This window comes from Pelodiscus sinensis, unplaced genomic scaffold, assembly GCF_049634645.1.
Source record: "Pelodiscus sinensis isolate JC-2024 unplaced genomic scaffold, ASM4963464v1 ctg142, whole genome shotgun sequence".
Lineage (NCBI taxonomy): Eukaryota > Metazoa > Chordata > Testudines > Trionychidae > Pelodiscus > Pelodiscus sinensis.
Genome location: NW_027465831.1, coordinates 1 through 65,708, shown reverse-complemented (window position 1 = coordinate 65,708; position 65,708 = coordinate 1). Strand labels below are relative to the sequence as shown.

The 65,708-nt window shown below is 65.4% G+C and overlaps 6 protein-coding genes across 18 annotated transcripts in view; 2 read left to right on the top strand and 4 right to left on the bottom strand.

Annotated features, from left to right (window-relative positions):
* Window positions 1-4,946, bottom strand: part of LOC142823529 (uncharacterized) — an 18,926-nt gene extending 13,980 nt beyond the window's left edge. The window contains exons 1-2 of one of the 2 annotated variants that reach the window (XM_075914654.1): window positions 4,073-4,946; window positions 2,132-2,224 (exon numbers count right to left, since the gene is read on the bottom strand). In XM_075914654.1, coding sequence (XP_075770769.1) covers window positions 2,132-2,224; window positions 4,073-4,370 — 391 coding nt within the window. In that variant the 5' untranslated portion in view covers window positions 4,371-4,946. Of the gene's footprint in view, window positions 1-2,131; window positions 2,225-2,590; window positions 2,803-4,072 lie in introns of those variants that run through there. The other variant, XM_075914655.1, reaches the window with a different exon arrangement.
* Window positions 4,947-13,468: 8,522 nt separating this feature from the next.
* On the bottom strand, window positions 13,469-20,071 carry LOC142823530 (uncharacterized). 3 transcript variants are annotated; one of them, XM_075914668.1, is made up of 9 exons: window positions 19,881-20,039; window positions 19,597-19,689; window positions 17,625-17,738; window positions 17,073-17,153; window positions 16,147-16,350; window positions 15,757-15,864; window positions 15,378-15,455; window positions 14,843-14,875; window positions 13,469-14,053 (listed from the first exon to the last, which is right to left on the bottom strand). In XM_075914668.1, exons 1-8 carry the CDS (start codon window positions 19,888-19,890, stop codon window positions 14,868-14,870), a joined length of 696 nt encoding a protein of 231 aa, XP_075770783.1. In that variant the 5' UTR covers window positions 19,891-20,039; the 3' UTR covers window positions 13,469-14,053; window positions 14,843-14,867. The 3 variants fall into 3 exon arrangements, with proteins under 3 accessions (XP_075770783.1, XP_075770782.1, XP_075770781.1); XM_075914667.1 differs by lacking the exon at window positions 14,843-14,875 and having other exon boundaries at window positions 15,757-15,861; window positions 19,881-20,071; XM_075914666.1 differs by lacking the exon at window positions 14,843-14,875.
* Window positions 20,072-29,117: 9,046 nt separating this feature from the next.
* LOC112544116 (class I histocompatibility antigen, Gogo-A*0201 alpha chain-like) lies at window positions 29,118-37,794 on the bottom strand. Of its 9 annotated transcripts, none has more exons than XM_075914656.1 (10): window positions 37,724-37,794; window positions 36,134-36,252; window positions 35,473-35,514; window positions 35,243-35,392; window positions 33,913-34,047; window positions 33,013-33,093; window positions 31,926-32,201; window positions 31,722-31,820; window positions 30,690-30,722; window positions 29,118-29,928 (listed from the first exon to the last, which is right to left on the bottom strand). In XM_075914656.1, the coding sequence occupies exons 1-8, from the start codon at window positions 37,777-37,779 to the stop codon at window positions 31,726-31,728; spliced, it is 954 nt and encodes a 317-aa protein (XP_075770771.1). In that variant the 5' UTR covers window positions 37,780-37,794; the 3' UTR covers window positions 29,118-29,928; window positions 30,690-30,722; window positions 31,722-31,725. The 9 variants fall into 9 exon arrangements, with proteins under 9 accessions (XP_075770771.1, XP_075770774.1, XP_075770772.1 ...); XM_075914659.1 differs by having other exon boundaries at window positions 29,118-29,447; XM_075914657.1 differs by having other exon boundaries at window positions 29,118-29,400.
* Window positions 37,795-39,090: 1,296 nt separating this feature from the next.
* CUNH6orf47 (chromosome unknown C6orf47 homolog) lies at window positions 39,091-42,797 on the top strand. The gene is made up of 2 exons (XM_075914651.1): window positions 39,091-39,272; window positions 40,137-42,797. Exon 2 carries the CDS (start codon window positions 40,677-40,679, stop codon window positions 41,295-41,297), a length of 621 nt encoding a protein of 206 aa, XP_075770766.1. The 5' UTR covers window positions 39,091-39,272; window positions 40,137-40,676; the 3' UTR covers window positions 41,298-42,797.
* A 372-nt stretch (window positions 42,798-43,169) lies between these two features.
* APOM (apolipoprotein M) lies at window positions 43,170-45,897 on the bottom strand. 2 transcript variants are annotated; one of them, XM_075914652.1, is made up of 7 exons: window positions 45,736-45,897; window positions 45,347-45,501; window positions 44,950-45,023; window positions 44,419-44,517; window positions 43,901-43,999; window positions 43,582-43,613; window positions 43,170-43,290 (listed from the first exon to the last, which is right to left on the bottom strand). In XM_075914652.1, the coding sequence occupies exons 1-6, from the start codon at window positions 45,835-45,837 to the stop codon at window positions 43,591-43,593; spliced, it is 552 nt and encodes a 183-aa protein (XP_075770767.1). In that variant the 5' UTR covers window positions 45,838-45,897; the 3' UTR covers window positions 43,170-43,290; window positions 43,582-43,590. The 2 variants fall into 2 exon arrangements, with proteins under 2 accessions (XP_075770767.1, XP_075770768.1); XM_075914653.1 differs by having other exon boundaries at window positions 45,347-45,489; window positions 45,736-45,896.
* A 3,359-nt stretch (window positions 45,898-49,256) lies between these two features.
* On the top strand, window positions 49,257-65,703 carry BAG6 (BAG cochaperone 6; the record flags this gene model as incomplete). Its single annotated transcript, XM_075914669.1, is given in 13 exon segments — window positions 49,257-49,654; window positions 50,709-50,791; window positions 51,171-51,218; window positions 51,221-51,299; window positions 51,447-51,667; window positions 52,033-52,086; window positions 61,214-61,288; window positions 61,370-61,560; window positions 61,638-61,767; window positions 62,487-62,684; window positions 64,465-64,732; window positions 64,824-64,910; window positions 65,639-65,703. Coding segments are annotated over 12 exon segments (1,494 nt in total), but the record flags the coding sequence as incomplete, so codon positions are not given.
* Between the last annotated feature and the right edge of the window lie 5 nt (window positions 65,704-65,708).

The window sequence follows — 65,708 nt, the reverse complement described above, 5'->3', positions numbered from 1 at the left end:
GTACCCCCACTACGTCACACACCCCCCCCCCCCGCTACTCACAGGTGGGACGAGCCCAGGTACACTGCGGAGAGACGGGGAGTCAGCGCCGCCGGGGACCCCCCCTGCACCCCCCCCCGCTACTCACAGGTGGGACGAGCCCAGGTACACTGCGGAGAGACGGGGAGTCAGCGCCGCCGGGGACCCCCCCTGCATCCCCCCCCGCTACTCACAGGTGGGACGAGCCCAGGTACACTGCGGAGAGACGGGGAGTCAGCGCCGCCGGGGACCCCCCCTGCATCCCCCCCCGCTACTCACAGGTGGGATGAGCCCAGGTACACTGCGGAGAGACGGGGAGTCAGCGCCGCCGGGGACCCCCCCTGCATCCCCCCCCGCTACTCACAGGTGGGACGAGCCCAGGTACACTGCGGAGAGACGGGGAGTCAGCGCCGCCGGGGACCCCCCCGCTACCCCCCCCCGCTACTCACAGGTGGGACGAGCCCAGGTACACTGCGGAGAGACGGGGAGTCAGCGCCGCCGGGGACCCCCCCGCTACCCCCCCCCGCTACTCACAGGTGGGACGAGCCCAGGTACACTGCGGAGAGACGGGGAGTCAGCGCCGCCGGGGACCCCCCCTGCATCCCCCCCCCGCTACTCACAGGTGGGACGAGCCCAGGTACACTGCGGAGAGACGGGGAGTCAGCGCCGCCGGGGACCCCCCCTGCATCCCCCCCCCGCTACTCACAGGTGGGACGAGCCCAGGTACACTGCGGAGAGACGGGGAGTCAGCGCCGCCGGGGACCCCCCCGCTACCCCCCCCCGCTACTCACAGGTGGGACGAGCCCAGGTACACTGCGGAGAGACGGGGAGTCAGCGCCGCCGGGGACCCCCCCTGCATCCCCCCCCCGCTACTCACAGGTGGGACGAGCCCAGGTACACTGCGGAGAGACGGGGAGTCAGCGCCGCCGGGGACCCCCCCTGCATCCCCCCCGCTACTCACAGGTGGGACGAGCCCAGGTACACTGCGGAGAGACGGGGAGTCAGCGCCGCCGGGGACCCCCCCTGCATCCCCCTGTGACGGCACGTTGGGGGTTCCCCGTCTCCTGCACCCCGAAATGGCACAAACAGACTGCACCAGCCAGTGGAATTGAGGGTGGTTTATTGCTCCTCCAGCACAGCGCAGCACAGATGTAGTCTGGTTACAGGAACTGGGCTAGGATGCCTCAGGCCCCCTTGAGATGGGGGAGACTGGGCCCCTAAACTCCAGCCCCTTCCCCTAGGCTCTCCTCCATGCCCTCCGACAGCCAGCAACCAACTCACTAACTTCCAGCCCTGCCCCCCAGCCAAGGCAGCATCCCCCTTCCTTTGTTCCTCTCCATGGGGGGTGTCTGGCCACTGGTTTGCATAGTGACTCATCCTGTTTTGCTGGGTCCTGGTACCCACGGCAGCCAGTGGGGGTTCCCCCAGAGCCAGCAGCATAGAAACCAGCCAGGTACCCCCACTACGTCACACCCCCCCCCCCCGCTACTCACAGGTGGGACGAGCCCAGGTACACTGCGGAGAGACGGGGAGTCAGCGCCGCCGGGGACCCCCCCTGCACCCCCCCCGCTACTCACAGGTGGGACGAGCCCAGGTACACTGCGGAGAGACGGGGAGTCAGCGCCGCCGGGGACCCCCCCTGCACCCCCCCCGCTACTCACAGGTGGGACGAGCCCAGGTACACTGCGGAGAGACGGGGAGTCAGCGCCGCCGGGGACCCCCCCTGCATCCCCCCCCCGCTACTCACAGGTGGGACGAGCCCAGGTACACTGCGGAGAGACGGGGAGTCAGCGCCGCCGGGACCCCCCCGCTACCCCCCCCCCCGCTACTCACAGGTGGGACAAGCCCAGGTACACTGCGGAGAGACGGGGAGTCAGCACCGCCGGGGACCCCCCCCCAGCACCTCGCCTCCCCCCCCCGCTACTCACAGGTGGGACGAGCCCAGGTACACTGCGGAGAGACGGGGAGTCAGCGCCGCCGGGGACCCCCCCTGCATCCCCCCCCCGCTACTCACAGGTGGGACGAGCCCAGGTACACTGCGGAGAGACGGGGAGTCAGCGCCGCCGGGGACCCCCCCCCAGCGCCTCCCCTCCCCCCCCCCCCCGCTACTCACAGGTGGCGTTCGGTGCCAGCAGGGACAGGACGAGGTTGTTCTTGTTGTCGTTACCGATGATGCTGCCGGTGATCAGGCCGCTGTTGCTGACGTCTGCAGGGAAGGGAGAAGAGCTTGGAACCTCACGGGATCCCCCCCGCCAGCTCCCCGCCCGCTCTAACCACTGGCCCCCACTCCCCTCCTAGAGCCAGGGGAGAACCTAGGCATCCTGGCTCCTAGCCACTCCCCCCCCGCTCTAACCACTGGTCCCCACTCCCCTCCCCGAACCGGCAGAGAACCCAGGCATCCTGGCTCCCAGCCGCTCCCTCCCCCCCCCACCCCCCCGCTTTAACCACTAGCCACCACTCCCTTCCCAGGCCAGAGAGAGACCCCAGGAGTCCTGGCTCCCAGCCTGCCCCGCTCCCCCCGCTCAGAACCCCCTTATTCCCCCTCCTCCTGCCACCCCCCAACTCCTCCTACTTTGCCCCATCTCTGCACAGATGCTCTCGTCCCAGCTGCACCCTAAGACGAGCGGCTCCACCGTTTATAGCGGCCCTGCCCGACCCACGGGGCGGGCGCTGGGTGGGGCGATCGCCCTCACCGGCCGGGGCAGCCCCACAACGACTTCCTCAGGGCAGTGCCCCCTGCCCGCCCGGGAGAGCTCCCCCGCCCCACGGACCTGCCGCCCCCTCCGCTGAGCATGGAGCCAGGCACACGGGGGGGGGGGGGGCTGAGGAAAGTGGGGGCAGGTAGCCTGGGAGAAAGGAGGGAACGTATCAGAGAGTCACAAGCGGCCCCAGTTCCTCCTGAGTCTGCACAATGCACCAATGGGTGTGTGTGTGTGTGTGTGTGTGTGTGTGTGTCTGCACGATGCACCAATGGGTGTGTGTGTGCACAATGCAGCAATGTGTGTGTGTGTGTGTGTGTACAATGCAGCAATGGGTGTGTGTGTGTGTGTGTGTGTGTGTGTGTGTGTCTGCACGATGCACCAATGGGTGTGTGTGTGCACAATGCAGCAATGTGTGTGTGTGTGTGTGTGCAATGCAGCAATGGGTGTGTGTGTGTGTGTGTGTGTGTGTGCAATGCAGCAATGGGTGTGTGTGTGTGTGTGTGCGCACAATGCAGCAATGGGTGTGTGTGTGTGTGTGTGTGTGTGTGTCTGCACGATGCACCAATGGGTGTGTGTGTGTGTGTGCACAATGCAGCAATGTGTGTGTGTGTGTGTACAATGCAGCAATGGGTGTGTGTGTGTGTGTGTGTGTGTGCAATGCAGCAATGTGTGTGTGTGTGTCTGTGTGTGTGTCTGCACGATGCACCAATGGGTGTGTGTGTGTGTGTGTGCACAATGCAGCAATGGGTGTGTGTGTGTGTGTGTCTGCACGATGCACCAATGGGTGTGTGTGTGTGTGTGTGTGTGTGTGTGCGTGTGCGCGCGCACAATGCACCAATGGGTGTGTGTGTGTGTGTGTGTGTGTGTGTGTGTGTGTGTGTGAGACCCTGTGATTCACACCTGCTCTCTCTTGCCCTCCAGGCCCCTTGCAGGGGCGACCACTGGGGCTGGGTGGAAAGTCTTAGAAAGACTTTGTCCATGAAACCGGCATGTGCTAAGCAGTGACTCAGGGAACAGGTGTGGGGGGAGCGAGCCGGCCTCCCCCCTCCCCTAAGAACCAGGCCTGACTGCTCATCAGCTCCGCGCAGCACTTCATGGTGCTGCCCCCACCGGCGAGGCAGATCGGAATGGTTATCTGCATTTTACTGATGGGGAAACTGAGGCAGGGTATGATTGAATGACTTGCCCTAGGTCCTGTTAGCTTCCCTTGTTTGCCTTGGTTTTGAGGGGCCATGGAAGGACAGTTCAATGGTCACCCCAGCCCATCTCGTTTTCCCACCATTCAGGCCTCCTTCCAAATCCAGCTCTGCTGGGGTCCCCCTGCTGCTCCCCAACTCTTCAGACCTTCTCACCCTTCTTCCACGTAGGGGACCCTGGAGACCCCAGAGCGACAGTGCTGTGCTCCGAGGTCCCGAGGCGAGGTACCCGCTCTCCTGTGTCCAGCAGCAGCCGCTCCTCGTCCCCAGGTGGCCCCAGGCATTGCAGATGCAGGACCGTGGGGACAAAAGGCACCAGCTGGGGGCCACTCAAGCAAGTGGCAATGGCTGAGGCCCTGGGGGTTCCACCTCTAGCCCCACAGCACTTCCCGTGACGCGCTGTCCTGCGCAGTCTGCCCTTGCGAGGAGGCAAGGCGAGTGCCTCTGTGTCCATGGCGTGCCTGACGCTGGCGAGGTAGAGCCCGAGGAGAGCAGACCGGTTGCTTATGACGGTGGAGGCAAAGATGCTCTCCACTGCAGAGTCCAGAGTGGGGACGTCAGAATCAGGAGGGCTGAGCAGCACCCGGTGAGGAAGGTGGAAGTAGGGAAAAGTGTAGCTAGTCCGTCAGCATTTCTTGTTTTCGTTGTTTGGGGACTTGGAGCTAATGGCTGAGCTGGTGAACTGTTCCCTTTTCCTCTTTTGTAACCAAGCCTTCGGCCCAGGGACTCTCCCTGAGTATCTAGATCAATGGGGGATCCTTCCCTCTAGCCACTGTGCTACGCTTGCAACCGTGGCTTGGTTCTGATAATACAGGGTTGTTCCTTTTTTCTAATTAACCACGATTGGTAGCTTTTTGTGTCCATCTGTGTGTGGCTGCCTGCCTGAGGCCGCTTGCTTTTCTCTCTCCTCTCTCAAGCTCTTTTGGGGACACAGAGCTGGGGTGCCCCGAGGGTTGGTTTCTAGTGTGCACCCCAATTGTGGGTTTAAACCACGTGATGGTGGCAGCAGGTCCCCTGACATCTGGTATTGGGATTTCGGCAGGTTGTGGGGTGCTCCTGTGGGCCCCCAATTTCTGCAGTCATCATGTCAAAGTGGGGCAGAGCCCTGATAGGGGCTCCTGGAGGAGGGGCAGGTCTGGGGCTGCCGGATTTGTTAGCTCCTCGGAGGGGGTGTCTCCCCCTTCTTGGCCAGCATCCCCTCCTGTTGCTGTCTCATGTCCCGGGATGGGGTCGGGGTACCGAGGCCGGAGCACTGTGGGGGGCTGGTCGTGCCTGCCCAGGGCCGGGGGGTGCGGACGACTCAGAAGGGGCCGCGCTCCAGGGGCCAGGAGAGCAGGAGGTGACAGTGAAACTCAGGCAGGTCCCCGTGTCCCTCGGCAGAGACGTCTCACTCCCGTGTGGTCGTTTCAGTGGGAAGCTCCTGATCACGTTGTGTCGGGTCCTTGTAGCCCGGCAGTGGGTCTGGAGCCTTGTTGTGTTCAGCCCTTCGACCGGGAACCTTTGTGCCCTTTCCTGGGGACCCAGCGACTTCGCCGGACGCCTCTTGGCATCGAAACCTTGGATCCCGGAGACTTCGTGCCCCTTTTGCTTCCTTGACTGGCCTGTGGGCGAGGGGTGCATGGAGACGGGGGGACCAGCCAGCACCTCCGGGCGCTCGCAAGGGGTGGGGAGGGCTGGAAGCCGGATCCGGGCACACTGAGAACAAGGGGGCCGGGAAGTGGGCTCACTGGGAGCAGACTGGACACGTGGGGCCTTGGGGGTCGGCAGCAAGGGCCTGCGTGTGGGGCCCCTCTTTGGAGGGGAAAGGGGCAGCGCTAGACACCCCCACTCGCAGGCGCCCCAGTGTCTCTCTGCCGGTGCCCCGGCAGGACTGTCCAGCACGGCCCAGTGACCGGCCGGGGGCTGCGTTTGGCACAAGGCGAATCTGAGTTCGGCAGAGTCAGACTCAGACACGGCTCCCCCAAGCCAAGGGGGGGGCACGTCACAAGCGGCCGGGGGGGAGGCCAGGCTGGTAGCTCTGGGGCTGCAGGCAGGGTCAGGGAGCTCCGGGCACCGTCTGTGCAGGCCCCACCCCAGGGCCATCCGGCACCTTGTGCACCCAGAGCAGCTCACGTTTTGCAGGCAAGGTTTTATCTCGGGAAGGAGCCGTTATTTCTTCAAACACAATTGCATTAGAGGGTCATCCGCTTCGCACGCGGTTTGTTATCTCTGTTCATCTTGCTGCAGAAGGAGAGGCCGAATGTTTAAACAAAATAGACCCACTCACTGAACTGCTGGTTTCCACCATGGCACAAAAAATAAACACTTGAGTCCCCCATTAATGTCTGGGGTCAATTTCTTTAATGGACTTTCAAATGTTTCGTGCAGACAGAAATTGGGATCCAGTTTTAGGCTTCTCTGAACCACACGTGTCTGTGCGCAGCCTTTTGTCTTGCTAATTTCATTTTTTAAGACACTCTGACTTAGTCCTAGGACTGAGAGACCGTCTCATGCAAACACCCGAACGGCCAAGGTTTCCAAAAGTCCTGGGGTTTCGTATGGTCGACGAGAGACGACCACAACAGCCTGATGTCAGGAGCGGGGATACAGGGCGTCTCAAACTGTGGGGGCCAGAGAGCTGAGGCCCCTCAAATCTCTAGACATTTTTAAAACAACAGCCAACCTGCTTCAAAACGGAGGGAAGCACGATTAGATCCATCTTATTAATGGGGCAACGGAGGCCTGGTCTACACTTACAAATTGGATCCAGCTAGCGACGTGCAAAAAGGTTTGTGCCCATGCGGTTAGGTCAACCGAGGTTCCTCGCTAGATGTGGCTACATCAATGAAAGAATCCTGCGCTCCACTTCTGAAGTGCCAGATTATCTACAGTGACCAGAAAACCCCTTTCAGCTACGCCGGCAGTGTCTACACCAAGACTGCTCCAGTGGCACAACTCCAGAGCTAGGTCCCTCCAGACTGAAAGGGAAGATAATGGAGCAAGTAATTAAGGAATCGTCTGGAAACACTTGGAAGGCGGCAAGGTGACAGGGACCAGCCAGCATGGATTTGTAAAGAACAAATCATGTCAAATGAATCTGATAGCTTCCTTTGATAGGATCAGGAGTCTTGTGGATAAGGGGGAAGCGGTGGATGTGGTATATCTAGATTTAGTGAGGCGTTTGATACGGTCTCGCATGATATTCTTATCAAGAAACTAGGCAAATACAGTTTAGATGGGGCTACTCTGAGGTGGGTGCAGAACTGGCTGGAGAACCGTTCTCAGAGAGTCGTTATTAATGGTTCTCAATCCTGCTGGAAAGGTAGAACAAGTGGGGTTCCGCAGGGTCTGTTTTGGGACAGGCTCTGGTCAGTATCTTTATTTACTCACTGCTGATTGTACGTCCTGTTGTGACCGCTGGGCAGTGTTTCATAACAGCTTGGGGACTGCAACATTGTGCAATAATCTTCTCTTTTCTAAACTAAACAAGCCCAATTCCTCCAGCCTCCCCTCCTAGCTCCTGTTCTCCAGACCTTTCATCCCACCGCCTCAACTCAATCGCTGAACAACTTTCCTTACGCACACGGAGCCCCCCCCCCCTGCCGCCCAGAGGGATCCGGGCACCCCCGGCCTGAGCGTGTCCCCGGCGCCTTCACCTTGTCCTGCTGCCTGTGAGCTCTGCTGTTCTGCAGTAACCCCGCGGGCGTGCCTCAGTTTCCCCGGGCACTGCACCAACAGTGAGATGGGGAATGTGGCCGGGGGAAGGGGCAGCCCCACACTGGGTTGGGGGGGGAGGCGGGCTGGGGTCAGCAGGGAGACACCTAGACCAGAGGGTGGCTGGTTCTTGTCCCCTCCCCCTGCTGTGTCCTGCAGTAATTCCCCTTCCCACCCAGCCTCCCCCCTCCACTGTTGCCCTCTGGCTCCTCCTCCCCTCCCTGCTCCACCCTCCTGCCGTCCTGGGGCTGAGCCCGCGGGCAGGGGCTGGGGCGGGAGGCCAACTCCCCCGACCGTGAGCGGTGCCGCCCGACAGCAGGGTGGGGCTGAGGAGGGGGCCGCTGCACCAGCTCTAGGTCCCCCCCCCCCGCCCCCTTGGCCCGCTGCTGCAGGACAGGCACCCACTAGGCCCCACACACCCCTCCCCCCCACCGACCCCGTTTTCCACCTTCTCTCCCCCCCCAGCCACCCCCGAGCCCTCAGTGACCGGCCCCGGCCTCCCTTCGCTCCCCCACCTCATCCACCCTGCGCCCCTCTCCCCTCCCAGCCACCCCCGCCCCGCCCCGCCCCGCCGGCCCCCGTCTCCTGTCCCTCCCCCGCCGAACCCTCATGGCCCCTCCCTGCCAGAGACGTGGGGTGGGTGGGAGGGTGAAGGCGGCCCGGGCCCCCCGACTCCCCTTGCCCCGCAGGGGTGCGCCCCGCCCCGGGGTGAAGGGGGGGCGGGCTCGGCGGGCTCCCCGCCCCGGCACGAGGACTCTGCGGCCAGCGGCTCCGGGGATGCTGGGGGGGCGGGGCGCGGGGGGGTCCCCCGACGCTGGTGACACAAGAGGCGGGGGGAAGGGGGGAGCGGCGCGGGGGGTCCGAGCGGGGCGGGCGGCTCGGCCCCTGGCGCAGCGGGACGCGGGGGACCAAAGCTACGAGGGGAGGCAGCGGGGGGGAGAGAGGGGGAGTCCCCCCCTGTGACGGCGCGTTGGGGGTTCCCCGTCTCCTGCACCCCGAAATGGCACAAACAGACTGCACCAGCCGGTGGAATAGAGGAAGTTTATTGCCTCTCCAGGATACAGCACAGCACAGATGTAGTCTGGCCACAGAGCTGGGCTAGGATGCCTCAGGCCCCCTTGAGATGGGGGAGACTGGGCCCCTAAACTCCAGCCCCTTCCCCTAGGCTCTCCTCCATGCTCTCCCACAGTCTAACTAAATTCCCTTCCAGCCCTGCCCCCGCAGTCAGGGCAGCATCCACCTTCCTTTGTTCCTCTCCATGGGGGGTGTCTGGCCACTGGTTCAACAAGTTTGGCCTTACCTCTGCCTAGTGAGGTTTTCCCTGCTGGGTCTTGCTCCAGACAGCAGGGGTCACCACAGCCCAGCAATTACCCCCACTACGTCACAGTTCTCCCCCCTCCGAGAGCGAACTGAGCAGGGTCACTCCGCTCGTGACCTAGGGAAGTTCGGGTCCTCTGCGTGGGAACCTGCCCCGGGGACATGGGCGCTCCCCTTGACTCAGGCCGGCCGTGGCAAGGCCCCACATGAGCTGGCTTCCCTCTGTCCACTCACTGCCCCGCTCCAGGGCGACTGGCACAGGCCTGTCCTCGGGGGTCACACCCACCCTTCCGCTGGCCTTGATCTCTGGCCAGGGTCTCTCGGGCCGGGGCCATGAGCCCAGTGAGCCTTCTCTGGACAGCCAGGGCGGCTTCCACCCCCGAAGCTCCATCCAGGGGGGTCTTCCCCTCCCATAGCTCTCTCAGCAAGCCCAGAGGGTCTATCTGGGGTAGAGACCCCCAAGCCGCTTTCCTCCTGTCTTGGGCCTTCCCGCCCCTCTGGCAGGAGTCACAGGACCGGCAGTACCGCTGCACGGCTGTAAAGATTCCTGGCCAATAGAAGTGCTGGAGCAGCTTCAGCCGGGTGCTCCGGATCCCCCGGTGGCCCCCAACGGGGACGTCGTGGGCCAAATACAGCAGCTTGAGGCGATACTTTCGGGGTACGACCAGCTGCCGCTGGACACCCCATGCCCTCGCCTTCCTGGGGGGGAGCCACTCACGGAACAGGAGCCCACGCTCCCGCAGGAATCTCTCCTGGCCACCTCTCCCCCGGGGCTGAGCTGCACGGAGGCCAGCCTGGTCCCTCAGCCTCTGCAAGGAGGGGTCTGCCTGCACCTCAGCCTGGAATTCAGCTGCTGAGGCAGGGATCGGGACCTGTCCCCCACCTCTGCCTAGGTCCGGAGTCCCAGCCTGGCTGGACCCCGTGTCCGCTGGGATGGGACCCTGAGGACGCTGCCAGGAGTCCTTCCCTGGACCCACGTTGTCAGCCCCCCGCTGGCTCTGGCTCCGGGTAGTGACTAGAGCCCGCTGGGACTCATGGGGCCACTCCTCTAGGTCATTCCCCATCAGCACCTCGGTGGGCAAGTGCGGGTGCACCCCCACTTCCTTGAGGCCTTCCTTCGCCCCCCATTTCAGATGCACCCGGGCTACAGGCACCTTAAACGGGGACCCGTCTATGCCCTTCAGGGTCAGCTGCGCGTGGGGTAGTATCCGCTCCGGGGCCACTATGTCGGATCGGGCCAGAGTCACCTCCGCCCCCGTGTCCCAGAAGCCCGTCACCTTCCTACCATCCACCTCCAGGGGTATGAGGCACTCGCTCCGCAGGGGCCACCCTGCCCCCACCCGGTACACGGAGAAATCCGCCTCCCGAGGGTCAGACCTCCCAGGGGAGGTGCACTGAGCATCCTTCCCCTCTCTCTGAGCTGAGGTTTGCCTGCCAGCCCCTGCCTCTGGGGCAGCCTGCCCTTCCTCCCGCCCCAGCCAGTTAACCCTGGAAAGTCCCCGGTCCTGGGACCTGGTGCACTGAGCCCTCTTGTGGCCTTTTTGCCCACAGCGATGGCAAGTTAGGCTTTGGGCTGTCTCTGTCCAGGCCCTGGCTGGTTCTCTGGGGCGCAGACGACCTGTTCCTTGGTCTCGCCCCATAGTTGACTCCCTCCGTCGCTCAGCCGAGATCCGGTCTCTGCGCGGTTCCCTCTCTCTCCGGGACTCCCGTTCACACCCGGACCGGCTCTCCGTGAACTCATCCGCCAGTCTCCCGGCCTCCTGGGGGTTCTCTGGTCTCCGGTCCTTGAGCCACAGCCTCAGTTTGGGTGGGCACGCTTCATAGAACTGCTCCATCATGACCAGCTTGAGCAGCTCCTCTGCGGTCTGGGCTCCGGCTCCAGACACCCACTTGCGGCAGGATTGCGCCAGGCGGGAGGCCAGGTCCACATAGGTCTCCCGTGGCCCTTTCTGTACCCCCCGGAACTTCTTCCTGTACATCTCGGGGGTCAGCCCGAACTTGTGCAGCAGGGCCTCCTTGACTCGGTTGTAATCCCCTGGCTGTAGGTCCTCCAGCTGACTGAGCACTCCGGCCGCCTCCTGGCTCAGTGCGGGGATGAGCTCCTGCAGCCAGTCAGCTGGGGGGACCCGTTGCAGTCCACAGGCCCTCTCAAAGGAGCTGAGGAACCCGTCTATGTCACCCATGTCCTTCAGTTGGGCCACCACGAGCCTCTCCAAGCGCCTGGCAGTCCTGGGACCTTGGGGCCCATCCGCACTTGGCGCAGCCGGTGCCCTGCCGGTTCTCCGCTCTGCCATGGCCAGCTCATGCTGCCGCTGCCTCTCTCGGTCCTGGCGCTCCCTCTCTCGGTCCTGGCGGTCCCTCTCTCTGTCCTCTACTTCCAATTCCTTGATCCGCAGCTGGATCTCCAGCCGCCGCAGCTCCGCTGGGCTGGCCCCTGCCCTAGATGGGCTACGGCTTGCAGGCCTCCCGGGAGACGCTGTCTCATCTCTCCGGTGGGTTCCAGCGCTCCTCCCCCTCTCTGAGCCTGACACACTCTCAGGGGGGGTCTGGCTGCTTCCCCTGGGGACAAGATCCTGGCCCTGTGGCTGGTCGTTCTCTTCTAGCTGAGCAATCAGCTGGGCCTTGGTTGCTTTCCGCACAGGCAAGCCCCTCTCTCTGCACAGCCCCACCAGCTCTGCCTTCAAGAGTCGGGCGTAGGCCATCTGCCCGCTGGGCCCCTCGGTGCAGACTCACCAGTCTAGTGCTGCAGCGCCCCACGATTCCCAGGAACCGCTTCGCTCTGTCTCCAGCACGCCTGGCTCCAGGGCTCTTGCTTCTACTGCGCCTTGTCGCTTGCCGCTGGAAGCTCCATCCACGGGGTGCAGTGCATCCCACTTCTGACACCAGTGTGACGGCGCGTTGGGGGTTCCCCGTCTCCTGCACCCCAAAATGGCACAAACAGACTGCACCAGCCGGTGGAATAGAGGAAGTTTATTGCCTCTCCAGGATACAGCACAGCACAGATGTAGTCTGGCCACAGAGCTGGGCTAGGATGCCTCAGGCCCCCTTGAGATGGGGGAGACTGGGCCCCTAAACTCCAGTCCCTTCTCCTAGGCTCTCTTCCATGCTCTCCCACAGTCTAACTAAATTCCCTTCCAGCCCTGCCCCCCAGCCAGGGCAGCATCCACCTTCCTTTGTTCCTCTCCATGGGGGGTGTCTGGCCACTGGTTCAACCAGTTTGGCCTTACCTCTGCCTAGTGAGGTTTTCCCTGCTGGGTCTTGCTCCAGACAGCAGGGGTCACCACAGCCCAGCAATTACCCCCACTACGTCACACCCCCCCACGGGCTGTGCCCGGGAGCTGCCTCCCCACGACCCCCCCCCCCCCCAGCTGGCAAAACCAAACCCGCCCGCAGCCGCTCGTGGGGCGCTGCCAGCCCCGGGCCCAGCGGGGGGGGGGGTCGGGGGCAGCTGCTGCCTCCCCCCTCGGCGCGGTCCCGGCGGCCCCAGGCTCTGCGGGCCCCGCTGGACTCGCTGCCCGGCCCCCGCGCTTCTCCGGGCGCGTCCCGCCCTGCGCCCCTGGCCCCGTGTCCGCAGCGCGGCCCCCCGCACGGGGCGTGTCAGGAGCAGCCCCCCAGCGACAGGCCGGGCCCCCCCACCTCTGAGCGCCCTGCGGGGGGGGTCACTCCTGGGTTTGCCAGCTCGGCGGGCGGCGGGGGGGGGGGGCGGCGGGGCGCTGCGCTGGAGCGGGGAGCGGGGGAATCTCGCCAGTTCGGGGCGCGGGGCCGGGGCTGCCGCAGTCGGAGCGGGACGTGGGGTCCCTCGGCGCCCAGCACTGGGGCGCGCATCCGGATCCCCAGGCGGCCCGGTGGGGGGGTCGGGTGTGGCTGGGAGGGAGAGAAGGGGGGAGCTGGGTTCGGTGTGGGGGGGCGCAGGCTGGTTTGGCCGCAGGGCGCGGTGGGAGCCAAAGAGCCGCGGGGGGAAAGGGGGGGGGCGCTTCCCCCTCAGGGCCGGTCCTGCAGCAGCGGGCCAAGGCGGGGGGGCAAAAAATTTTGCTGGAGGGGAGGCAAAAACCTAGAGCCAGCCCTGGGCAGGTCCTGGTCTGGGGCTGCCGGATCCGTTAGCTCGGGGGGGGGTCGCCCCTTGCTGGCCAGTGTCCCCCCCTGTCGCTGTCCCGTGTCCGGGGTGGGTCGGGGAGGCTGAACCGGGGCACTGTGGGGGCTGGACGCGCTGGCCCAGGGTGGCGGGAGAGGGGGGGGGGAATTTAATCGGCTCCTTCCCCTCTCAGCAGGATAAATGCAGAAGTGGGGTCCCCAGAAGCCCCCAAACCTTCCCTACCAGGCTGTGGGATGAAACCCCCCCCAATCTGAACCACCTCGATGTGGGGGATAAAACCCGCCGCCCCCCGAGTGCTCAGAGCTCACCCGGGAAATCTCCCCCTCTGGAAAACCCAGGGCCCAGGAATTACCCCAGGCCGGTTAACACGCAGGGAAGGGAGAGAACTTCTGACTGTCGGCGCGTCGGGGTCCTCCCGCCCCCCGGAGCAGTGAGACCAGACTCCCCCGGCCGGGCGAATCCGGAGGGTTTATTGCTTCTCAGAGTCACAGCACAGCAGGGACGCGAGGTGGCTACAGCAGCCAGGGCCAGGCAGCCCCAGCCCCTCGGGTGGGGGGTCCATCGCCCTGGGCCCTCGCCCTCCGCTTAGGTTGCTCCCTTCATGTTCCCAGCCAGCGACTGCCCCTCCCCCCAAACCGCCCTTCCCTGGTTCCCCCCCTGCCCTCGAGCGGTGGGGCCGGTTGGGTCTTGGCCTAGGTGAGCTGAGGCAGCCCCTGGCTGGGCCGTGCTACAGACACCGGCCAGTAGGGGTCGCCCCAGCGCACACAGCCCCCAGCGGATGCCCCAGGGTGGCCCTGCCCGGTGCCCACAGTCACCCCCGCACTGTCGCTGTTGCAGGCAGGATGCCCGGATAGAACAGTCGCACGGTGACGGGCTTGTGGGGGACCCGCCGTGGGGCAGGGCTGAGTGACCGGGGGGGGGGCTGCTCTTCGGCGCTAAGCAGGCTGCAGCGAGGGGGAGTCCAGAGCCCGGCGGGAGACTCAGTCGGGATCCTCCGCGGGCGCCGGGCCGACAGCTCCGTCACACGTCAGGAGCTAGGCAGGGAGAGGCAGGGTCAGGTGGACAGGGCCACTCACGCTTTATGGCTCACGGGTGCTCAGGGGGAGCGGAGCCAGCCATGCCCCCACCATCCCAGAGACACCCTGCCTGGGACCTGCCTTTGTGGGCGACCAGGGGTTGGCTCCCCAGCCGGCAGGTCAGAGGGGCAGGGCCTGGGGGACTCTGGAAAGGGCCCCCACAGCTCTCCCTGCACCTCCCCATGTTCGATCCCCCCTCACTTCCCCTGGGCGCTGGGGTCTCACCCTGGTTGTTGCCTGGAGGGTGAAGGACATGGGGGGGGGTTAGAGTCTCTGGCCCTGCCCCCCCGGTCCCTCGTGCCCGCATCCCCCTGCCCCAGGGCGGGTGTGTGGCTGCCCCAGGCGACTGGCTGCACTTAGCCCTGAGGGGTGGGGCGATGCAGGGAGCTGGCGGAAGTCGGGGGGGTTACAAGTGGGGCTGGTACCGGCTCCCTGGGCTAAGACCCTGCACCGCCCCCTGCCTGGGCACATGGGGGTGGGGCTTTCAGAAGCAACTTGGGGACTCAGGCGGCCAAACCCCAGTAAATCAGTGGGGCTGAGGCTCCTGCATCCAGCCCCCCATGCCATGGTGTAGGACACGTCCTACCAGCCCCCAGCCACAAGGCCAGGAGCCAGGCTAGGCACAAGCCAGACACCCCCAGAGCCACAGCGAGCCAGATGCAGCCGAGGGGCGGGGCGGGGGGCAGACGGCTGAGCCCCAGGGGGCACAGTGAGGGGCACAGGGATGGGGCAGGACTCAGCTCTCACCTGCGGCTTGTCCGTGCCAGCGTCTCTACTTCCCTGTGGAGGGAGACAAGGCAGAGCCGTGAGCGCGGCGGCTCCCGGGGCAGGACCAGGCTCCAGTCGGCGCCCACGGCCCATCCCGGGGGAGGGGACAGCTCAGGGCCCTGGAAGCTGCGCGGCCGCTCGGCTGTTTAGTGAGCCCCGCCCAGAGGCTCAGAGGCCCACGCGGGCAGGGAGCTCAGCTGGCCGGCTGGCGTAGGGAGGGGTGGGGGGCTGAGCAGGTCCAGACCAAGAGGTCTGAGAACAGGGAGGGAGGGGAGAAGGGAATATGTTGGGGGCAGGGGCTGCAGGGGAGCTTGGGGTGTCCTGCCCCGCAGTACAAGCTCTGAGCCCCCCACAACCACCCCATGGGCACCGCACTCTCGGTGGGGTCGCACAGTCACAGCACCACACCCACCCCACCCACCCAGAGTCCCTCTGACCCTCTGCTAGCCCTGCCCGCAGCCCCCCCGCACAGCCGGTGCCCCACTCAGCCCCCCCCCGAAGGCCCCGCACTCACCCCCGCTCTGGCTGAGCTCACACCCGGTGCTTGTGTCACCGTCCCCTTTGCGCTTGTCCTGGAAGAGTTTGCAGATCCCTGTGTGGAGAATGCAGGGGGGGGTCAGGGGGGGAAGCGCAACGGGAATTGCAGCCGGCAAGGGGTGTGGGGGGAACAAGGAAGGTTTCTCCAGGCACGTTGGCAAGAAGAGGGGATCAGCGAGGGGGCGGGGCCCTCACTGGAGGAGGGAGGTCACCTGGGGTACGTCTACACTAGCTCGTTAGTGTGAGCTAGTTGGGCAAATGAGGGCGACCGGAACTGCAAATGAGTTGCCCTGCGCCAAAGGGCCGTGTCCCTGGTCCAGCTGCACCCCCCCCCCCTCCCGGGGCCCCGCCCTCACCTGTGCTCTCCAGAGCATCCAGGAAGAGCTCCAAGTCTTCAGAGGTCCAGCCGACCCCCCCGGCTCCGCGCTGCTCCAGCAAGCGCTGGGCCTCGGCCTTGCGATTCGCTGAAGGGAGACGGGGGGTCAGTGCCGGGACCCTGTGTCCCTTCCACCCCACCCCCCCGCGTGCTGCCTCCCACCCACCGGCATCGTCCCTGCACCGCCCGGCCCATGGGCCTGGTCCCAGGACAGGACCCTCGTCCCCAGCGGCAGCTCAGGCTGGGGGATGCGGGTCCCAGGCTCTGTCTGCCCTGCAGCCTGTCTCCGGGGGGCTGGGCCGTGTCTAGGGCCGGGTCTCAAAGGCCATTTCCCTGTCCCCCCCCCCCCCCGCCCGGGCCCTGCTCTCACCCCCGCTCTGGCCGACCCGCTCCCACAGCTCCTCCAGGGTGAGCTCGCGGCTCAGGGACTTCAGGATGGAGGCGGCAGCCTTCAGGGTGGCCTCGTCCGGCAGCGTGAAGATGAACTGGACGTCGGGGTCCGGCCCCCCGCGCTGCTCCGCCCCCCCCGCCCCGTCGGCAGAGCCCCGGTACAGAAAGGCCAGATTGAACGTCACTGGAGAGAGACGGGGGGGGGGGGGGTCAGAGTCACCGGCTCCGGGACCCACGTCCCTTCTCCCTGTACCCCGCGCACCTCCCCCAGATACTCACAGCTGGCAGGGCCGTGAATGCTGCGCCCCCCCCCCCCCCCCGCGAATTAGAGGAAGGACACAGGAGTCCCTCTCCCGGTCCCCCTGCTCTAACCACTGGCCCCCACTCCCCTCCCCGAGCCAGGGAGACCCCAGCGTCCCGCTCCCACCCGGCACAGCCCTGCCCTCACCCCAGTGTTTTGCTTCCCAGGCCCCAGGACTGTTGGTGACATTTCTGGGATGTGTTTGGGCTTCGGCAGGGCTGGGGGGGAGGGACGATGGGCCCACACACCAGAGCTGGGCAGGGCACCGCTGGGGGAGAGTCCAGCAGCGCAGGGGGGAGGACGCCCCTGCCCCACGGCCCCCACCCGGCTAGAACTGGGAGAGACCAAGCGGCACCGAGCCCAGAACCTGGGAATGGTGGGGGCAGGAGTGGGGGCCTTACAGCCGTGGGGATGGGGGGCTACCAAGGGCCCCGTGAGGCAGAGGGGACACTGGGGCGTCTCCCCCAGCCAGATGGGCCTGGATCCAGGCGGGGGGGCCTGGGGACACATCCCAGGCTGGAGGAGAAGGACCAGGCAGAGCTGGGGCCTGGTGAGCACAGACCCCCCCTGGGGCCCGCTCCCTCCGCTCTGGCAGCGCTGCTCACAGGTCTCCCTCACGGCGCTCTCCGGGTCCTGGACCTCTCGATCCGCAGGGAGCCGGTACAGAGACCCCGGCTTGAGCGTCACTGGAGAGAGAGGGGGGGGGTCAGAGTCACTGGGGAGACCCCACGTCCCTTCTCCCCACCCCTCGCGTCCCCCTGTGCTGCCCCCCACTCACCATGTGGCTGCCACCTCCAGACACTCGCTGGATCCCCCCCACCTCCAGCCCCTGGCTCCTCCCCTGCCCTCACCCCAGTGTTTTGCTCCCCAAGACCCAGGGCTGTGGGCGCCATTTCTGGGAGCTATTTGGGCTGGTCCCCCCGGGGGGGGCTCTGGGCCGGGGGCAGTTTGCCCCGAGCGGCAGCTCAGGCCGGGGGCTGCGGGTCCCAGGCTCTGTCTGCCCTGCAGCCTGTCTCCGGGGGGCTGGGCCGTGTCCTGGGAATGCGGCTGCCCCCCACTTGCCGGGGGAGAGGGGGCCGGGTGCCCGCTGAGCGAGGGGTGTCCCAGCCTGGGGAGCAGCCGGCCCTGCCGGCGAGGGGAGGGGGCCCGGCCCTCACCCGACTCTCGGCTGGCGCACTCGGACTGCAGGACCCAGGTCTCCTCCGCGCTGCTCCAAGAGGCCAGTTGCTCCGGGGCGGCCGCCAGCTCCAGGTGGGACGAGCCCAGGTACACTGCGGAGAGACGGGGAGTCAGCGCCGCCGGGGACCCCCCCCGCTACCCCCCCCGCTACTCACAGGTGGGACGAGCCCAGGTACACTGCGGAGAGACGGGGAGTCAGCGCCGCCGGGGACCCCCCCTGCCTCCCCCCCCGCTACTCACAGGTGGGACGAGCCCAGGTACACTGCGGAGAGACGGGGAGTCAGCGCTGCCGGGGACCCCCCCTGCCTCCCCCCCCGCTACTCACAGGTGGGACGAGCCCAGGTACACTGCGGAGAGACGGGGAGTCAGCGCTGCCGGGGACCCCCCCTGCCTCCCCCCCCGCTACTCACAGGTGGGACGAGCCCAGGTACACTGCGGAGAGACGGGGAGTCAGCACCGCCGGGGACCCCCCCTGCCTCCCCCCCCCGCTACTCACAGGTGGGACGAGCCCAGGTACACTGCGGAGAGACGGGGAGTCAGCGCCGCCGGGGACCCCCCCTGCCTCCCCCCCCGCTACTCACAGGTGGGACGAGCCCAGGTACACTGCGGAGAGACGGGGAGTCAGCGCCGCCGGGGACCCCCCCTGCCTCCCCCCCCCCGCTACTCACAGGTGGGACGAGCCCAGGTACACTGCGGAGAGACGGGGAGTCAGCGCCGCCGGGGACCCCCCCTGCATCCCCCCCCCCGCTACTCACAGGTGGGACGAGCCCAGGTACACTGCGGAGAGACGGGGAGTCAGCGCCGCCGGGGACCCCCCCGCTACCCCCCCGCTACTCACAGGTGGGACGAGCCCAGGTACACTGCGGAGAGACGGGGAGTCAGCGCCACCGGGGACCCCCCCCGCTACCCCCCCCGCTACTCACAGGTGGGACGAGCCCAGGTACACTGCGGAGAGACGGGGAGTCAGCGCCGCCGGGGACCCCCCCTGCATCCCCCCCGCTACTCACAGGTGGGACGAGCCCAGGTACACTGCGGAGAGACGGGGAGTCAGCGCCGCCGGGGACCCCCCCTGCATCCCCCCCCGCTACTCACAGGTGGGACGAGCCCAGGTACACTGCGGAGAGACGGGGAGTCAGCGCCGCCGGGGACCCCCCCTGCCTCCCCCCCCCCGCTACTCACAGGTGGGACGAGCCCAGGTACACTGCGGAGAGACGGGGAGTCAGCGCCGCCGGGGACCCCCCCTGCATCCCCCCCCCGCTACTCACAGGTGGGACGAGCCCAGGTACACTGCGGAGAGACGGGGAGTCAGCGCCGCCGGGGACCCCCCCGCTACCCCCCCGCTACTCACAGGTGGGACGAGCCCAGGTACACTGCGGAGAGACGGGGAGTCAGCGCCACCGGGGACCCCCCCCGCTACCCCCCCCGCTACTCACAGGTGGGACGAGCCCAGGTACACTGCGGAGAGACGGGGAGTCAGCGCCGCCGGGGACCCCCCCTGCATCCCCCCCCGCTACTCACAGGTGGGACGAGCCCAGGTACACTGCGGAGAGACGGGGAGTCAGCGCCGCCAGGGACCCCCCCGCTACCCCCCCCCCGCTACTCACAGGTGGGACGAGCCCAGGTACACTGCGGAGAGACGGGGAGTCAGCGCCGCCGGGGACCCCCCCCGCTACCCCCCCTGCTACTCACAGGTGGGACGAGCCCAGGTACACTGCGGAGAGACGGGGAGTCAGCGCCGCCGGGGACCCCCCCTGCATCCCCCCCCCCCGCTACTCACAGGTGGGACGAGCCCAGGTACACTGCGGAGAGACGGGGAGTCAGCGCCGCCGGGGACCCCCCCTGCACCCCCCCCCCCACTACTCACAGGTGGGACGAGCCCAGGTACACTGCGGAGAGACGGGGAGTCAGCGCCGCCGGGGACCCCCCCTGCATCCCCCCCCCGCTACTCACAGGTGGCGTTCGGTGCCATCAGGGAGATGATGGTGTTCCCGCTGTTGTTGTTACCGATGATGGCGCCGGTGATCAGGCCGCTGTTGCTGACACCTGCAGGGAAGGGAGAAGAGCTTGGAACCTCACGGGATCCCCCCCGCCAGCTCCCCGCCCGCTCTAACCACTGGCCCCCACTCCCCTCCCCGAACCGGCAGAGAACCCAGGCATCCTGGCTCCCAGCCTGCCCCACTCCCCCCCTCGGAACCCCCTTATTCCCCCTCCTCCTGCCACCCCCCAAGTCCTACCTTGCCCCATCCCTGCACAGATGCTCTCGTCCCAGCTGCACCCTAAGACGAGTGGCTCCACCGTTTATAGCGGCCCTGCCCGACCCACGGGGCGGGCGCTGGGTGGGGCGATCGCCCTCACCGGCCGGAGCAGCCCCACGACTTCCTCAGGGCACTGCCCTCTGCCCCCCCCCCCCGGGAGAGCTCCCCCGCCCCACGGACCTGCCGCCCCCTCCGCTGAGCATGGAGCCAGGCACAGGGGTGGGGGGGGGGCTGAGAAAAGGGAGGGGCAGATAGCGCAGGGAGAAAGGAGGAAACGTACCAGAGAGTCACAAGCGGCCCCAGTTCCTCCTGAGTCTGCACAATGTGTGTGTGTGTGTGTGTGCACAATGCACCAATGGGTGTGTGTGTGTGTGTGTGTGTGTGTGTGTGCACAATGCACCAATGGGGTGTGTGTGTGCACAGTGCCGCAATGGGTGTGTGTGTGTGTGTGTGTGTGTGTGTGTGTGGGTGTGAGACCCTGTGACTCACACCTGCTCTCTCTTGCCCTCCAGGCCCCCTTGCAGGGGCAACCACTGGGGCTGGGTGGAAAGTCTTAGAAAGACTTTGTCCATGAAACCGGCATGTGCTAAGCAGTGACTCAGGGAACAGGTGTGGGGGCAGCGAGCCGGCCTCCCCCCTCCCCTAAGAACCAGGCCTGACAGCTCATCAGCTCCGCGCAGGACTTCATGGTGCTACCCCCTCCGGCGAGGCAGATCGGAATGGTTATCTGCATTTTACTGATGGGGAAACTGAGGCAGGGTACGATTGAATGACTTGCCCTAGGTCCTGTTAGCTTCCCTTGTTTGCCTTGGTTTTGAGGGGCCATGGAAGGACAGTTCAATGGTCACCTCAGCCCATCTCGTTTTCCCAGCTCTGCAGGCCTCCCCCCAAGTGCAGCCCTGCTGGGGTCCCCCTGCTGCTCCCCGACTCCTCCGGACTGGGGGTGCCCAGCGCCGGCTCTGCTGTCCGGTCCTGCTCAGCGTCCCGGCTCGGAGGGGCAGAGGCGAGATGGGTTTTTCCTAATGTCCAAGCTAACCCTCCCTTGCTGCAGTTTAACCCCATTGCTGCTTGTCCTGTCCTCAGAGGCCAAAATGAACAAGATTTCTCCCTCCTCCTCATGACTCTCTGAGTACGGTTCTCCAGGCAGTTCTGCACCCACCTTAGAGTAGCCCCATCTAAGTTGTATTTGCCTAGTTTATTGATAAGAATATCATGTGAGACCATATCAAACGCCTTACTAGAGTCTAGTTATACCACATCCACCGCTTCCCCCTTATCCACAAGACTCATTACCCTATCAAAGAAAGCTATCAGTTTGGTCTGACATGATTTGTTCTTTAGAAATCCATGCTGGCTCTTCCCTAGCACCTTGCCACCTTCCAAGTGTTTGCAGATGATTTCCTTAATTACTTGCTCCATTATCTTCCCTGGCACAGAAGTTAAACTGACTGGTCTGTAGTTTCCTGGGTTGTTCTTATTTCCCTGTTTATAGCTGGGCACTAGATTTGCCCTTTTCCAGTCTTCTGGAATCTCTCCTGTCTCCCATGATTTTCCAAAGATGATAGCTAGAGGCTCAGATACCTCCTCTATCAGCTCCTTGAGTATTCTAGGTGCATTTCATCAGGCCCTGGGGACTTGCAGGCATCTAACTTTTCTAGGTGATTTTTAACTTGTTCTTTTTTTATTTTCTCTTCTAAACCTCCCCCCTTCTCACTAGCATTCCCTACGTTAGGCATTCCTGCAGACTTCTCGGTGAAGACCGAAACAAAGAAGTCATTGAGCATCTCTGCCATTTCCAGGTTTCCTGTTACTGTTTCTCCCTCCTCACTGAGCAGTGGGCCTACCCTCTCCTTGGTCTTCCTCTTGCTTTTAATGTATTTATAAAAGGTCTTCTTGTTTCCCTTTATTCCCGTAGCTGGTTTGAGCTCAGTTTGTGCCTTTGCCTTTCTAATCTTACCCCTGCATTCCTGTGCTGTTTGCTGACATTCATCCTTTGTTATTTGTCCTACTTTCCATTTTTTATATGATTCCTTTTTTAAGTTTAGATCATGCAAGATCTCGTGGTTAAGCCACGGTGGCCTTTTGCCATATTTTCTATCTTTCCGACACATCGGAATCGCTTGCTTTTGGGCCCTTAACAACGTCCCTTTGAAAAACTGCCAATTCTCCTCAGTTGTTTTTCCCCTCGGTCTTGATTCACATGAGACCTTACCTATCAGCTCTCTGAGCTTACCAAAATCCGCCTTCCCGAAATCCATGGTCTCTATTTTGCTGTTCTCCCTTCTACCCTTCCTTAGAATTGTGAACTCTCTGATTTCATGTTCACTTTCACCCAAGCTGCCTTCCACTTTCAAATTCTCAACCAGTTCCTCCCTATTTGTTAATCAGATCTAGAACAGCTTCCCCCCGGTAGCTTTTTCAACCTTCTGAAATAAAAAGTTGTCTCCAATGCCGTCCAAGAACTCACTGGACAGTCTGTGCCCCGCTGGCTTAGTTTCCCAACATATATCTGCATAGTTGAAGTCCCCCATCACCACCAAATCTTGGGCTTTGGATGATTTTATGAGTTATTTAGAAAAAGCCTCGTCCACCTCTTCCGTCTGGGTAGGTGGCCTGTAGTAGACTCCTCGCATGACACCACCCTTGTTTTTAACCCCTTTTAGCCTAACCTAGAGACTGTCAACACTTCCATCTCCTCTGTCTATCTCCACCTCACTCCAAGTGTGTTCATTTTTAATATACAAGGCAACACCGCCTCCCTTTTCCCCCGTCTATCCTTCCTGAGCAAGCTGTACCCTTCCATCCCAACAGTCCCATCGTGTGTATTATCCCACCAAGTTTCTGTGATGCCAGCAATGTCAGAATTGTACTTACGTATCAGCGCTTCCAGTTCTTCCTGCTTATTCCCCAGACTTCTCACACTGTGTACAGGCATCTAAGATCCGGATTTGACCTTGCCTCCCAGTTTTGCCCCGACCCTCCGTTCTCTCTGCCATTGTAGCCCACGCTCCCCCCCATTTCCGACCCATCTCCCAGGTCTCCCTGTTCCCCACTTACCCATGGTCTGTGCTCACCTGTCCCCGTCGAACCTAGTTTAAAGCCTCCTCACTAGGTTAGCCAGTCTGTGTCCTGACAGGGTCTTCCCACTCCTGGAAAGGGGAACGCCATCCCGGCCCAGCAGTCCCTCCCTCCCCGTGATGGGCCGTTCTCCCCCTGGATTTCTACTCACCTTGCTCGTTCTAGTCGTACCAACGCCAGGCCCCAAGGGAACGACCCACAACTCCCGTCTGGGTCCTGGAGCCCGGTGGAAACTCGCCGCACCCCCCGGATCAGCCCCAGCTACCTCACCTGGCCAGTGCAGCGGGGGGAGCGACTGTGGGTAACATAGACGGGGGGGAGCACAACGTGCTGTGTCACCTGCACACGAGAAGTGTCCCTGCTCTGTGTGTGCACCCCGAGAAAAGTGGCGTTTGCCCCCCCCCGAGAAGGCCCCGGCAGGACTGTCCAGCACGGCCCAGTGACCGGCCGGGGGCTGCGTTTGGCACAAGGCGAATCTGAGTTCGGCAGAGTCAGACTCAGACACGGCTCCCCCAAGCCAAGGGGGGGGGGCACGTCACAAGCGGCCGGGGGGAGGCCAGGCTGGTAGCTCTGGGGCTGCAGGCAGGATCAGGGAGCTCCGGGCACCGTCTGTGCAGGCCCCACCCCAGGGCCGTCCGGCACCTTGTGCACCCAGAGCAGCTCACGTTTTGCAGGCAAGGTTTTATCTCGGGAAAGAGCCGTTATTTCTTCAAACACAATTGCATTAGAGGGTCATCCGCTTCGCACGCGGTTTGTTATCTCTGTTCATCTTGCTGCAGAAGGAGCGGCCGAATGTTTAAACAAAATAGACCCACTCACTGAACTGCTGGTTTCCACCATGGCACAAAAAATAAACACTTGAGTCCCCCATTAATGTCTGGGGTCAATTTCTTTAATGGACTTTCAAATGTTTCATGCAGAGAAAAACGGGGATCCAGTTTTAGGTTGTTCTGAAACACACGTGTCTGTGCGCAGCCTTTTGTCTTGCTACTTTTATTTTTTAAGACACTCTGACTTAGTCCTAGGACTTAGAGACCGTCTCATGCATACACCCGAACGGCCAAGGTTTCCAAAAGTCCTGGGGTTTCGTATGGTCGATGAGAGACTCTGACTGTTCTATGTAGCATGCAAACACTATAGAGATGGCTGTGTATATTATACCCACCATGTCTATGGAGGTAGATGTCTCATGGGATAAATAAATTTAATAGGCACTTTACACACCATCCCTGCCCTCTCCCCACTCACACCAGAATGCCACAGATCTCGAAAGCTTCCAAAAGCCACCGTTCAAAATGTTACCCATCAAGTAGCAGGGTTGGCCTTTTATTCTGTGACTGTAGTTTTCAGGCACATTGCCAGGCTGAGTTCATGACTAAGGCAGCGGTTCTCAACTCGTTTCAAACCACGGACCAACAGGCCAATCAAAAAATTTTCGTGTCTCACCTCCTGTCTGAGACACGCTGAAAAAGAGCAGACAATAAACATTTTTATTTGAAATGTATTTCTTACGAACAGATGTTTGGCTCCTGCCCACAGCCTGTGACGTTGGACAACGTTCCTGTGGACCACCGAAAAACACACCACGGACCACCAGTGGAGAACCGCAGGACTAAGGGAAAAGCTAGCACGGACCTCAACTTGCGAATGCCTTTGAAAACCACAAATTGCCTCGTCTTCATTAGGATCTTGCCTCCTGTTCACCAGCTCATGCTAGGAGCGCGTCTTTCTTCTTGGAGACGACAAAGGCTCAGGATCTGGGAACGCGTTAGCAGAATCCTGTTCAATACGTTCTTTAAGCACATGCCTCACTTTAGGCACCTGAGTAGCTTCATTGAAGCAGGCTACATTCGCGGCTTCAATTTAAACCTGCTTAAAAGTGCACAAGTACATTTGCTGAATCAGGGCTCAAATACGGAAGGAGTTGTACATAATATCTGCCCAGCCCTGCTTATCTGACTTGGGGGAGTAACTGCATTCCTTTGACTGGGCCTGCTCATCCAAATAGGGTGAACGGGATCTCCCACAATTTTAGCAACTTCTCAGTATCTGCAAACCATGTAATTCATGTAATTCATGACTCTGCCTTTGCTTCTGCTGTTGATGTGGCATGGGCCCTGTAGTACGTTGAGGGTCGGGAAAGTGGAGTCTGCAGGCCTGAGCAGAGGCCTGTAACATGAAAGCAGCAACAGGCCTGCAATCTAGTGAGCAAGACTTTGGCTCAGGAACACAGGAGCCAAGAAAGAGGCCCTTCTGATAACTGTGATTGTGAGAGTTGGGTGGAGCATGGACGGACCAAGTACGGACTGTGAGCCAGAAGGGAGTAACAGCACATCTTAAGGAACGCCCTGGTACGGGGACTCCCTAGGAGATGGGCACCTACCAACCTAGGGTCAGGACCAGGGCGGAGCTGACAGGATGACGAATAGAAGGGCCCCCCCTTGCATAAGGTGAGGGGTGGTAACGGGGGGACAGAAGGTGGCCACCTGGTACGTAAAGAAGTGCTGGGCGTTGTTTGTACCGGTCTATAAAAGGACACTCGAGAACGGTTCTTGAGGCGTCAAAAGGCGGAAATGTTCAGATTGAAAGTTTTATTCTTTTTTATATTTGTATTTTAGGTTTAGCCATGGAGTAATGTAAGGTCCCGTATCATCCCATTTAATAGTGTGGTCAGCCGAATCCTTTAGTTAAGTAGATATCTCCTATATTTCCTTGGTCTAAAGTTTAGTAAGTAAAGAGACAGGGTTACCGTAAAATCTTGAGTATAATACGCACCGATGTATCGTGCGCACCCTGACTTTAGACTCTTAAAATCATGAAAAAACAAACGCCTATGTACAATGCGCACCCATTATACAGGAGACCGGGAAGGGAACCTGCCTGCACGCCAAGCTCACGCCTGCTGGGAGGGGGTCTTCCTGTCCAGGTGCCCGTGAGCCAACCTCGCGCCTGCTGAACGTGAGTTTAAAACTTAAAAAAGAAACCTCCTCTGGATAACGTGCACTCCGACTTTGATGCTAACAAAACCAGGAAAAAAGTGTGCATTATACTCACAATTTTGTGGTAATGAGATTAGAAATATGGACGGCCCCGGGCCTTCAATGTGAATTGTTTTGATTTTGATTTTGCTGAAAATAAAACACTGCTGTTTGCCTTTGAAGGATTGTGTGAGAGACGGTTTGTGTGAACGAGAGAGGGTGTGAAGGGCGTCGTTAGAGCCGGATGGTCAAGAGAGAAGGGGGAGAATGTGGGGTGAAGACAAACTGGAAAAGACAGACCGTGAAGAGACGTCCCGGCATCGGAGAACCCATCAGTGCGTCCCCACGGTCAGGGACTGGCAGAATTGAGGGCTCTAGAGGGGAAGGGCGGGCACCCCTGAAAACAACGGATTCAATCCAGGGCAGGATGAGCCTGTCGAGATGTTTTGGGGTGAATGGCGACATCAGAAGAGAACAGTCACCGGTCACAGACTGACAGTGAAATCCACAGAGGAGAGGATGAGAAAGGTGCCTCGCTATGGGACCTCGGGTTCGTCTTGCCACCGACTCCAGGGGAGCATTGGAGCGATCGACCGACAGAGCCGGGTCCCCCTCTGGGATCGATCTCACTGGCCACTGGATTGGTACAGAGTCTGGACTGGTAACTAGGACACCGACTGGCGGGACTCTGTGTGTGTGTGTGTGTGTGTGTGTGTGAGTGAGTGACAAGCACATGCACTTGTTGTATTCTCAATAAATGCGGCGTCCTGTCTTTTCCGCCTAGGGCAGCCAGCTCCTCAGTCAGACTGTGCCCCTCCCTGTGCCCGGCCAGCGGGGGCGGGGCGCCGAGCAGGCAGCAAAGTCGGAGTCACGGCCCCAAACTCCAACTTGGCCCCCCCAGGGTCCTGCCGCCACCTGGTGGCCAAAGAGCCTCACTGCACCTGCCCCTCACTCCCCTCCTATTCCTGCCCCTGGCCCCTCTGGACACCCAGCCCCCCGCCCCAGAGCTCTCTGTGACCCAGGCCTCCACCAGCTGCCAGCTGCTCCCCACGGGCTGCATGCGGAGATGCAGCCACCTCTGGGGAGGAGGTGGGGCTGTGCGTAAAGGGGTCCCTGGCCCAGTACGGAGAGGCAGCCACCCCAGGGGGCAGGTGTGGGGCTCGTTAGCCAGCATCTCTCACCTGGGACAGAGATGCAGCCACCCCTGGGGTGGGGTGGGGCTGTTGGTGCAGGGACCCCTGGCCTGGTGGCAAATGCAGCTGTAGCTGGGGTGCAGCGCAGGACCCACCCCATAGCCACACTGCACAGCAGTTTGGGACAGGAAGTGCAGGGGTTCCCGGCCCCACTGGTAACAGTAGGGGAGGATTGGGCCTGGCTCTGGGGGGGGCAGGACTGGGGGGGGGCATGAGGGTCCCGGGCAAGCTTTGTTCTGTGCTAGACACTGGGGCCGTTGCTGCTGCACATGGGGCCCTGGCTTGGGCCGATCCAGACGGAGCCGTGGCAGCCTCCATCGGCGGGTGGGACTGGAGTCCTGGAGATCCGGCACGGCCGGGGGCGCAGGGCGGGTGCCGCTCAGCCCTTTGCTCCCCAGGGTGCAGGGCCTGCCAGTGTCTCCCTGAGGGGCCTGGCACGGTCAGTCCTGGGCCCAGCCCTTCCCCACGTGCTGCCTGGGCACCGGGAGTTGCCGATGCGATGGCTTCCCCGGGACGTGAGGCACAGAAGGCGGCTGCTGGGCCTGAGTTTTCTGTGCTAGGTACGCCATGCCTGGAAACTCAGTTTCCCTGATATCCTGCACGGTTCGTAGTGGAGGTGGGGTGAGGTGGGAATTGGTTGTAATATTTTCCAGACACAATGTGCCTCAGTTTCCCTGGCAGGCTGCATTGTTTGGGGATGGGTGGGAATTTGCTGTAATAGTTTCCAGGAGGACTGTGTCTGCCTCAGTTTCCCCGACATGCTGCACTGTTCATGGCGGGGGTGGGAATTTGCTGTAATAGTTTCCAGGAGGATGGTGTCTGCCTCAGTTTCCCTTACAGGCTGCACTGTTCGTGGGGGAGCGGGAGGAGCTGTTTGCTGCACGCAGAGGCCCAGCAAGGCAGGTGGGGCTCCAGGCCCTTGAAGCAAAGCCGAAGGTGGGAACATTTCCCAGGTAGGGCCCCACAGACAGGGGGACATCCTGCTTCCTGCAGACAGGGCTCTGTGGGAGCTGGGTGTGGGTGTTGTGATGGGTATGCCCATCCCGCTCTGGCACTGCAGGGGTTAACCCTGGCTCCCTGGCCCCGCCCCAGAGCCCTACTGGGCGCGCTCCAGCTGAAGGCCTCTATAAAAGCCGTGGAGAGAGGGAGCAGCTCAGTGGGGCTGGGGTGGGTCGGACGTTGTGTCCGGGAAGGTGTCTCGGGAGGGTCTCTGCCGGAGGGGTTGGTACCAGAGGCGGCCGCTCGCTTTTCACTACCTCTCTCAGGCTCTTTTGGGGACACAGAACTTGGGGTGCTGCTCTGGTTGCAGGTTCCAAGTGTCCACCCCGGTTGTGGGTTCAAAGTACTTGCCGGTGGCAGCGGGTCCCCCAAAATCTGGGTATTGGGATTGGAGGGAAGCCTGCAGAGGCAGGGTGTGGGGTGCTCCTGGGGGCCCCCAACTTCTGCATTCACTGTGCCAAAGTGGGGCACAGCCCTGAGGGGCTCCTGGAGGTGGGGCCGGTCTGGGACTGCCGGATAACACAGGTACTTACCTGCGGCTGCTAGACATGAGCAACACCGCTCGAAGAACATTTGAACGAGGCGTGCGTGCGCCGCGTGCATGGTTCCTGCAGTGTTTTTCCCCCAGCGGTACCCGTCGGGCCGGCAGGTCACCCCTGGAGTGGCGCCGCCATAGCAGAGTATAATTACCCCTGCCGGCCCTTCCCCTCCTCGGTTCCTTCTTGCCGGAGACTCGGACGCAGGGGAGGTGGGGAGGGAGTCGAACGGACACGAGCAACACATCTCGCAGAACAACAGTTACAGGGAAGGAACCCTGTTTTCGTCTCCGAGTGGTTGCTCCTGTGCATTCGAACGAGGTGACTTCCAAGCAAAAACCCAACGGAGGCAGGGTCGGAGACACCTCTCACAAGACACCCACACCACGGTCCTAACCACAAGGCATAACAGAGGAACACAGGTGAGGAATCCACATTTAAAAAAAAAGTTTAAAAATTGACTTTTGTTGTAACATTTTACAGGATGGGGAGAGAAAGGGACAGGGTGGGAGCTGCCAGCAGGTGGGGGATCCATCTTCCGGGGGGGTCAGCCATCCAGAGGAGGATCTTCCTTCAGTTAATGCCTATGTGGGGTCAGGCATCATCAGTGGTGGATCCAGCTCCTGGTGAATCGGAGTCAGGGACTGCTGGTGCCAGAAGTGGGATCCTTCCATTGGTAACATCACGGACTGCTGGTGGCAGTAGTGGGATCATTCTGCCAGGAACACCACACATCATGGACCAGTGGTGGCTGCTTCCCCCCTGTGCCGTGTGCAAAATGTGCCATACAGTGTGCAGTATAGTGCACCCCTGAGGTGATTTCAGCTTTGGCAGGAAAAATCGGATGCAGCTGGTTCTCCAGTGCAGGGCACAATCCACGATGGAGTTTAGTGAGAGAAAATGGAGTCCATTGCCCAAGATGGAGTTTGTTAAAACAACACGGAGTCCAGCATAACAACAAAGAGTGTTTAGTCTTTACACTCCTCCCCCAAAAGAGCAGCAAAATTTGCTGAATAATTAAATAAATCAAAGATTGCCCTGCCCTTGTAAAAGATAACGGTGCGAAGTTTATCCCCAGAGCCAGATGGCCAAGCAAGGAGGGGCGAAGCGAGGGTGAAGACAGACTCGTCGGCGTCAGAAAGACCGTCAGTGCACGCCCGGGTCAAGGAGTGATCAGACTGGCAGATTGTCGGCCCTAAGGCGTAGTTGGCTCCCCCAAAAGACAATTGATCACAGGATCAGCCTTTGGAGAGGTTTTGGGAACAGCTGACACCACACAGCTAACACCCGGCTCACAGACTGACACAGCCCAATGCATGGACTTCAGCAGAGAAGATGATGATAGAAGCAGGGGCTTTGCACTGGGACTTTGAGTTCATCTTGCCACTAACTCCAGAGGCGCATCGGAGCAATTGACCGACAAAGGCCCGGCTCCCCTTCTGTGATCAATTTAACTGGCCACTGGATTAGTACAGAGTCTGGACTGGGACACCATCGTGCGTGCATGTGACTGAATAGCACACGCACCTGTTGTATTCTCAGTAAATGGGGCGTCCTGCCTTTTCCCCTAGAAAAGGTCTCAGGTGCTTCCTTTAAGCATAACACAAGCGGGTGCAAGGCTGCCCCAGGTTAGGGGCTGCACTTAGCCCTGGTGGGGGGGAGATGACGCAGGGAGCTGGTGGGAGTCGGGGAGGGGAGGGGTGTTACCCATGGGACTGGCACACAGGGGATTGAGTGGTGTGGGGCTTTCAGAAGCACCTTTGGGGCTCAGAAGCCCAAACCCCAGTAAATCAGTGGGGCTGAGGCTCCTGCGTGTCCCCCCTCTCCCCCAGTGTAGGACATGTTCCCCCAGCTGCAAGGCCAGGAGCCAGGCTAGACACAAGCCAGACACCCCCAGAGCCAGAGCCGGCCAGATGCAGCCGAGGGGCGGGGGGGGGGGCAGACGGCTGGGCCCCAGGGGGCACAGCGAGGGGCACAGAGACGGGGGAAGGACTCAGCTCTCACCTGTGGCTTGTCTGCGGCGGCGTCTCCTGTGCCCTGTGGAGGGAGACAAGGCAGAGCCGTGAGCGCGGTGGCTCCGGGGCAGGACCTGGCTCCAGTCTGCGCCCACGGCCCATCCCGGGAGGAGGGGACGGCTCAGGGCCCTGGAAGCTGCGCGGCCGCTCAGCTGTTTAGTGAGCCCCACCCAGAGGCTCAGAGGCCCACAAGGGCAGGGAGCTCAGCTGGCCGGCTGGGGGAGGGGCCTGAGCAGCCCCCGACCAAGAGCTGTGAGAATAGGGAGGGTAGGGTAGGAGGGAATATGAGAATATGTTGGGGGGGGGAGCTGCAGGGGAGTTTGGGGAACCTCCCCCCCCGCAGCATTTCAGGGGCCGGGTGCAAAGGGAGCCGTGCTCAGCGCCATCCCCAGGGCGCAGGGACCCAGGGGCAGGCCCAGGTGCCGTGGGGCAGACAGCAAAGCCCGTCCAGCCATCCTGCCTGGGGGTCCTGTCCGTGGGGCTGGGCCCGGCTCCCCGCTCTGAGCCCTGCGACCGGGCACGGCGGGGGAGGGGAAAGAGCCTGAAGCTGGGGTCGGGGGGGGGGGGGCTGAACCCCAGTGAGCAGGGATCGCGCCGGGAGCAGCAAGTCAGCGCCTGGGACGGGAACTCGGCCCTCGCCCGGCTGAACCGCACGGACGTGCAAATGCTTCTGCCAGGCCCGGGGCAGGACACCCCCCCCTCGCACGCTGTGCACTAGTGCGAGAAAGTGACCGACAGCGACGGGGAGTTGGCACAAGCCCAGCTGGAGAACAGGCAGCGAGCACCAGGGCAGGGACCAAACCGGCCTCTCCAGGGCTCGGCACAAACCCAGCTCACCCCCCGGCTCCCTCCTGAAGCCCAGCCGCCCCCTTGTCCCCCTGGGCCCAGTGGCAGAGCGGGGCAGCTCATGGCACGGACGCTGGGTGTGGTGGGGCCCAGCCAGCGCAGAGCGGCCGCCGTCTCCCAGCCCAGGCGCCAGGGGGATGGGCCCGTCACGGCCTGCCCGACGCCCGGCACTTACTGAGTTAGAGGAGGGTTCCAGCGACCAGCAGCCCGACCCCGACGATCAGCGGGACACCGACACCGACACGGACACTGGGCTGTGCGTTGGACTTGGGCTCTGAAACGGGAACAGGCCAGTGAGCAGGGAGACCCCCACCCTTCCCCCGTTACATGGACACTCCCCCTCCCCCCACAGCCACCCCGCCCCTCTGAGCCGCCTTACTCCAGTCCTCGTGCACACCCCCCGGCAGGCTGGGGCGCTCCACACGGCAGGTGTATGTGTCTCCGGGGCTGGGGTCGATGTCGATGTGGGCCACGGTCTCGAAGGTCCCGTCTGTGCTGGGCAGCACCGCTCCCTGGCGCGTGTCCTCCGGCCTCGGCTCCCCGTCCCTCAGCCACACCAGGCCGATGTCGGGCGTGGAGAAGCCGCGGGCCTTGCAGTCGAGGGTGGTGAATCCGCCTGGGGCCGGCCGCTCGCTCACCTCCAGCCACGGGCCCTCTGGGGGGGACACAGCGTGAGAGGGAAACGCCCTGGGGGGGCAGCAGCAGAGGAGGGGGGAGGGGCCCCTGCAGGTAACCCCCCCCCCAGTGACTCCAGGCTGCCCCCCTCCCCGCTGGGCTGAGCTCTGGGGATGCAGCGCAGGGGCAGGGGCAGGGTGGCCTGGCCGGAGGGAGGGGCACAGACGGGACCCGTTCAAGGTGCCCATAGCCCGGGTGCATCTGAAATGGGGGCCAAGAGGGCCCCAGGGAAGTGGGGGTCACCGGCACTTGCCCGCTGGGGTGCTGATGGGGGGGACCTAGGGGAGCGGCGCGGGGCCGTCCCAACTGACAAGGAGCCCAGCAGGGCTGGAGCCCCGGACCCAGGTGGGGGGGAACTAACTACTGTATATTCCCGCTGCTGAATTCCAGGCTGCGGTCAGGCGGATCCCCCCTTACAGAGCCTGAGGGGCCGGACTGGCCTCCGCTCGGCTCGGCCTCTGTGCAGAGGCGGCCAGGAGAGGTTCCTGTGAGAGAGGGGTTCCTGTCCTGGGAATGGCTCCCCCAGGGAAAGGGGGGCAGTTGGGGGTCACCCCTGGGAGAACGTGCTGGAGATGGAGCCTTACAGCCCTGGGGGAGGCTGCTGGGGCGGGGGGGGGGGGGTCCTCGGTCCGGTCCCACATTCACACCCCCCTCCCCCTCCGCACGCCCACCCAGAGTCCCTTTGAGTCTGCTAGCCCTGCACGCAGCCCCCCCTCCACATCTGGTGCCCCCCCCGAAGGGTCCCTGTTACAGGCCCCAGCCTCCCCCCCCCCCACAGGCCCTGCACTCACCCCCACTCTGGCTGAGGAGCTTACGCCTGGTGTTGGGGTGACGGTTCGCTCTGCGCTGGTCCTGGGTGCGTCTGCAGATCCCTGTGTGGAGAATGCGGAGGGGGTGGTCGGGGGGGAAGCGCAACGGGAATTGCAGCCGGCAAGGGGTGTGGGGGGGACAAGGAAGGTTTCTCCAGGCACGTTGGCAAGAAAAGGGGGTCACGGGGGGGGCCCCACTGGAGGAGGGAGGACAGGGTCACCCCCAGACTAATGCGCTAGGCAAGGCAGTAGGGGAGGGAGGGGGCAGCCCTTGGGGGGAAGAACAGGGTGGGGACTGTTTAGAAAAGCTAAACACACACAGATCCATGGGCCGGATTTAATGCACCCGAGGGGGCTGGGGACTGGCCAGTGTCATGGAGGAGCCTTGGCCGTTAGCTTTGAAAGAGAGAGATCGGGAGAGACCCCGGCTGACTGGAAACAGGCAAACGTGGCACCGTCTTCAGAAAGGGCAGAAGGGCCCCATGGCACAGAAGACTCTGGGGTGTCCCCACAGGCCTGGATCCAGGCGGGGGGCCCAGGGGACACGTCCCAGGCTGGAGAAGGACCAGGCAGGGCTGGGGCCCGGTGAGCACAGACCCCCCCCCGCCCGCGGAGGGAAGGGGGAGCAGCCGTTTGCTGGGCCGTCGGGCTGCCCAAACCCTGGGACCGCTGGGGCCGGGGCTTCTCCACACAGGCCCCCCACTTACGGAGTGCACCAGCAGGGTGGAGGGGTGGGGGGAGAGGCACCAGGCAGCCGCAGGTGGGCGCTGTTTTGCAGAGCTGCCATCGCCCCACACCCTCCGTCGGGGGGGGCACAGAGGGGGCGGCCCACCCCCAAAGGGCCGTGTCCCTGGTCCAGCTGCACCCCGGCCCTGCTCTCACCTTTTCTCCGCCTGAACTGCTCTTGCTGGAGGCGCCGGTTCCTCTTCGGTGCATCACGGAGGTCTTGGCGCGACAACTTGTTCTGCCTCAATCCACCCTGCCCGTCAGAGAGGGAGGCCTCGGCCTTGCGTTTCGCTGAAGGGAGACGGGGGTCAGAGCCGCCAGCGCCAGGACCCTGCATCCTTCCCCCACTTCCTGCGCTGCCCCCGACCCGCCGGCGTCACCCCCTGCACCGCCCGGGCCACGGGCCTGGTCCCTCAGGTTGACAGGTAGACCCCCCCCCCAAAAAAACAGACACACTTGATCATGGGTGGGGGGAGCGGAAGGGGGGTAACGGAGCAACTGGGATGGGGCGGGACTGGCCGGGAGGGGGTGGGGCGGGAAGAAGAGCTGACGGGTGGGAGGGCCAGGGGCCACGGGGCTGGCCGGGAGGAAGGGGGGGAAGGGAAGCAGAGCTGGGGAGGGTCAGGGGTCGTGGGGCTGGACGGGAGGAGGGGGCCCAGTGGAAGGGGGGGCGGGAAGCGGAGCTGGCGGGGGGCGGGTGCAGTCACTGGCCGCAGCCAGAGTCCAAGGGGCTGTGTCCCCGGCTGGTGCTCCCTGGAGTTGCTCGTAGAAGCCGGGGGGGGGAGGGCGGGGGCACGATTGGTGCTGGGAGCCTCTGGTCCTGTGCAAAAGCTGGGTGGGGGGGAGTGGCTGAGAGTCCCGGTCCCCACCCCGCCCCACCCGGCTATTGCACACGACCACAGGGCTCCTGGCGCCGTTCGCTGCCCCGCCCCCCAGTCGCTCCCCTACCCCCACTAGGCGCCCTGCCGGGAATTCAGGCAATACCACATGGCACATGCAAATACCGGACTGTCTGGTGGAAAACCGGACCCCTGGCGACCCTGCCCATCACTGCGCCCCGCCCTTCCCGGGGATCTCGCTTTCCGGAAGGACTGAGCGGCACTGAGCGCAGGGTCCGGGAGCAGGCGGGGGCAGGAGTTGGGGCCTTACAGCCCTCGGGGAAGGGAGGTGGAAGGGGGGGCTGCCAAGGGCCCCGTGATGCAGAGGGACAGACGGGCCTGGATCCAGGTGGGGGACCCAGGGGACACGTCCCAGGCCGCAGGAGAAGGACCAGGCAGGGGTGCGGCCCGGTGAGCACAGCCCCTGCCTGCCTGGGGAGGGAAGCGGGAGCAGCCGTTTGCTGGGACGCACTTCCACTGCCGGGCAATGGGCGCAGCGGGGGGGGGGGGGGGGGTGACAGTGTCTGGCGGGGTGTGGGGCTGGGAAAGTGGCCAGGCCTCAAAGGCCAGTTCCCTGTTCCACCTGCCCCCCCCCCCCCTGCTCTCACGTGCTCTCCGGCCGACCCGCTCCAAGAAGTCCTCCAGGGACCGCGCCTCTTGCAGGGACGTCATGAGCCGCTTGCGCTCCGCTCTGCCCCTCTGCCCAGCGGGCGGCATCGGCAGCGGCATCACACAGGAAGGGCCCGGGGGGGCCGCCACTGCAGAGAGACGGGGGGTCAGAGCCAGCGGTGCCGGGATCCCCCTTCCTTTCTCCTCCCCCCGCCCCGCCCCTACTCACTGTTGTAGCCCCCCAGCGCCACCAGCGCCATGGTCCTTCCTGCTGCAGAGGAAGACAGAGGAAGTGGGTAGAAATCATGAGATGAGCCACCCAGCCCCCTCCCAGCCCCCCCCCCCCCGGCTCTCACCACTAGCCTGCACCACCCGCCAGGGAGAGACCCCAGGCATCCAGCTCCCAGAAGACTCCCCCACCGCTTGGCAAGCAGGGACTCGGCTGGGGGCCAAACAGGCCCTGGGCAGGTTGGGGGCGTCCCCTCAGTGCCCCCCCCTCCCACCAGGCTGCAGGGCTGGAGCCAGATACATCAGAGCACTGGGGGGCTCCTGCCCCCCCCCCCCCGCAGTTCCCCTACGCTCCCTCCTCACCCCCCTGCCCAGCCCCCTCTCACCAGGTGCAGACACACTCTAAGATGGCGCTGGGAGGAAGTGGGGTAGCCCTGCCCAGGCCCCCCCGCGTCCAGTGAACAACATGGCGGCCACGGCGGCTTCTGCTGGGGGCAGGGGGGTGACAGGATCTGCCCCCATCCGCCCCTTTCCCTCCCTCCAGCCCCGGGAAACCACCTGCCAATGAACCCCCAGGGGCCTCCCTTGCCCAGGACCCCCACCCGCCTCCCCAGAGACCCCCAGCACTGCAGTGGGGCAGGGTCTGGAGAGGCACCAGCCACCTGCTTCTCTGAGGCCCAGTGTCGGGGCTGTATGTGGGGGTGGGGCAGAGTCATCCGAGGAAGAAATGTGGTGAGGCTGCTCTTCCTTCCGTTCTCGTTCACAGGAAGACAAGTGACAGCTGATGGGAGAAGACCACAGAACGATTTGTAAGAGACCCAGAAGAAGCAGTGGAGCGACAGCCGCGCCCTCAATGTACCCTGGCTCGGGGACTTTTGCCCGAACGGGAGCAGCACAGTATTTCTGCAAGAAGCACTGATTTCTTACGGTAGGAAGTCAGTGCTCTTGTGGAAATTCAAGCGGCCAGTGTAGACAGCTGGCAAGTTTTTCTGGGAAAGCGGCTGATTTTCCGGAAAAACTAGCCAGTCTAGACACAGCCTTAAATACCCCCCCCCCTTCCCCCCACACACAGCGCTAGTTCTAACACTTATTACCAAAAAACCAACCACCAATGGCCTGGTAGCACTTTACAGACTAACAGAACATGGAGATGGGCTCAAGAGCGTTCGTGGGCACCGCCCACTTCTTCAGATGACGGGAGCTCTGAGTAGGGGACATGAAAACTGGAAATGAATAGAAGGGAAGCGGGGAGGGGGAAGAGAATGGGGCTCTGTCTCTCTGTCTCCCACCCCCCTTCCTGTTTTCTATAAGTATCTGGAGAATGGGCACTTAAACCCAAGCAGATAAAAACCCAAGTCAGTAGACAGATGGCTAGGGTAGGAAGGATGCCGCCCAGAGAGCTTCTAGAGCCGTCGGTGGTCGAGTCCCTGCCAACCTCAGTCAGGATTGAGTCCATTAGCATGTGAATTGAATGTGTGTGGGTTGTAATTCCAGGCTTTCCCTAAGGATTTGGCTCGAGGAGCTGGGCTGTGACAAGACCGCCACCCGCAGCTGTCTCTTGGAAATGACATGCCAGGGAAAGAAAGAGGCAGCTAACTTCCCATGGTTTTATAGACTCCGCTTGGGGTGGGAATTCTGTTTCCCACTCTCCCCTTCCACGGAAAATCACCTGGTCACCCCCTGCCAGTGAGGGAAGCCCCAGGACTTCCTAAGAGCCACCCCTGCTACGACTGACAGGACGAAAGGGGCTGTTCAGAGGTGTCTCAGACACGGTGGGCAGTCAGCAGAGATCCCCTCGCCCCCAGCTCTGCTCCAAACCACGAGGCCAAGATCTTGAACACGCGGACTCAGGGGGCTAACAGAGTCGGGCAGGGCTGCCAGGGGTCCGGTACGGACCTGGCCAGTCTGGCAATTTCACCTCCTGTCCGGGAAAAAATTGAGAAAATAACAGACACCGCAAACGGCCGGTATTTTCTGAGTTTTTTTCCCAGCCAGGAGGTGAAAATCCCGGGTGCTCCCCTGGGTCCGCCGGGGAACTGTCTGGCCCAGAGCAATGGGCTCTAATTGCAGGGGGGGGGGGGTCTAGGTTGATATTGCTACAAATGATTCCCCCAGAGGGGTGGGAAGCCGGGGGCTGGGCCCCTGGGGAGGGGGGAGTCCCTGTCCCCAGGGGGCGTGTCAGTCCCGGCTGGGCAGGGCCCTGGCTGGGAGGATGGGGCTGGATTGGCTTTAGGCAGGGGGCTCCGCCCGACCTGGGAGTCGGGGATTCTATGGGCAGGTCGGGGCAGCGTGCCCCGACTCCCAGCATGCACCGCTCTCCTTTGTAGTGGGCCACGGGGCTGTCCTTGACAAACGCCTGATGCGACCTTACGGCGGGTGCGCGGCCCTGCTGCCGGGGAGCGGCCCGTCGGGTCCTTCTGCGCCTCCCGACCACGATATGATCGGGCCCCTGTGTGGGGCAGTTCAAGCCGGCACTTCTTTAGACGCCTCTCTCATCCCGAAGGGCCCCGGGCATGGGGCGTCCTCCTGATACGCATGATACGCATGCGTATGGAACAGCCTCGGCGCCATGTTTGCTAAGGGCGTCCGTTCCAATATGACATGCGCGAAGCCAAGGTGTGCAGCCCTCTTGGAGTCGGGCAGTGGCTAGGCCCGCCCTCTCGGCGCCATCTTTGTTTAGGGCCAACAATCTATCGACTCTTACGGGGTGAAGCCAGCGCGGTGGCCATGTTGGATGCGGTCAATAGGGCGCTTGTCTCACATTGAATGGGGCAGCCTGCCCACGCCATCTTTGTTGTGGGCACATGGCCTGGCATGGCTCTTACTCCTTCGTTGCTGAGCCCAGTTCTGATGTTATTGTAGGGTCGGCTCTGTCCCAGAGCTTGGGAGAGAACCCAGGAGTCCTGGCTCCCAGCCCCCTTGCTCTAACCACTAGCCCGCACTGCCCTTCCAGAGCCAGGGGGAAATCCAGGAGTCCTGGCACCCTGCCTTTCCTGCTCTAACCACTAGCCCGCACTGCCCTTCCAGAGCCAGGGGGAAATCCAGGAGTCCTGGCACCCTGCCTTTCCTGCTCTAACCACTAGTTCCCACTGCCCTTCCAGAGGCAGGGGTGGAAAGCCAGGCGTAATGGCTGCCAGCCCGCCTGCTCTAACCACTAGCCCGCACTCTCCTTCTGGAGCTAGGGGAAAACCCAGGCATCCTGGCACCCGGCCTCCCCAGCTCTAACCACTAGCCCCCACTGCCCTTCCAGAGGCAGGGGTGGAAACCAGGAGTCCCAGCTCCCCTGCTGTAACCACTAGCCCCTGCTTCCCTCCCGGAGCTACGAGAAAACCCAGGCGTGCTGGCTTCCCCCCCCGCCCCGCCCCCCATGCTCTAACCACTAGCCCCCACTGCCCTTCCAGAGGCAGGGGTGGAAACCAGGAGTCCCAGCTCCCCTGCTGTAACCACTAGCCCCTGCTTCCCTCCCGGAGCTACGAGAAAACCCAGGCGTGCTGGCTCCCCGCCCCGCCCCCCATGCTCTAACCACTAGCCCCCACTGCCCGGCCCGAGGCAGGGAGAGGACCCAGGCGTCCGGGCCCCGCCCCCTCCCCAGAGGCCCCACCCCGGCCGGGCGGTCCCTGCCTCCAATCCCGTCTTTCCTGAAACCCGACCCAGCTGCGGGGATTTTTCCCATCTAGGGCTGGGCTCGCAGCCTGCCCCGCTGCCACGCTCCGGCGCCTCCCAGCCCCCCAGATCCTCCCTCCCCCCACGCCGAGTGCTTGGGGGGCCGGACGGGGGACCCCCCTGCAGCGCGAGCCCCAGGTCAGAGAGGTGAAAAGTGGGGGGGAGTGGGGGGGGGGGATTAACCTGGGCCTGGTTGGGGGGGGATTTGGGAGGGGCACTTGCTTCCCCCAGCTCTGAAAGTTTGGGGGGGCATTCAGCAGCTTGGTGGGGTGCGGGGGGCAGGGCTTTTTGGGGTGCACCCAATAGTGTGTGTGAATGAACGGGGGGGGGTTTCGGGGATCACTGTTTTGGGGGTGTCCAGCAGGGGGGCTTGGCTGGCAGTTCGTGGCATTGTTTTGGGGTGCAAATCTCTGTTGTCCCCCTGTGTCCTGGCAGCATTAGCCCCCTGGTGTTTTGCCCCCCCGCCCCCCACCAACATGGGTGGATAAAGTATTTCAGGGCCTGCTTGAGTTTTTTAGGGTGGCCCCCCACCAGCCTCACTGAGCGTTTGGTTTTTGGGGCGCCTGCTGCCAGCAGCACGGCGAAACGGGCCGTGTTAGGGGCCCCGCTTAAAAGGGACTTGGCCACGTCGGGGGGCTGAAGCTGCGTGACACCAACCAACGAGGATTGCTGGATTTGGGGGGCAGGGCTTGGGAGGGTGCCAGTGTGGGGGTGAAACGAACCGGCGAGGGTGTGTCGGGAGGGGGTGAGGCTTCCTGCGATCCTGAGAGCCAGCAGAACAATGTGAAGGGCAAGATAATTTCACAGTTCAGAATCGGGATAAAAATCTCGGGGCGCACGCCCCCTGCTGCAATCGGCCCTTAATAAGGATGTGTCTGTTTCCAGGGGTGCAGTATTGGGGAGGTGCCTTATTTTGCTGGGAGGAGACTCAGGCTAGTACGAAGGACTCACCTTTGGGGGTGAACTAAGCCTGGGATCCTAACAAGGGTTTGTCTGTTTCAGGGAGACTATAGATATTGGGGTGACCCAGCCCCGCGAGGCCGTGAGACGGAAACAACCCAGCGGCTGTCTCTTTCGCGGGGTCAAGCATCCGAGGTCAAGCCGCCGGAGAAACAGATGATTCAGTATTTTTCCAGCCGGCTGGATTGAGCCAGCTTCCGGAGAGCAGAATTTTGGGGTGAATTTGCACCATTTTCAGTGGATCCAACTCGGGGGCGTTTCGGGGTTTCTGACGCCGGCAGAGGACCACGCGTGGCCCGACTGGCTGAGGGATCAGTATTTCGGGGTGAAGGAGACGGCTGAGGGCAGGACAAGTACAAAGCTTTGGATCTGGGGGTGACAGCGGGGACTGAAATCGCCACGTAGGGAATTCCTGGCAGTTTGGGTCCCTGAACTACCCGGAGAGAATTTCGGGGAGGCCGGCACTGTTGGGAGCGCGGTTGGAGTCGCAGGGAGCCGGCGAGTCGCCCCGCAAAGCCTGGCTCTGTCTCCCCCCGTTTTCCCCGTCTCCCCCGCGCTGAGTTTATTCCGGATTCTTGCCCCATGCCGCTCCACAGAGCCAAGGCCTGGCTGACCAAACTCCGCGGGTGGGGGCGCGGGGCGGGGCGGGAGGGCGAGGGGACAGAGGGCCCCCCGACCTCCCGGCGGTGGGGCGCCCGGCGCCTCCTGGCGCTGATCGGATGGGGCCGCGCCGGCGAGCCGGGCCCCGCGGCGGGCGAGGGCTTCTTCTCCGGCGTCTCCCGGGTGCCCCCGTACCTGTCCCCCCGCCCGCCGCCGGCCGATAACCCGGAGCATTTCCAGATCTGTTTCAACTTCGCCCGGCACCTCTTCGACCTCTGCGTGGTGACCCTGCTCTGCGCCTGCGCCCCGGCCTTCCGGCTGCTGCTGGACATCGCGGGCTTCCGGGGGCCCCTCAAAGTCTGGCTGCACGGCCTGGCCGCCTTCCTGGTCACCGCCTCGGGCATGCACCTGGCCCTCTGGCTGGTCCAGCAGTACCTGCTGCACTTCGCCTGCCTCTACGGCTTCCTGCAGGCCCTGGTGCTGTGCGTGAGCGTCCAGGCCGCGGCCGAGGAGGAGGAGCAGGAGGAGGACGCGGCGGCGAGCGGGGACGACCTGGGGGGGGCGGACCCCGGCGGCGGGGCAGGGGCAGACAGGACGGTGTGAGCGCCCCGCCCACTGAGCAGCTGCGGGCCAGGAACCAGCTCCGCCCACATGGACAAGACTCCACCCCTCCAGCATGAGGGGGGCGGCCCCAGGACAGAGCTCCGCCCACATGGATGAGACCCCTCCCCCCACAAGAGGGCAGCTCCAGGACCAAGCTCTGCCCACATGGACGAGACTCCACCCCTCCAGCAAGAGGGGGGCGGTCCCAGGACCGAGCCCCGCCCCCACAGATGAGACTCCACCCGCCCAGCACAAAGGGGCAGCCCCAGGACTGAGCTCCGCCCCCACAGACGAGACTCTACCCCCTCCCAGCAGGAGGGGGTGGCCCCAGGATCGAACCCCGCCCCCTTGGACTCCACCCCTCAGGCAGTGGGGGGCTGGTCAGAACCACTAGAGGGGGAGGAACCAATGGGAACCGCCCCAGGGCAGGGAGGGGAAATGGGACCACGGGGGGGGGGGGGGGATCCAGTGGGTCAGAACCCAGGGGAAGCTTTAGCTCAGCTGAGGGGCGGGGAGGGAGACTCCTGGATTGGGGACAGATCCGGGTTTTCGGGGGGGGGGGGGTCACAGCAATAACGTCCAGTCTGGGGGCGGGGTCTGAGAATAGCAATAAGGGGGTGGGAGGGGGGAACCTCGCGGAGAGGCGAGGTCTAGAACCCCCCCCTGCTCTCGCCTGGAACGGGCGCCCGGTCTCCCCCTCTGCCTTCAGCCATCCACACAAGCTCTAGAACAAAGCCCCGGGGCGGGGGGGGGAATCTAGAACAATCCAGAGCGAGCCGCCTGTCCTGGGGGGGGCTCTCTGGCCCCTCGGGACGACTCACCAGCAGCCCCTCCCTTCGCTCTGCAGTCTAGACCGAACCCGCTCTCATCCGGCTGCAATCTAGAGGCGCCGCGTCCCCCCCCCCCCGCGATCTAGACCGTGCTCTAGGCCACGATCCAGAGCCACGTTCCCCTCGTGTGAAAATCTAGAACAGGCCCGGCCCAGAAAGGGCCTAGAAGCCGCCTCGGGCAAGTGGCCATCTCCTGTGCGCTCTAGAAGAGCGTTTCCAGCGTCCCTGCTCTTCCACCGGATTTCAGAACTGCCCCCCGAAACTCCCCCCGCCTCAGGACAGGCCCACGCCACCCCACCCCGGAGTGGTCGCCTGCTCTCTTCCTGGCCCGCTCCGGATCCCCCCGATCTAGAACATGGCGGCTCTAGAACAGCCCTGAAAGGAGACGAGTTGAGAAGTCCTTGTAGTTGACCCACCGGGTGTGGCGTACCCCCTCCTGCCCTCAGTCCCGACTCGTCACCCCCCATCCCGTCTGTGGGGCTGGATTCGCCGGGGGGGCAAGAGGCGGGGTGCCCCTGGGGGTTCGCTCCGCCCTGCCGCAGTGCGGGGACCTGTGACCTTAACCTGTGGATCCATCCGCCCAGCGCTCGGGCGCCGATTCCAGAGCCCGGCTCCGGCGCTGGCTTTTAAACCTGCCTCGTATTTAAATAAAACAGAACCTTGGACCACGGCCCGGCTGGCGGCCTGGACGAATTTCTTACGCGGCCCCGAGTCTGTGGGCCTGCCCGAGTGGACGGACACCCCCCGGGGCTGGGTCCCTGTCGCACCAGACCCTGCTCTGGGGTGTCCATGGGCTCCCCAAAGCCCGGCCCATTTCACCACGGGGAAACTGAGGCCCAAAGGGAGACGCAAATTTCCCAGTGTCACAGGGGAAAGATTTTCTTTCAGTAAGGATCTGACCCTGCCCCCCAACGCTGCTGGTGCCCCTCACTCTCCCCTGCAGCCCCTGCCCCCCAGCCCTGCCGGTGCCCCTCACTCCTGGCCCCCAGCCCCTACCAGCCCAGCGGTGGGCTCCCCACAAGTCCGTGCACGGGGGGACAGGTTCCGGGGGGGAGGGGCTGAGATTTATTTGACAGGCTCAGTGGAAATGGGGTTTCTTCTTCCAGGCAAACAAGCCGCCCAGCCCGTCTTCGGGGGGCTGTTTCCAGGGGGCGTCGCGGGAGCTGGGGGGGCAGGGAAAGACACAGAGAAAGGCCTGAGATGGAGAAACCGGCTGAGCTGCCAAACAGCGTCAGTTTCAGCGTCTGATGGGAACCCCGGTCCCGGGAACCCCCCTTGTGCTGGGGGCGGGGAGACCCCTGAGATCTGCCCCCCATCTTTAGCCCCTCCTGCTGGGAGCTGGGAGATTGGGCTCCAAAGGTTGTCCAGGCTGGCGAGGGCAGGAGGAAAATCGGGGGGGGGGGGGAGACCTGGTGCACTTGGTTCCCAGGGGTGACGTTCGGGGGTCGGCTCACCTGGCGGGGTCAGTCTTGCAGCTGGCAGGTGTCTGGGGGGCAGAAGAGGCAGCGGGTTAGAGGGGGAAGAGTTTTGGGGGCGGGGTCGTGCCTCCAGGATCCCCACCAATATCCTACCTCCCAGGCCTCTGCCAGGACCCCAGATCGGCCCGTCTCCAACACCTGCCCTAACGCCCCCCCACTGCCCCGTCCCCCAACCTGCCCCCAACCACCCTCCCCACCGCCTCTCCCCCCAAACCTCCCTCAGCCCTGTCCCCCAAATCTGCCCCCCCAACCCTGCCCCCAAAGCTACAGGGGGAGCCCCAGCTCCCCACACTACCTCGGCTGCGGGGGACAAGCAGAAATTCCTCCATGTCCAGGCAGTAGGCTTGGTCCCTGAAATCCTCGATGCAGTCGTCAGCCAGGTGAGGGGTGCGCGCTGGGGGGGGGTGGAGACACCTCAGAGCCCGCAGAGAACCGGGGTTCCGGGCTCCCAGCCCCTGCTCTAACCACTGGGCACCGCTCCCCTGCCAGCGCCGGCTGAGAGCCCAGGAGTCCCGGCTCCCACCCCTCGGCTCTAACCACTGGGCACCGCTCCCCTCCCAGTGCCGGCCGAGAGCCCAGGAGTCCGGGCTCCCACCCCCCTGCTCTAACCACTGGGCCCCGCTCCCCTCCCAGCACCGGCCGAGAGCCCAGGAGTCCCGGCTCCCAGTCCCTGCTCTAACCACTGGGCACCGCTCCCCTCCCATTGCCAGCCGAGAGCCCAGGAGTCCCGGCTCCCACCCCCCTGCTCTAACCACTGGGCACCGCTCCCCTCCCAGCGCCGGCCGAGAGCCCAGGCGTCCGGGAGCCACTCACAGTACAGCAGGAGCCTCCGATAGTCCCTGTCGCTCTCCTGGACGATGATGGTGTCTGGGCACTTGCTGGAGAACAGCTCGGTCCTCATCCCCGGTCGGCCTGCGACGGGAGAGACAGCTGGGGGCTGGGGGGCCAGAGTGAGGGGCACTGGCAGGGCTGGGGGGCAGAGGCTGGGGGGTGGGAGTGAAGGGCACTGACAAGGCTGGGCGCAGGGCTAGGGTGTAGGAGTGAGGGGCACTGACGGCTGGGGGGCGGGTAGGAGTGAGGGGCACCGGCAGGGCTGAGGGGTGGGGCTGTGGGGCAGCAGTGAGGGGCACCGGCAGGGCTGGGGGGTGGGGCTGTGGGGCGGGAGTGAAGGGTGCCGGCAGGGGCTGTGGGGCAGGAGTGAGGGGCACCGGCAGGGCTGGGGCTGTGGGGTGGGAGTGAGGGGCACTGGCAGGGCAGGGGCTGTGGGGCGGGAGTGAGGGGCACTGGCAGGGCTGGGGGGCAGGGACGAGGGGCTGTGGGGCGGGAGTGAGGGGCAGGACTCACCTTCCGTGGCCAGGCATGTGCTCCCCTGGTGAAGCAGGTAAATCCATGATCGGGGCATGCAGCGCCCGGACTTCCTGCGGTGGGGAGATGGGGGGTTCAGCTGGAGGCCCCCTGGGGAGCTGGGCGGGGGGGGCTGTGGGGAAGGGGCAGCGTCCCAGAACTGGGAGAGCCGCACCCAGAGCCCCACGGCTGCAGAGGGCGGGGCTGGGGACCGTTTTGGGGACCCCCCTTTGGGATGCCGGCCCCTTCCCTGCCCCACGTCCGGCCAGGGCCACCCCCGGGAGGGAGGAAAACCGTCCCCGTGGGCGATTCCTTCCTGACCCTGCGGGGGCCGGAGCCCTGGAGCCTGCGCGTGAGTCCGGTCCGGTGGGTGGCCCCGGGGCTGGGCCCTACTCACAGGCGGAGGGCGGCGCGGAGCTGCAGGCGCTGGGGCTGGGGGCCCCGCCCCATGTGGAAGACGGAGCTGTCGATGCCGGCGAAGGTCTCCAGGTCCCTGGGGGCGGAGGCGGCTGCGGCGATGAAGTGCCAGGTGCCCAGGTACTGCCGGGGGAACTGCGGGGGGTCAGGGCGCTGCAGAGACCCCCCCCCCCCGCGCATACTCCTGCCTCACCCCCCTCCGTGCCCCCCACCCACAGACACCCAATTCCAGGCAGGGGGACCTCATCCCCTTCTGTGCCCCCTGGCATCCCTACGCCCATCTCCGGGGGGGCTCATGCCAAGCCCCACCCTTCCCGTGAGCCCCCGGCCCCCGCCCTTGGGGACCCCCCCGATCCTGGGCCCGGCTACCTGGTCGCTAGCTGGCAGTGGGGCAGGGGGGGTGCAGGGGGTCAGGGCGCCGATCAGGGCCCCGTAGAGGTACAGCAGGTAGGACCAGGTGCGCTGGAGCATGGTAGGTAGGGGCCAGGTTCCCGCCGTCTGTCCCTCGTCCCTCCGGCCGGCTCACCTTCGCCCCCCGTTAATCGTTAACTTGCCGGAGTCCAGAGTCTAGCGCGAGTGGGCGTCGCCCTAGGACCGCTGAGCGGGGGCGGGACCATCTCTGTGGTCAACAGGGCAGCCCACCGAGCGCCAGGCCGCCTCGCTGTTTTCTGGGGGGCCCGGCAATGACAGAAACACAACTGGGCCCACTAGTGTTTTGGGGAGACCCTACAATAACAGAACCAGAGCTAGGCACAAGTTCTGGGTTTTGGACACCCTGCAATAACATATACATACCTGAGACCACTAGTATTTTGGGGAGACCCTACAATAACATAACCAGAGCTAGGCACAATTTCTGGGTTTTTTTAGACACCCTACAATAACATACACATACGAGGGACTATTAGTATTTTGGGGAGACCCTACAATAACATAATTAGAGCTAGGCAGAAGTTCTGGTTTTTTTACACCCTGCAATAACATATACATACCTGGGACCACTAGTATTTTGGGGAGATGCTATAATAACATATCCGGAGCTAGGCACAATTTCTGGTTTTTCGGACACCCTGAAATAACACATACAAGGGACTATTAGTATTTTGGGGAGACCCTACAATAACAACCAGAGCTAGGCACAATTTCTGGTTTTTCAGACACCCTGCAATCACATACACATACCTGGGATCGCTAGTATTTTGGGGAGACCCTACAATAACATAACTAGAGCTAGGCACAATTTCTGTTTTTTTGGACACCCTGCAATCACATACACATACCTGGGATCGCTAGTATTTTGGGGAGACCCTACAATAACATAACTAGAGCTAGGCACGATTTCTGTTTTTTTGGACACCCTGCAATCACATACACATACCTGGGATCGCTAGTATTTTGGGGAGACCCTACAATAATAATAAAACCAGTGCTAGGCAGTTTCATTATTTTTTTGGCGGCCCTACACTAACATGAACACAACTGGGACCAGGAGTGTTTTGGCGAGGCCCCACAATAACACACCCAGGAGCGAGTGTGCCTAGTGGCTTCGGGAGACCCTACAATAACATGGCACTCCCCACCACACTCATTGCCCACAGCACAGATGGCGGCCGGGGGAATATGCCTATTGAGGATACGGGACAAAATGGCCGCCAAAATGAGGCGGGGAGAAAATTCGCCCTTCATAAATATGGCGGCAAGGTAGTCCTGGTAACCAGTGGGTGCCCGTAACCAATATGGCCACCACGCGGGCTTCCGCGCCTTGGAGCGTTGCCCTCAACAGACATGTCGGACGGGGGAATTCACGTCATCACTTTTCAAGGAGCTGACAGAGGAGGTGTCTGAGCCTCTAGCTGCCATCTTTGGAAAATCAGGGGAGACAGGAGAGATTCCAGAAGACTGGAAAAGGGCAAATCTAGGGCCTATCTATAAAAAGAGCAATAAAAACAACCCAGGAAACCACAGACCAGTCAGTTTCACTTCTGTGCCAGGAACGATAATGGAACAAGTAATTAAGGAAATCATCTGTAAACACTTAGAAGATAAGGTGCTAGGGACCAGCCGGCAGGGATTTGTAAAGAATAAATCATGTCAAACCAATCTGACGGCTTTCTTTGATAGGATAACGAGTCTTGTGGAGAAGGGAGAAGCGGTGGGGGTGGCATACCTAGACTTTAAATGCTTAAATTTGACACTTTACGAATGGGCCTTAACAAAGATGCTAAAGGCCGTACCCATTACAAAGATAGCTTCCCCATTTATCACCCCTGATTAGCCATTCATTGACTCAAATAGCTATTCCCTCCTTTCCTCTCCCTCACCCCACCTTCTGTACGAAATCTGATTGGTCAGTTTAATAATGGGTTCACTTTTTTCATTGTAAAATCAGTGCTTCTTGCGGAAATACGATGCTGCTCCCATTTGGGCAAAAGTCCTTTTACGCAAAGCTTTTGTGCACAAGGGCCAGTGTAGACACCTCAGATTTGTTTTCCGCAAAAAAGCCCGGATCACGAAAATGGCAATCGGGGCTTTTTTGTAGAAAAGCGCGTCTAGATTGGCACTGATGCTTTTTCGCAAGAAGTGCTTTTGCAGAAAAGTGTCCTGCCAATCTAGATGCTCTTTTCCGCAAATGCTTTTAATGGAAAACTTTTCCGTTAAAAGCATTTGTGGAAAATCATGCCACTCTAGATGTAGCCTAGGTGTGTGGGTTACACAAAACTGGCTGGATAACCGTTCCCAGAGAGTCGTTATTAATGGTTCACAATCCTGCTGGAAAGGTAGAACAAGTGGGGTTCCGCAGGGTCTGTTTTGGGACCGGCTCTGTTCAATATCTTCATCCACGATTTAGATATCGGCATAGAGAGGATGCTTATTAAATTTGCAGCTGATCCCAAGCTGGGAGGGGTGGCGAGTGCTTTGGAGGACGGGTCAGAATTCAAAATAACCTGGACAAATTGGAGAAATGGTCGGAGGTGAACAGGATGAAGCTGAATAAGGCCAAATGCAAAGTGCTCCACTTAGGAAGGAACAATCCGTGTCACACACACAGAATGGGAAGCGATTGCCTAGGAAGGAGCCCTGCAGAAAGGGATCTAGTGGACCGCAAGCTAAACACGAGTCAACAGCGGGATGCTGTTGAAACAAGCCACCGTGACTCTGGGCTGCACGAAGAGGCGTGTGGTGAGCCAGACGCGAGACATCATCCTTCCGCTCTGCGCTGCTCAGGCCTCAGTCGGACGATTGCGTCCAGTTCTGGGTGCCCCATTGCCGGACAGATGTGGAGAAATGGGGAGGGTCCAGAGAAGAGCAAGAAGAAGGAGGAAAGGTCTGGAGAACATGCGCTAGGCGGGGACTGGACTCGATGAACGTAAGAACGGCCAGGCTGGGTCGGAACAAAGGTGCATCCAGCCCAGTGTCCTGTCTGCCCACAGTGGCCAGTGCCAGGTGCCCCGGAGGGAGTGAAACGAACAGGTTATGATCCAGCAAACTCTCCCCTGCCTTCCATCTCCACCCCACAAACAGAGGCCGGGGGCACCATTCCTCACCCATCCTGGCTAATAACAGTGCCATGAATGTATCTGGCTCTCTTTTAAACCCTGGTCTAGTGCTACCCTCCTCCCGCAAGGAGTTCCACAGGTTGGAACCGCTGGCGGTCCCTTTGGAGGAGTCTAGGATTCCACGCCAGCTTCCAAGATGGCCGCCGCGCTGCCCTCACTTCCGCTGCCGTAAGGGGCTCGCCCGGCAGGAAGATGGCGGCGCAAGGCCTGGTGCGCCTGGCGAGGACCCCTCCGAGTAGCCCCGCGCGGCGCCTGAATAAAAATCTCGGCGCTCGGGGGCGGCGCGGGGCCGGGCGAGGGGCAGGGCGGGCGGGGCCGGGCGAAGGGCGGGGCCGCGCCGCGAGTCAGGCACCGCCGTGGACAGCCCCGCAGGCGGCCGGGCGCGGCGATGGACCCCGGGGCCCGGCGCATGCGCAGTCGGGCGGAGAGGCGAGTCGCGAAGAGGAGGCTCCGGCGCCGGGTCGCGCGCGGCCGCTTCGCTCCCCGCCGGGCACCGGAAGCGTCTCCCCCCTCCCCCCCCCGCGGGCACCGGGCACCGGAAGTGGTCTCGCCACCCCGTCCCGGAGGGACCGGAAGTAGCGCCCCCCTGCCGGGCGGCGGGTGCCCGGAACTGGCCCCGGGAAGTGACGCGCCGCTTGACCGGAAGTGAGCGCGCGAGCGGCCGGGGGCGGGGCTACTTGCGCTCAGAGCCCCTCCCCCTCTCGCGGCCCGGCGCCCCCTGGAGCAGCGCGGTGAGCGGGGGGGGGTTATGGGGGAGGGGCGGGGGGCAATGAGGGGAGGGGGAGGGGCGGGGGTGGGAAGGGGAAGGGGCAATGAGGGGAGGGGGAGGGGCGGGGGTAAGGAGGGGAGGGGGCAATGAGGGGAGGGGGAGGGGTGGGGAGGGGGAGGGGGCAATGAGGGGAGGGGCGGGGGTGGGAAGGGGAGGGGGAGGGGGCAATGAGGGGAGGGGCGGGGGTGGGAAGGGGAGGGGAGGGGGCAATGAGGGGAGGGGGAGGGGCGGGGGTGGGAAGGGGAAGGGGCAATGAGGGGAGGGGGAGGGGCGGGGGTAAGGAGGGGAGGGGGCAATGAGGGGAGGGGGAGGGGTGGGGAGGGGGAGGGGGCAATGAGGGGAGGGGCGGGGGTGGGAAGGGGAGGGGGAGGGGGCAATGAGGGGAGGGGCGGGGGTGGGAAGGGGAGGGGGAGGGGGCAATGAGGGGAGGGGCGGGGGTGGGAAGGGGAGGGGGAGGGGGCAATGAGGGGAGGGGCGGGGGTGGGAAGGGGAGGGGGAGGGGGCAATGAGGGGAGGGGCAGGGGTGGGGAGGGGAGGGGGAGGGGGCAATGAGGGGAGGGGCGGGGGTGGGAAGGGGAGGGGGAGGGGGCAATGAGGGGAGGGGGAGGGGCGGGGGTGGGAAGGGGAGGGGGAGGGGGCAATGAGGGGAGGGGGAGGGGCGGGGGTAAGGAGGGGAGGGGGCAATGAGGGGAGGGGGAGGGGCGGGGGTGGGAAGGGGAAGGGGCAATGAGGGGAGGGGGAGGGGCGGGGGTGGGAAGGGGAAGGGGAGGGGCGGGGGTAAGGAGGGGAGGGGGAGGGGGCAATGAGGGGAGGGGGAGGGGCGGGGGTGGGAAGGGGGGTGGTTATGGGGGAGGGGCAGAGGCATAAGGAGGGGGGCGGGGGAGGGGCAGGGGCGAGAGGGGGGAAGGAGGAGGAGGGTAGAGAGCAAGGGGTAACCCTGGGGAGGCGCTGGGGGGGGGGGGCGTAGCCGGCGTGGGGGGGGGGAACCGGGCGCGTGACCTCCTCTCCCGCGACAGGCGCCATGGCGGAGGCGGAGAGCCTGGAGGTGCTGGTGAAAACGCTGGACTCTCAGACCAGGACTTTCTCCGTGGAGGCGGAGGTGAGGGCCGGGCGGCCGCATCTCCGCCCTCGGCGCAGGGCCCCCGGGAAGCCGGTCCCTGCGCCCGCCCCAGCCTCCTCTGACCCCTGGGGGACGGGGTCCCCCCCTGAAGGGGCTGCCTCTCGGCGCGGCGACCCCGGCGTCTGAGCTGAGGCGAGCGGCCGGTCGCGCCGGCCCGGTGCGGTTACGGTGCTGGCCAGAATGAGCCGCCGATCCCTGTGTCCCGTATCTGCATCTGGGCCACTGTGGGCGGCCAGGACCCCAGGCTGGATGGACCGTTGGCCTGGCCTGGCTGCTCTTCTGTTCATCCCCGTGGGCGGGTCGGCAGGGCCCTGCCGGTGGCTGGGGTAACGCTGGCTCTCTGCCCTGCCCCTGGCAGATGACGGTGAAGGAGTTCAAGGAGCACATCGCGGGCTCGGTGAATATCCCGTGAATATCCCAGCGGAGAAGCAGCGTCTCATCTACCAGGGCCGAGTCCTGCAGGATGACAAGAAGCTGAAAGAATATAGTGAGTGCGGGGGCTGTGGGGTGGGAGTGAAGGGCTGGGGGGCAGGGCTGGGCTGGCAGGGGCTGCGGGGCAGGAGTGTGGGGCAGCTGCTTACGGGGTGGAACCCAGAGGATTTGGTTTCAGGACATTGTGTGTCTGTCTCCCCAGATGTTGGGGGCAAGGTGATCCACCTGGTGGAACGTGCCCCTCCCCAGACGCAGTCGCCCTCGGGGGGTCCCTCGGCCTCCGGCTCGGCCTCGGCCCCACACAATGGCATGGGGGGGCGGGGAGCCGGAGCCACCGTCCACGACCGGAACGCCAACAGCTACGTCATGGTCGGGACCTTCAATTTGCCAGTCAGCATCATGGAGCCTCAGCCGCCTTCCCAAGTGATGCTGCCTGCTGGTGGGGCGCGGTGCGGCAGGGAGTGGGCCCGGCGGCTCAGCCCGGAGGGCTCTCTCCCTGCCTCGGGAAGAGCAGTGGGGGCTAGTGGTTAGAGCGGGGGGCGGCGGGGGAGCCAGGACTCCTGGGGTCCCTCCCGGTGGGTGGGGGGGGCTCCACGGAGCTGTAATGCAGCTGCCAATCTCTTCCCGCCTCCCCCTCGTGCTGAGTGTCTGGCCCCTCCCCCCTTTTTCTATTTTTATTTATTTTTTCTCTCTCTCCTGTCTCCCCCTCCCCTTTCCTTCTCGTTGGTTCCCCCTTTGATTTTTCTCCCCCCTCCCTCCTCCGCTCCTGTCCCACCCCTCCCCCTAAGATGGACGGATCCTCTGTGGATGTTCATATTAATATGGAACAGGCACCTGTGCAGGTACCGGGGGTGGGGGGGGGGACGGTCAGGGCCGCAGGGGGGAGAGGGGGCTGGAGACAGGGCTGGAGAAGGCAGCAATCCGGGGTCGACTTGGCTGGACAGTCTTGGGTCCTCTCCCTAGGATGGGGGCTGAGCTGGCAGGTGGGGATTCCAGGCTGGCCCAGGGGGTGGTCTGGCCGGAGGGGCAGACGGGTGCCAGGCTGAATGGGTCTGGGGCTCTGGAACCAGAGGTCCCCGTTGGATGGGCCCATGGGAGCTAATCTGCAAGCTACTAAGTCCTGTCTGGCTGGGCCTTGGGATGGGGGGGGGCACAGGGTCTGGTCTGGCTGGGCCTTGGGATGGGGGGGGACGGGGTCTGGTCTGGCTGGGCCTTGGGATGGGGGGGACACGGGGTCTGGTCTGGCTGGGCCTTGGGATGGGGGGGGCACGGGGTCTGGTCTGGCTGGGCCTTGGGATGGGGGGGCACGGGGTCTGGTCTGGCTGGGCCTTGGGATGGGGGGGGCACGGGGTCTGGTCTGGCTGAGCCTTGGGATGGGGGGGACACGGGGTCTGGTCTGGCTGAGCCTTGGGATGGGGGGGGGCACGGGGTCTGGTCTGGCTGGGCCTTGGGATGGGGGGGGCACGGGTCTGGTCTGGCTGGGCCTTGGGATGGGGGGGGCACGGGGTCTGGTCTGGCTGGGCCTTGGGATGGGGGGGCACGGGGTCTGGTCTGTCTGGGCCTTGGGATGGGGGGGACACGGGGTCTGGTCTGGCTGGGCCTTGGGATGGGGGGGGCACTGGGTCTGGTCTGGCTGGGCCTTGGGATGGGGGGGACACGGGGTCTGGTCTGGCTGGGTCTTGGGATGGGGGGGGCACGGGGTCTGGTCTGGCTGGGCCTTGGGATGGGGGGGGCACGGGGTCTGGTCTGGCTGAGCCTTGGGATGGGGGGGGCACTGGGTCTGGTCTGGCTGGGCCTTGGGATGGGGGGACACGGGGTCTGGTCTGGCTGAGCCTTGGGATGGGGGACACGGGGTCTGGTCTGGCTGGGCCTTGGGATGGGGGGGACACGGGGTCTGGTCTGGCTGGGCCTTGGGATGGGGGGGGCACGGGGTCTGGTCTGGCTGAGCCTTGGGATGGGGGGACACGGGGTCTGGTCTGGCTGGGCCTTGGGATGGGGGGGACACGGGGTCTGGTCTGGCTGGGCCTTGGGATGGGGGGGACACGGGGTCTGGTCTGGCTGGGCCTTGGGATGGGGGGGGCACGGGGTCTGGTCTGGCTGGGCCTTGGGATGGGGGGACACGGGGTCTGGTCTGGCTGGGCCTTGGGATGGGGGGGACACGGGGTCTGGTCTGGCTGGACCTTGGGATGGGGGGGACACGGGGTCTGGTCTGGCTGGGCCTTGGGATGGGGGGACACGGGGTCTGGTCTGGCTGGGCCTTGGGATGGGGGGGACACGGGGTCTGGTCTGGCTGGGCCTTGGGATGGGGGGGGACACGGGGTCTGGTCTGGCTGAGCCTTGGGATGGGGGGGGACACGGGGTCTGGTCTGGCTGGGCCTTGGGATGGGGGGGACACGGGGTCTGGTCTGGCTGAGCCGTGGGATGGGGGGGGCACGGGGTCTGGTCTGGCTGGGCCTTGGGATGGGGGGGGCACGGGGTCTGGTCTGGCTGGGCCTTGGGATGGGGGGGGCACGGGGTCTGGTCTGGCTGGGCCTTGGGATGGGGGGGGGCACGGGGTCTGGTCTGGCTGGGCCTTGGGATGGGGGGGGGCACGGGGTCTGGTCTGGCTGGGCCTTGGGATGGGGGGGGCACGGGGTCTGGTCTGGCTGGGCAATGGGATGGGGGGGACACGGGGTCTGGTCTGGCTGGGCCTTGGGATGGGGGGGACACGGGGTCTGGTCTGGCTGGGCCTTGGGATGGGGGGGACACGGGGTCTGGTCTGGCTGGGCCTTGGGATGGGGGGGGCACGGGGTCTGGTCTGGCTGGGCCTTGGGATGGGGGGGGCACGGGGTCTGGTCTGGCTGGGCCTTGGGATGGGGGGGGGCACGGGGTCTGGTCTGGCTGGGCCTTGGGATGGGGGGGGCACGGGGTCTGGTCTGGCTGGGTCTTGGGATGGGGGGGGGCACGGGGTCTGGTCTGGCTGGGTCTTGGGATGGGGGGGACACGGGGTCTGGTCTGGCTGGGCCTTGGGATGGGGGGGGCACGGGGTCTGGTCTGGCTGGACCTTGGGATGGGGGGGACACGGGGTCTGGTCTGGCTGGACCTTGGGATGGGGGGGGACACGGGGTCTGGTCTGGCTGGGCCTTGGGATGGGGGGGGACACGGGGTCTGGTCTGGCTGGGCCTTGGGATGGGGGGGGGCACTGGGTCTGGTCTGGCTGGGCCTTGGGATGGGGGGGGACACGGGTTGGTCTGGTCTGGCTGGGCCTTGGGATGGGGGGGGCACGGGGTCTGGTCTGGCTGAGCCTTGGGATGGGGGGGACACGGGGTCTGGTCTGGCTGGGCCTTGGGATGGGGGGGACACGGGGTCTGGTCTGGCTGGGCCTTGGGATGGGGGGGGACACGGGGTCTGGTCTGGCTGGGCCTTGGGATGGGGGGGGCACTGGGTCTGGTCTGGCTGGGCCTTGGGATGGGGGGGGCACGGGGTCTGGTCTGGCTGGGCTTGGGATGGGGGGGGCACGGGGTCTGGTCTGGCTGGGCCTTGGGATGGGGGGGGCACGGGGTCTGGTCTGGCTGAGCCTTGGGATGGGGGGGGCACTGGGTCTGGTCTGGCTGGGCCTTGGGATGGGGGGACACGGGGTCTGGTCTGGCTGGGTCTTGGGATGGGGGGGGCACGGGGTCTGGTCTGGCTGGGTCTTGGGATGGGGGGGGCACTGGGTCTGGTCTGGCTGGGTCTTGGGATGGGGGGGACACGGGGTCTGGTCTGGCTGGGCCTTGGGATGGGGGGGACACGGGGTCTGGTCTGGCTGGGCCTTGGGATGGGGGGGACACGGGGTCTGGTCTGGCTGGGCCTTGGGATGGGGGGGACACGGGGTCTGGTCTGGCTGGGCCTTGGGATGGGGGGGACACGGGGTCTGGTCTGGCTGGGCCTTGGGATGGGGGGGACACGGGGTCTGGTCTGGCTGGGCCTTGGGATGGGGGGGACACGGGGTCTGGTCTGGCTGGGCCTTGGGATGGGGGGGGACACGGGGTCTGGTCTGGCTGGGCCTTGGGATGGGGGGGACACGGGGTCTGGTCTGGCTGGGCCTTGGGATGGGGGGGACACGGGGTCTGGTCTGGCTGGGCCTTGGGATGGGGGGGACACGGGGTCTGGTCTGGCTGGGCCTTGGGATGGGGGGGACACGGGGTCTGGTCTGGCTGGGCCTTGGGATGGGGGGGGACACGGGGTCTGGTCTGGCTGGGCCTTGGGATGGGGGGGACACGGGGTCTGGTCTGGCTGGGCCTTGGGATGGGGGGGGCACGGGGTCTGGTCTGGCTGGGCCTTGGGATGGGGGGGGCACGGGGTCTGGTCTGGCTGGGCCTTGGGATGGGGGGGGCACGGGGTCTGGTCTGGCTGGGCCTTGGGATGGGGGGGACACGGGGTCTGGTCTGGCTGGGCCTTGGGATGGGGGGGGCACGGGGTCTGGTCTGGCTGGGCCTTGGGATGGGGGGGGCACGGGGTCTGGTCTGGCTGGGCCTTGGGATGGGGGGGGCACGGGGTCTGGTCTGGCTGGGCCTTGGGATGGGGGGGGACACGGGGTCTGGTCTGGCTGGGCCTTGGGATGGGGGGGACACGGGGTCTGGTCTGGCTGGGCCTTGGGATGGGGGGGCACGGGGTCTGGTCTGGCTGGGCCTTGGGATGGGGGGGACACGGGGTCTGGTCTGGCTGAGCCTTGGGATGGGGGGGGCACGGGGTCTGGTCTGGCTGAGCCTTGGGATGGGGGGGACACGGGGTCTGGTCTGGCTGAGCCTTGGGATGGGGGGGACACGGGGTCTGGTCTGGCTGGGCCTGGGATGGGGGGGACACGGGGTCTGGTCTGGCTGGGCCTTGGGATGGGGGGGACACGGGGTCTGGTCTGGCTGGGCCTTGGGATGGGGGGGGCACGGGGTCTGGTCTGGCTGGGCCTTGGGATGGGGGGGGCACGGGGTCTGGTCTGGCTGGGCCTTGGGATGGGGGGGGGCACGGGGTCTGGTCTGGCTGGGCCTTGGGATGGGGGGGGGCACGGGGTCTGGTCTGGCTGGGCCTTGGGATGGGGGGGGCACGGGGTCTGGTCTGGCTGGGCCTTGGGATGGGGGGGGGGCACGGGGTCTGGTCTGGCTGGGCCTTGGGATGGGGGGGGGCACGGGGTCTGGTCTGGCTGGGCCTTGGGATGGGGGGGGGCACGGGGTCTGGTCTGGCTGAGCCTTGGGATGGGGGGGGCACGGGGTCTGGTCTGGCTGAGCCTTGGGATGGGGGGCACGGGGTCTGGTCTGGCTGGGCCTTGGGATGGGGGGGCACGGGGTCTGGTCTGGCTGGGCCTTGGGATGGGGGGGCACGGGGTCTGGTCTGGCTGGGCCTTGGGATGGGGGGGACACGGGGTCTGGTCTGGCTGGGCCTTGGGATGGGGGGGACACGGGGTCTGGTCTGGCTGGGCCTTGGGATGGGGGGGACACGGGGTCTGGTTTGGCTGGGCCTTGGGATGGGGGGGGCACGGGGTCTGGTCTGGCTGGGCCTTGGGATGGGGGGGGGCACGGGGTCTGGTCTGGCTGGGCCTTGGGATGGGGGGGGCACGGGGTCTGGTCTGGCTGGCCTTGGGATGGGGGGGACACGGGGTCTGGTCTGGCTGGGCCTTGGGATGGGGGGGGCACGGGGTCTGGTCTGGCTGAGCCTTGGGATGGGGGGGGCACGGGGTCTGGTCTGGCTGAGCCTTGGGATGGGGGGGCACGGGGTCTGGTCTGGCTGAGCCTTGGGATGGGGGGACACGGGGTCTGGTCTGGCTGAGCCTTGGGATGGGGGGACACGGGGTCTGGTCTGGCTGAGCCTTGGGATGGGGGGGCACGGGGTCTGGTCTGGCTGAGCCTTGGGATGGGGGGGACACGGGGTCTGGTCTGGCTGGGCCTTGGGATGGGGGGGACACGGGGTCTGGTCTGGCTGGGCCTTGGGATGGGGGGGACACGGGGTCTGGTCTGGCTGGGCCTTGGGATGGGGGGGGCACGGGGTCTGGTCTGGCTGGGCCTTGGGATGGGGGGGGCACGGGGTCTGGTCTGGCTGGGCCTTGGGATGGGGGGGGGCACGGGGTCTGGTCTGGCTGGGCCTTGGGATGGGGGGGGGCACGGGGTCTGGTCTGGCTGGGCCTTGGGATGGGGGGGGGCACGGGGTCTGGTCTGGCTGGGCCTTGGGATGGGGGGGGGGGCACGGGGTCTGGTCTGGCTGGGCCTTGGGATGGGGGGGGCACGGGGTCTGGTCTGGCTGAGCCTTGGGATGGGGGGGGGCACGGGTCTGGTCTGGCTGAGCCTTGGGATGGGGGGGGGCACGGGGTCTGGTCTGGCTGAGCCTTGGGATGGGGGGGCACGGGGTCTGGTCTGGCTGGGCCTTGGGATGGGGGGGACACGGGGTCTGGTCTGGCTGGGCCTTGGGATGGGGGGGACACGGGGTCTGGTCTGGCTGGGCCTTGGGATGGGGGGGGCACGGGGTCTGGTCTGGCTGGGCCTTGGGATGGGGGGGGCACGGGGTCTGGTCTGGCTGGGCCTTGGGATGGGGGGGGCACGGGGTCTGGTCTGGCTGGGCCTTGGATGGGGGGGGCACGGGGTCTGGTCTGGCTGGGCCTTGGGATGGGGGGGGCACGGGGTCTGGTCTGGCTGGGCCTTGGGATGGGGGGGACACGGGGTCTGGTCTGGCTGGGCCTTGGGATGGGGGGGGGCACGGGGTCTGGTTTGGCTGGGCCTTGGGATGGGGGGGGCACGGGGTCTGGTTTGGCTGGGCCTTGGGATGGGGGGGGCACGGGGTCTGGTCTGGCTGGACCTTGGGATGGGGGCACTGGGTCTGGTCTGGCTGGGCCTTGGGATGGGGGGGACACGGGGTCTGGTCTGGCTGGGCCTTGGGATGGGGGGGGCACGGGGTCTGGTCTGGCTGGGCCTTGGGGGTAGGGGGGTCGCTGGGTCTGGTCTGGCTGGGCCTTGGGATGGGGGGGGGCACGGGGTCTGGTCTGGCTGGGCCTTGGGATGGGGGGGGGCACGGGGTCTGGTCTGGCTGAGCCTTGGGATGGGGGGGGCACGGGGTCTGGTCTGGCTGAGCCTTGGGATGGGGGGGCACGGGGTCTGGTCTGGCTGGGCCTTGGGATGGGGGGGCACGGGGTCTGGTCTGGCTGGGCCTTGGGATGGGGGGGACACGGGGTCTGGTCTGGCTGGGCCTTGGGATGGGGGGGGCACGGGGTCTGGTCTGGCTGGGCCTTGGATGGGGGGGACACGGTGTCTGGTTTGGCTGGGCCTTGGGATGGGGGGGGCACGGGGTCTGGTTTGGCTGGGCCTTGGGATGGGGGGGGCACGGGGTCTGGTCTGGCTGGGCCTTGGGATGGGGGGGGCACGGGGTCTGGTCTGGCTGGGCCTTGGGATGGGGGGGGACACGGGGTCTGGTCTGGCTGGGCCTTGGGATGGGGGGGGCACGGGGTCTGGTCTGGCTGAGCCTTGGGATGGGGGGACACGGGGTCTGGTCTGGCTGAGCCTTGGGATGGGGGGGGCACGGGGTCTGGTCTGGCTGAGCCTTGGGATGGGGGGACACGGGGTCTGGTCTGGCTGAGCCTTGGGATGGGGGGGCACGGGGTCTGGTCTGGCTGAGCCTTGGGATGGGGGGGACACGGGGTCTGGTCTGGCTGAGCCTTGGGATGGGGGGGACACGGGGTCTGGTCTGGCTGGGCCTTGGGATGGGGGGGACACGGGGTCTGGTCTGGCTGGGCCTTGGGATGGGGGGGACACGGGGTCTGGTCTGGCTGGGCCTTGGGATGGGGGGGGCACGGGGTCTGGTCTGGCTGGGCCTTGGGATGGGGGGGGCACGGGGTCTGGTCTGGCTGGGCCTTGGGATGGGGGGGACACGGGGTCTGGTCTGGCTGGGCCTTGGGATGGGGGGGGGCACGGGGTCTGGTCTGGCTGGGCCTTGGGATGGGGGGGGGCACGGGGTCTGGTCTGGCTGGGCCTTGGGATGGGGGGGGGCACGGGGTCTGGTCTGGCTGGGCCTTGGGATGGGGGGGGGCACGGGGTCTGGTCTGGCTGGGCCTTGGGATGGGGGGGGCACGGGGTCTGGTCTGGCTGAGCCTTGGGATGGGGGGGGGCACGGGGTCTGGTCTGGCTGAGCCTTGGGATGGGGGGGGCACGGGGTCTGGTCTGGCTGAGCCTTGGGATGGGGGGGGCACGGGGTCTGGTCTGGCTGGGCCTTGGGATGGGGGGGGCACGGGGTCTGGTCTGGCTGGGCCTTGGGATGGGGGGGACACGGGGTCTGGTCTGGCTGGGCCTTGGGATGGGGGGGGCACGGGGTCTGGTCTGGCTGGGCCTTGGGATGGGGGGGGCACGGGGTCTGGTCTGGCTGGGCCTTGGGATGGGGGGGCACGGGGTCTGGTCTGGCTGGGCCTTGGGATGGGGGGGACACGGGGTCTGGTCTGGCTGGGCCTTGGGATGGGGGGGGCACGGGGTCTGGTTTGGCTGGGCCTTGGGATGCGGGGGGGCACGGGGTCTGGTCTGGCTGGACCTTGGGATGGGGGCACTGGGTCTGGTCTGGCTGGGCTTGGGATGGGGGGGACACGGGGTCTGGTCTGGCTGGGCCTTGGGATGGGGGGGCACGGGGTCTGGTCTGGCTGGGCCTTGGGGGTAGGGGGGTCGCTGGGTCTGGTCTGGCTGGGCCTTGGGGGTAGGGGGGTCGCTGGGTCTGGTCTGGCTGGGCCTTGGGATGGGGGGGCACGGGGTCTGGTCTGGCTGGGCCTTGGGGTAGGGGGGTCGCTGGGTCTGGTTTGGCTGGGCCTTGGGATGGGGGGGACACGGGGTCTGGTCTGCTGGGCCTTGGGATGGGGGGGGCACGGGGTCTGGTTTGGCTGGGCCTTGGGATGGGGGGGGCACGGGGTCTGGTCTGGCTGGACCTTGGGATGGGGGCACTGGGTCTGGTCTGGCTGGGCCTTGGGATGGGGGGGACACGGGGTCTGGTCTGGCTGGGCCTTGGGATGGGGGGGCACGGGGTCTGGTCTGGCTGGGCCTTGGGGTAGGGGGGTCGCTGGGTCTGGTCTGGCTGGGCCTTGGGGGTAGGGGGGTCGCTGGGTCTGGTCTGGCTGGGCCTTGGGATGGGGGGGCACGGGGTCTGGTCTGGCTGGGCCTTGGGGGTAGGGGGGTCGCTGGGTCTGGTTTGGCTGGGCCTTGGGATGGGGGGGCACGGGGTCTGGTCTGGCTGGGCCTTGGGGGTAGGGGGGTCGCTGGGTCTGGTCTGGCTGAGCCATGGGACGGGGGGGGGCACAGGGTCTGGTCTGGCTGGGCCTTGGGACAGGGGGGTCGCTGGGTCTGGTCTGGCTGGGCCTTGGGACAGGGGGGGCACAGGGTCTGGTCTGGCTGGGCCTTGGGACAGGGGGGTCGCTGGGTCTGGTCTGGCTGGGCCTTGGGGGTAGGGGGGTCGCTGGGTCTGGTCTGGCTGAGCCATGGGGTGGGGGCACGGGGTCTGGTCTGGCTGGGCCTTGGGGGTAGGGGGGTCGCTGGGTCTGGTCTGGCTGAGCCATGGGGTGGGGGCACTGGGTCCGGTCTGGCTGGGCCTTGGGGGTAGGGGTGTCGCTGGGTCTGGTCTGGCTGGACCTTGGGGGTAGGGGGGTCGCTGGGTCCGGTCTGGCTGGGCCTTGGGGGTAGGGGTGTCGCTGGGTCTGGTCTGGCTGGGCCTTGGGGGTAGGGGGGTCGCTGGGTCCGGTCTGGCTGGGCCTTGTCATAGGCGGGAAATGCTGGGTCCAGTGTTGCTGGGCCTTGGGGTGGGTGGGGCTCTGGGTCCAGGCTTGACTTGGCCTTGAGGGGGGGACTGGGGGTTCCAGTCTGCATGGGCCTCGGGGGGCTCTGGACCCAGGTCTGGCGGGACCCGTGGTCCTGGTCTGGGTGTGGGAGGCGGGGGCCCCGGCTGCGGGGGTTACTACCTGCTCCTGTGCCTGGTGCTGACCCAGCCCCTGCCCTGTCGTTGCAGAGTGAACCCCGCGTCCGGCTGGTGATGGCGCAGCACATGCTCCGGGACATGCAGGGCATCCTGGGCCGGCTGGAGGTGAGCGCTGTGGCTGCTGCGGAGGGTTGGGGGGGAGGTTCAGGGAGCCCCAGCCCTGAGCCCCCATGTGTGTCTCCCTAGGGTCGTGCCAGCGGGCAGCCCCAGCCCGCCCCAGAGAACGCTCCTCCGGCCCCTGATGAGCCACTGCCCTCCACCAGCCCCGGCCAGCGGGAGCCGATGGAGGCAGCTGATTCGGAGCCCACGGCTGCCCCCGGCGAGGAAACCCCCCAGCCCGGGCCGGAGCCAGCCCCTGCCGCCGAAGGGGCCCCCAAGTAAGCACAGGGCTGAGTGGGCGGGGTGGGCTGGGGGCCCCGGCGCCCACTGAGCCGTCTCTCCGGTCTCCCCGCAGCCACCCGGCGCCGGGCGAGTACGTGGACGTGCTGCTGGAACTGCGCCGGGTGGAGGAGCAGCTGCAGCCCTTCCTGCAGCGATACCAGGACATCCTGGCCACGGCCAGCGCCGCTGACTACAACAACAACGTACGGGCTAGTGACACCCCCCCCCGCTGTGAGAATGGGATGGCCCACATCCCCCCTCCCCCTGAGAATGGGACATTCTGAACATCTCTCCCCACCCCTCTTGCCTTGGCAGATTGGGATGGTCCCATTCTCCCCGCCCCTCAGAATGGAATGTTCTTGATTTCCCCCCTCCCCCGCCCCATCCTGTGAGATTAGGATGGTCCAATCAAACCCCCTCCCAAAAAAGAATGACATATTCTGAATGTCTCCCAACCTTGTGAGATTGGGATGGTCTAATTTCACCCCCTGCCCCAAGAATGGGATGTTCTGAACATTCCCCCCCCCCCCTTCCCTTCAGTGAGAATGGGATAGTCCAAATTTTGCTCCCCTTCCCTGCTGGCAAAGATGGCACAGTCCAATTGCCCCTGCCCATAGGTCTGTTTTAATAGGTTCCCGCTCCTGCTGCGGAGTATTGGATTGGCTGGAACTGGAGCAGTTCATTTTTGGAAGTAGGGGGTGTGAGTCCCTGGGTCATACCATGAAAGGAGGCAGGGCTTGTTTTGGCTCAGAGATGGGTGATACCATGAGCAAGGTGGTAAGGGGGGTGGAGTTGGATGGAACTGCAGGTGGGAGGGGGAAAGGAGAGTCGGGCCATACCACTGATGGGGGGGGAAGAGCCAGGCTGTACCACGGACAGAGGGGGCACGGTGGGAGCTGACCCTGCCCCCCTGTGCTGGCAGACGGAGGGGCGCGAGGAGGACCAACGCATCATCAACCTGGTGGGGGAGTCCCTGCGTCTGCTGGGCAACACCTTCGTGGCCCTGTCCGACCTGCGCTGCAACCTGTCCAGCAACGCCCCCCGCCACCTCCACGTGGTCCGGCCCATGTCCCACTATGCTGCCCCCATGGTCCTGCAGCAGGCCGCCATTCCCATACAGGTGAGCGCGGGGAGGGGGGGAGGGCCCAGGTGTCCGGATGATGGGGAGGACCCGGGCGTCAGGAGGGATACTCCGGGGGGGGGGGGGACCTGGGCGTCGGGAGGACGTGCTGGGGGGGGAGGACCCGGGCGTCAGGAGGGATACTCTGGGGGGGGAAGGACCCGGGCGGGAGGAGGACGTGCTGGGGGGGGGAGGACCCGGGCGGGAGGAGGACGTGCCGGGGGGGGGAGGACCCGGGTGTCGGGAGGACGTGCCGGGGGGGGGAGGACCCGGGCGTCGGGAGGACGTGCCGGGGGGGGAGGACCCGGGCGTCGGGAGGACGTGCCGGGGGGGGGAGGACCCGGGCGTCGGGAGGGACGTGCCGGGGGGGGAGGACCCGGGCGTCGGGAGGACGTGCCGGGGGGGGGAGGACCCGGGCGTCGGGAGGACGTGCCGGGGGGGGGAGGACCCGGGCGTCGGGAGGACGTGCCGGGGGGGGGGAGGACCCGGGCGTCGGGAGGACGTGCGGGGGGGGAGGACCCGGGCGTCGGGAGGACGTGCCGGGGGGGGGAGGACCCGGGCGTCGGGAGGACGTGCCGGGGGGGGGAGGACCCGGGCGTCGGGAGGACGTGCCGGGGGGGGGGGGGAGGACCCGGGCGTCGGTGAGGACGTGCCGGGGGGGGGAGGACCCGGGCGTCGGGAGGACGTGCCGGGGGGGGGGGGGAGGGGGACGCCGGGGGTGGTCGGGGTGAGGACGTGCCGGGGGGGGGGGGAGGACCCGGGCGTCGGGAGGACGTGCCGGGGGGGGGGAGGACCCGGGCGTCGGGAGGACGTGCCGGGGGGGGGGGAGGACCCGGGCGTCGGGAGGACGTGCCGGGGGGGGGGGAGGACCCGGGCGTCGGGAGGACGTGCCGGGGGGGGGGGAGGACCCGGGCGTCGGGAGGACGTGCCGGGGGGGGAGGACCCGGGCGTTGGGAGGACGTGCCGGGGGGGGAGGGACCCGGGCGTCGGGGAGGACGTGCCGGGGGGGGGGGGGAGGACCCGGGCGTCGGGAGGACGTGCCGGGGGGGGGGGGGCAGGACCCGGGCGTCGGGAGGACGTGCCGGGGGGGGGGAGGACCCGGGCGTCGGGAGGACGTGCCGGGGGGGGGGGGAGGACCCGGGCGTCGGGAGGACGTGCCGGGGGGGGGGGGCAGGACCCGGGTGTCGGGAGGACGTGCCGGGGGGGGGGGAGGACCCGGGCGTCGGGAGGACGTGCCGGGGGGGGGAGGACCCGGGCGTCGGGAGGACGTGCCGGGGGGGGGGGGAGGACCCGGGTGTCGGGAGGACGTGCCGGGGGGGGGGAGGACCCGGGCGTCGGGAGGACGTGCCGGGGGGGGGAGGACCCGGGCGTCGGGAGGACGTGCCGGGGGGGGGGGAGGACCCGGGCGTCGGGAGGACGTGCGGCGGGGGGGGGGGGGGAGGACCCGGGCGTCGGGGAGGACGTGCCGGGGGGGGAGGACCCGGGCGTCGGGAGGACGTGCCGGGGGGGGGAGGACCCGGGCGTCGGGAGGACGTGCCGGGGGGGGGGAGGACCCGGGCGTCGGGAGGACGTGCCGGGGGGGGGGAGGACCCGGGCGTCGGGAGGACGTGCCGGGGGGGGGGGAGGACCCGGGCGTCGGGAGGACGTGCCGGGGGGGGGGGGAGGACCCGGGCGTCGGGAGGACGTGCCGGGGGGGGGGGAGGACCCGGGCGTCGGGAGGGATACTCCGGGAGGGGCCCCCACGGTGGTGACGGGCCCCTCCCTTCTCGCCTGTCGGCAGATCAACGTCGGCACCACGGTGACCATGACGGGGAACGGCGCCCGCTCTGCCCAGCCCAGCGCCGAGGGCCCTGCCCCCGGCCAGGCCTCGCCCCCGGCGCCGGCAGGAGCCCCCAGCCCCGGGGAGGCCGGCCGGAGCCCAGAGGGCCAGTCGTCCCCCGGGGCAGCCCCCACGCAGCCCCCGAGTGCCCCGGCCAGCCACCCCCGGGTCATCCGCATCTCCCACCAGACGGTGGAGCCCGTGGTCATGATGCACATGAACATCCAGGGTGAGTGGGGGGCGGGAGTGGGGGGGGGGGGGGGGCGTGGGCCACCCCGCCCCGGGCAAGAGCCCTGTTAACCGTCTGTTTCTCATGTTAGACTCCGGCTCCCAGGCGCCAGGAGGTGGCTCTGGGGGCCCCGTTCCCACCGGCACTGCTGGGCCAGCCGGGCATGGCCCGGGCATGGGTAAGATGAGCCCAGCATCGTGGCCTAGGGCTGTGGGCGGGGAGTGAGGGGGGCTGGCGGGGCTGTGGGGACAGGGGCTGGGGGGTGGGAGTGAGGGGCTGGCGGGGCTGGTGGGACAGGGGTATGGGGGGTGGGAGTGAGGGGGGCCGGCGGGGCTGGGGGGGGTGGGAGTGAGGGGTACTGGGGGGGCAGGGGCTGGGGGCAGGAGTGAGGGAGGCCGGGGGGCGGGAGCTGCGGGGGTGGGAGTGAGTGGGGCTGGCAGGGCAGGTGCTGTGGGGTGGGAGTGAGGGGGGCCAGGAGGCGGGGGCGGGAGTGAGGGGGGCTGGCAGGGCTGGGAGGGCGGGGGCGGGAGTGAGGGGGGCCGGCAGGGCTGGGGGGCAGGGGCTGTGGGGTGGGAGTGAGGGGGGCCAGGAGGGCGGGGGGCGGGAGTGAGGGGGGGCTGGCAGGGCCGGGAGGGCGGGGGCGGGAGTGAGGGGGGCCGGGGGGGGCAGGGGCTGGGGGGGTGGGAGTGAGGGGGACAGGGGGGTGGGAGTGAGGGGGGGGCGGGGGCGGGAGTGAGGGGGGCCAGCAGGGCTGGGGGGCAGGGGCTGCGGGGTGGGAGTGAGGGGGCCAGGGGGGTGGGAGTGAGGGGGGCCAGGGGGGCGGGAGTGAGGGGGGCCGGGGGGCGGGCGCAGGGGCGCTGACAGGGCCGGGGGGGGCGGTTAACCCGTCCATGCCCTGCCCCTTAGGCGGCGCTGCCCACGTGCCCCTGCCCAGCCTGCCCCCCGAGTTCATGCAGGCCGTCGCGCACCAGATCAC

Coding starts and splice junctions, on each gene's coding strand:
- LOC142823530 (XM_075914666.1), bottom strand. Junction 17,154..17,624: donor GTGCGCCAGCCGAGAGTCGG/GTGAGGGCCGGG, acceptor CTCTCTCTCCAG/TGACGCTCAAGCCGGGGTCT. Junction 15,456..15,756: donor GGATGCTCTGGAGAGCACAG/GTGAGGGCGGGG, acceptor TTCTCCACACAG/GGATCTGCAAACTCTTCCAG.
- LOC112544116 (XM_075914656.1), bottom strand. CDS start 37,779: ATGCTGGGAGTCGGGGCACGCTGCCCCGACCTGCCCATAGAATCCCCG. Junction 36,253..37,723: donor ATAGAATCCCCGACTCCCAG/GTCGGGCGGAGC, acceptor TTCTCCCATCAG/CTGTCACTTGTCTTCCTGTG. Junction 33,094..33,912: donor GCAGTTCAGGCGGAGAAAAG/GTGAGAGCAGGG, acceptor TTCTCCACACAG/GGATCTGCAGACGCACCCAG.
- CUNH6orf47 (XM_075914651.1), top strand. CDS start 40,677: ATGCCGCTCCACAGAGCCAAGGCCTGGCTGACCAAACTCCGCGGGTGG.
- APOM (XM_075914652.1), bottom strand. CDS start 45,837: ATGCTCCAGCGCACCTGGTCCTACCTGCTGTACCTCTACGGGGCCCTG. Junction 44,518..44,949: donor CACATGCCTGGCCACGGAAG/GTGAGTCCTGCC, acceptor CTCCCGTCGCAG/GCCGACCGGGGATGAGGACC. Junction 44,000..44,418: donor TCGGAGGCTCCTGCTGTACT/GTGAGTGGCTCC, acceptor ACCCCCCCCCAG/CGCGCACCCCTCACCTGGCT.